The sequence below is a fragment of the Zootoca vivipara genome, chromosome 15 (genome assembly GCF_965207765.1).
Source record: "Zootoca vivipara chromosome 15, rZooViv2.hap1.1, whole genome shotgun sequence".
NCBI classification, from domain to species: Eukaryota; Metazoa; Chordata; class Lepidosauria; order Squamata; family Lacertidae; genus Zootoca; species Zootoca vivipara.
The window spans coordinates 5,668,974-5,740,863 of NC_142598.1; the positions used below are offsets into that span (position 1 = coordinate 5,668,974).

The window sequence follows — 71,890 nt, forward strand, 5'->3', positions numbered from 1 at the left end:
ACTGCAATAGGTTGCATTAAACCAAGGATGGGAAACCCGTGGCCCTCTGGAAGTGGTTGGACTAAAACACCCAGCAGCTCCAAGCAGCAGTCAGTGGTGAAGGATTTGGGGAACTGTAGTTCAACAATATATTGCGGGGGGTCCCTTCAAATTCCCCATCCCTGCATTGAGCAGAGCGGGAGCCCAAGGGAGGAAGCCTGCCTCAGGGAGCAGATTAATGGTGTATTCAAGGGCAACAGATTAAAATTAAAATCAATGTGCTCAGCACCATCTTGGCTGTGAGTCCCGGAATCTTAAGAGTTGGACGAGACTACAAGGGTCATCTAGTCCAACCCCCTGAAATGCAGGAACCTCCAGTGTGGGAATTGAACCTACAACCCTAAGATTAAGAGTCTCGTGCTCTACAGACGGAGCTATCCATTCTCCAAAGACCTGCTTCTTGCCTTGCAACCTGGCCTGGGGCCCTGACTCTCCAGAGACGAAAGCAGAGGCCGCTGAACAGTCTTGGGCTGAGTTATTGTTTAGGGTTTTTTGTTGCTGTTATTTATATTATTTTTATCTTAGTTTTATGATGATTTATGTGGAAATTGCTCAATTTGGTTGTGTGCCTTTTGAGGTTTTAATTATTCTTTATGACTACTTTTGTATTTTATGTTATTAGCCACCTTGAGCATGGTTTTAACCAGGCATCCCCAAACTGCGGCCCTCCAGATGTTTTGGCCTACAACTCCCATGGTCCCTAGCTAAGAGGACCAGTGGTCAGGGATGATGGGAATTGTAGTCCAAAACATCTGGAGGGCCAAAGTTTGGGGATGCCTGGTTTTAACTATGGTTGATTTGCAGTTGATTGACCAAGACCCTGCCAGCTGATAATCTTTTTTTATCATAGATGTACCATTGTGGAAGCCTGATATACACATGCAGCAGAATGAAGTGGTAAAATCTTAATAGACTGTACCACCACTTCAAGGGTTTTTTTTGCCATTTTTGATTGCTTCCTGTAAGTAAAGCAACTAAACTGGGAGAAAGGTTCTATCCCAGCATACTTCCTCCTATACTAGTTTACAAAGCTTCCCCACCCCCTTAAATCACAGGAAAGCATTCTAATAATTGACAACTGAAGGTCATGTCACCTTATTCTACTGCAGGCATAGGCAAACTCTGCCCTCCAGATGCTTTGAGACTACAATTCCCATCATCCCTGACCACTGGTCCTCGGTCCAGTATACCTGAAGGAGCGTCTCCACCTCCATCATTCTGCCCGGACACTGAGGTCCAGCACCGAGGGCCTTCTGGCGGTTCCCTCGTTGCGAGAAGCCAAGTTGCAGGGAACTAGGCAGAGGGCCTTCTCGGTGGTGGCGCCTGCCCTGTGGAACGCCCTCCCAACAGATGTCAAAAAGGAAAACAACTATCAGACTTTTAGAAGACATCTGAAGGCAGCCCTGTTCAGGGAGGCTTTTAATGTTTAATAGATTATTGTGTTTTATTCTTCTGTTGGAAGCCGCCCAGAGTGGCTGTGGAGACCCGGCCAGATGGGCGGGGTATAAATAATAAATTATTATTATTATTATTATTAGCTAGGGATGATGGGAGTTGTAGTCCCAAAACATCTGGAGGGCCAAGTTTGCCTGTGCCTGTTCTACTGCATGTGTGGACCAGGTCTAGTACACATCCTCAGCTTGTTCCAGCTCGTATGTGATTATGGCAGGTAAAATGTTTGTAGCTGCTTTCTGCCTGCTCACTTACCTAAAACAGTAGGGCAAGTCTTGACTCTTCTCCTGACCAAACTTGGGTCTTGCTCCCTGCTCCCTTAGGCTTAGCCAATAGCACTTCCCCTATTCTGACGGCTGCACAAAGCACTTGCAAAAGCTCATTTAGCCATGGTTTGAGTAGCTATTTCAACCCAGGGAAGCAGGCTGCAATTGCTTACCAACTACTTCCCTCTGCCCAAATGGCAGCAAATATGAGGGCTGGCGACTGCTCCTTCGGGGCTTATGTTATATGGTGCCCATGTAGCAACAATAGATAAGCTGGCACTGGCAATTACTTAAGGCATGGTGCCTGGCTACTCTTCCGCTTTCTAGAAGGCTGGTCCCAGCAATGAAACAATTACTATAAAATAAAAGGTTCTTCTCTGAATAGTCCCTGCTCCCTATTAGCCAGCCGCAGTTGTACAGAGACACATATACAGGTAACTCTCTTTGGATTGGAAATGTGACCAGGTGCCAATTCCTGGCTGCCACGTGGCACTTAAAAACCTGTTCTTCCCAACTGGTTGTAGGGCACCAACTGTAATGATGGGTCACTGACCCAGGAGAACAGCAGTAGACGGCGCATCAGGGATGAGAGGGCAAGTGAGGAATGAAGTCCAGCTCAAAAGAACAGATCAACCAGAGATATTGTGCTTATTTGTTCAACTGGTCATTCCCCCCGTCTAATACAAAACCTCAACTCTAACATACGAGACATAGCTTCACTGGATGACTGTTGTCTAAAACAGCCTTTAGTCATGGAACCCATCAGGCTCCAGAGAATCTCAGATTCCTTTTTTAAAATTGCCAAAATGGAGATCCTAAAAGTTGAAAAGGGTGAATATAACATTTTGGGGGGGGGGGGGAGATAAAGGAACTCCTCCTTCGATCTCCTTCACAGCACTCTACGTTTCCCAGTAAGTCTGACTATTACAGGCCTTGCCTGTCCCTTATGAGGCTTGGCTAAAGGAATGGTTTACCTGTTAAGTAGTTTGTGTATGTGTGTGTGTGTGTGTGTGTGTGTGTGTGTGTATCCTCCACGCATTGCAATGTATTGCAAATCTATTTGATTACTTTACTCGATCAAACAAAGCAATATTTACATGATTTATTCTGCTTATAATGATCCTGCAGAATTTGGCATTTCTGGTCAAGGATTTTTAATATCTAATTGGCAGTAAACCAGCACATGGGGTTGGACAAAGGGCACATCCAAGTGGGGCCCATGTGAACCGTTCAGTTCTAAGAAGCTGATAACCAGTGGGGGAAATCATGGGAGCGGAGCATAAAGGGATCCCTGGAGAAACAAGGAAAGGCTACCCATGATAGGGTTTTGTAAGAAAAAGAAAGCACATCAGAGGAAGAGGCTTGGATATTTTGCTTTGTTCTCAGACTTCAAGTACATCCTAACCTGTTCCTGCTTCATTTTCTCATTCTGCACAGGGAAGTTAGTCACCTTTCTCACAGGTGAAACACAAAGGGGTTTTTTTGGGGGGGAGGGGAAGAGAGAAGTAGAGCATAGATCAATACTTTATTTCAGGCACCAAATACCACTTTGAAACCTGTCTTCCTAAAGCAGTAGACTACCTACCCACTTCCCTCCCACCCCTTTTCAAAGCTGCCACTCTGCAGCCTCAGGAAAGCAATGCCAAGGGGGCAGGGGACCTTTAGCAAATCCCGGCCCTTCATGAATTTTGGACACAACATGAAGCTGCAGGAGTAGTTGAGTGCACTGGTGCTGTGCCCCTTGCATGAATGGGGAAGGCAGAAACATTTGTTCACACCCAGGATTCGAGAATAGAAAATAAATGACCACATTAGGTGGATTGTATAACCACAGCGGTAATTAGGAAGACACCACACTCGGAAGAGGTAAGGTTGCCGGAGATCTTTCTTTTCTAGGAGTTAATTTACCTTCAGGCCAGCCTGCCAACAGTCTAGGGTCCTCGTGGGACGGGTTTCCCCGCCATTTGCATGGGTCCCAACTCTGTGATTCAAGGTCTATTTTCATCACAGGACAACCTGGGAGCTTCCCAACATTGTAGAGTTGTCGCCTACAGCTTCTGATCTTGTGCCAGAGTCCCATTTTGTCACCGACACCTCCTTTCCATGATGCAGCTATAAAGGCCTGGCCCATTCCTAGGAAGTGCTGACATGGAATGACAAGTGGTGTGTTCTCCACCCCACCCCCCTGTCCCTCCCCACCCCGCTGTTAGGCACCGGGAGAACAGAAGAGTCAGCAGCGGGAGAGGCCAAGAAAGCCAACAAGCACAGCGTCAGGGAGACCACGTGGCTGGGCAAAAAGTCGGGAGCCTGTGGTCCACTCCCACATGTCAGGGGCCACATGTGAACAAACAGCGACTGACGCCCAAGTGGGAAAGAGAAGAGAGGCTGGAGCAAGAAAAAACAGCCATGGAGGTGGTCCTCCTGCAGATGACCAGAGCTGTTCCTCAGAGATGAAGGCGGAGTGATTTCAAATGGTTGTAGGTTTAGGGACCCACTCCATTTAAGACCCTTCTGTTAGAAGCCAGGATACTAGTGTTAAAAGGGGGCAGGTGAAAGAACCGTTAACACAATGCTAGCCCCCCCCCAACCCCCTTCATGCTTGAACATTATTATATCCCCAGCTCCCAAGGGTGAGGGAACCTGGTGGGCCCTGCGGTCACACTCTGCTTCCACAGAAGCAGCCGCGCTTCTCTCCACTCCCCAAAACCCAACCTGAAGTCCACCTTCCCACCACCCTATCAGCAAACTGCAACCCTCCCATTCAAAACTGGGGAGGTCTCACTTTAGGATTGGATCATATATATAGATATATTCAATAATGAAGGAACGGCCGATGAAGGGCGAAGCCCGGCATGCCCCAGTTTGTGCGTGTTCCAGCTCCTTGCAGAGGAGGTCCTGTCCTTCTCTCGCTTCTCCCCCCAAGCACATTGGAGGTCGGATGCAAAGAGCCAAAAAAATGACGGGGCAAAAGGGCAGCCGAAGGAGCTTTGATCAGCAGCAGCAGAGGAGGGGAGGGGTCCCAGGTATTATCATCCGTCCTGCCAAAACATGCACCTAAGGGGTGTCAGGCGAACACAGGAGATGCAAACGAGTTATCAACTCTTGTCTGAACCACTGTCTCTGTGCAGGGCACTCTTCTTCATGCTTTCCAAGTACTCCTGTTGTGAAACCGCCAGCACCGAAGCCAAGATCTCGTCGTCATCCCAGTCGCTCAAGCCTGGCGGAAGACAAAGGGGTTGAAGTGATCACAGGTGGAGTCATGGATCACTTGACTCCGGCCACCAGCCATTCTCCCACCAGCTCTCACACACAGCCGACCATGCACACTCTACTGCATCATAGTTCCATGTCCACCCCCATCCAGACTGGATGCTTTCACCTTAATGGCCACAATAAGACTCAAGGAGTGGTGAAACAATACTTCATTTCAATACTCCAAGCATTCCCGTTTCAGAGCAGTTTTCAGTTTCTGGCACTCAGCCTAGCTCAGGGGTCCCCAGACTACGGCCCCCGGGCCGGATGCGGCCCAATTGGCCTCCCAATCTGGCCCGCGACGACCCCCGCCGCCCGCTCTTACGGGGCGCGGCGCTCTTCAAAATCGGAAAAAAATCGCCGAAAATCCTTTGTGCGCATGCGTATGGGCCTCTCCCGACCCAGAAGAGGTCATTTCCGGTGCACTTCCGGGTCAGGGGAGGCCCATACGCATGCGCACAAGCGATTTGCGGCGAATTTTTTCCTACCGTGTGCGTGTGTGCACGGGCGCGCACTCCCCCGCCCTCCAGCCCGCTGCGCGCGCACTCCCCTACCCTCCGGCCCGCCGCACGATTGGCGCGGCGGGCACCGGCCCGAAGCCCGGTAAGTCTGGGGACCCCTGGCCTAGCTCATCTGAAACTCTCACCCCTTTTCATTTTTGTAAATCAAAATCTGAATTTTACACAATTTTGGAATTGCAGTTATTGTCTTTTCTTTTGCTGTACTCACAGGGCTCTACTAGCCATGATTCCTTTTTACAGCACTTCTTTTCCGCCTTCCCACCCACCCTACTGCCCACCATTTCCATAGCATGAAGTCAGGGAAGAATTAGGCGGGAAGACCACAAAAGGAGGTATGTGACATCCTCCTCCCAAAGAAACCAGCCGACTCCCAGGAGATTGTGCAAGGGCCAGGGAAAATGTGAGAGCTAGTTGCCCTGTAAATCATGCAGAGTCTCGTGAAAATCCCGGTAGCTTTGCCCTGAATCTTACGCAATTTTCAGGGTTTTACTTTTTGAAATATGGCAGCCCTGCTGAAAAAATCAAAATGAAAACAGATCTGAGGTGTGTTTCCAGCAGCCCAGAAATCCTCACTTAAAATAACTGCTCAAGCTGACGCCTCTTCTGTCATCTTCCCGCAAGGCCTGACATTTTTAGATTTGCTCAAGCTTAGAATGACAAATTCTGACCTGTCTCCTCTCCATATACACACTAAGCAGTTATATATATTGTGAAAAGCAGCCACTGAACTGTACTGGAAAACTGAAGGAGTCTTCAGCTATAGCATCAGAATGCCTGAAAAGAAGATATGGTTCTGAATGGCTAAGGAGCCACATCTCCTTAACACCTGAATGCTTGGCTCAAGGGAGGGCACTTACCAAATGCTGTGGGTGACATCTGTTGCATTATTGCCCGACACTCCAGGGCTGGATACAACGACACTAAGGGAGGGGTTGCTCGGCCACCGCCTGCAGAAAGCTGGCTGCTTGTACCTGGGTAGGTGTGCAGATGGATGGTAGAATTATTTGCATGCAAAGGGGATGTTCGTCTCCTAAGTGTCAATTCTCAACACACTCTCCAACAATGCCCTGCCCCCCTGCTATTCCTTTAAAGGCAATTTAAACTTAACAAGTTTGCAGGTGTTTTCCTGTGATGGATAAAAGATTCTGAACCCTGACATGTATATTAGTCTGACCATATTCTGGCATAATTTACCTATGCTCAGGTTGCCCCTTGATAGAAACCAGAGTATGGCCAAAATCTCTGGGATGGCCAAAATCTCAGTGTTTTTTATTTTATTTATTTTTTCTGTTGGTTTTTTTATATAAAAAACATTTCTCTATCAAACTTTTTTGGTATACAGCTGTATACAGTAGGAAAAATATCTGTGACTTATAATTATTAGCCTGATGAATATTAGACAGACATATGCACACACAGAGCCAAAAGATGAAGAAATCCACAGGCAGAACCTCTTGCATTCTTTATTGGCAACTATCCTGCGGCAGGATTCCTGCCCCCTTTTTAGGGCTGTGTGGATTCTGTCTGGTATACTAGACATCAATTGAACATCCTGCAACTCTCTGCAATAAAGTGATCCAGGGAGTCACCCAAGGCAGAGGGAAAGGTCATTATCCTGTACTAGTGAGTCCTCTCTTTGGCCTCCTTTAGGCCTGAGAATAGAGGGGCCTGTGTGAAGACTCAAATCCCCCTCTGCTGTGAGAGAAATATTAATCCAGAATTGCAAGCCATTATGATGGAGGGCTACTAAGCCCTTGCTCTGCTGGCCTCACTACTTTTCTGTTCTAATAAACCGTCTCCCCATACCTTAAGATCTTCCAAATCCAAAACTGACAGAAGGTGAAATCTGTGGGTGCATGAATGGGGAATCGCTCCCATTCTCCTGTGGCACCTCAACAGTAAAACAGCCTTTCCAGGTAGGCCTATCTGACTTTCCAAGTTCACTACTAAGTGAAAACTTCCCTCTGCCTCTGGGATATTTATTTAATTCTGTTGTGTTTAGCTTGCTTTAAGGATTTTCACTGCAGGCTCATTTATGGCTTCTAACCCATTTACAGCTAGATCTTATTGGTTGGAGAAACACCTTATGCCTGGGATGTATAGGACTGTTATGTATTTTTATTTTACTTCATTTATTTTAAGATTCTAGGTTGTTTTTAAACAGAGTCAGTGTGAACTTCCTCAAGCAATGCAACTGGAAAGGCGCTCCATTTTTTAAATAATAATAATAATAAAAAATTAAGGTAAGGAAAGCTAAGTATCTTGTCCTTTCCCTCATTCCCCACTTTGGCTGCCAAATAGCTCATCTCCCCTCTCTCCTATCCCTTCAAAATGGAAGTGAGGAAGCAGCTGTGGAGAAATACACCAGAGTAGTGCATTATGGCAACTGCACCACAGCCCTTCTGCTCCCCCTTCTAAACTTACGAAGGAGATGCAGCTTCTACAGGACCACAGTGATTTGAAGCAGGACAGCATTATGGTGTCTACAGGTGTGGTGGAAGTGGCAAACTGCATGACCTTGTCCTGTCACCTGGACAACCAGGAGCTCAGAGAGACCTATGCGGCTTGCAGGTGTTTCGTGTGCAAGAAGAATGTGTCGATGACACCAGGAAAAAAACTTGTTTGAGCTGCAAGCTTGTCTCCCTGTGATGTAGTGGCCACTTCACCCAGCCCCTGCCATAGCTTCAGCCCTCTTGCTCCCCACCCGGAGGAGTCATTCTGCTCTCTGCTCTGACCCATGGGGCACTTACCAGGAGCACACGGCGAGGGGGGCTTTGTAAGTGCTAGAGCTGCGGTGCTCCCAGGGGAAGGTGGCTTGGCAGCGTTCAGCTCATTGTGCAAGTCGGGGTGCTCTGGGGAAGATGCCGAACTGCGCTGACGTGGCGAGCGGCCACTCCATTCTTCCAAACCGCTGGCTGCAGCCGCCGTGGCGGAGCTGCAGGTAGCGCTGGCTTTGCAGGGCTGTGGAGAGGGGGAAAGGTAGAGATGCTATTCAGGGCCAACAATCTTGTTGATCAGTTCCCCTGAGCTAGGCTGGTATTACAGCCAGTCTCAACAGAAGGGAAGACTCACTTCCCTACCTCCGGTGATCCCAGAGATGCCCCCAAACCCTCATTTCCCCTTCACACATGGAGGAAATAAACCAAACCTGTCTGGCCTGCTTTTCCTGGTCACGCAGCCACTGCAAATAAGACTCCCTGGCAACCTGCTCCTCAATGGCCTCGTTGGTTGCTTCCCAGTCAGTTGCTCGCTTCTTATCTTCTAGCATTTGCTGCTCAATCCATGACTCCTCGGATGTCTTGATTGCGTTCTTCATCAAGGACTGCTCTGCATACTACAGAGAGTGGAGGGAGTTCAGCAAGCCCACTGGAGTCCCAGGCTCAAACCCACTGCACAAGTTTGGTTGCGTGTTTTAAACAGCAAAAGGAGATAAGCCCTCTCAGTCATGAAAACAACCACAGGGGCAACTATACAGTGGTGCCTCGCTTAACAAACGCCCCGTAAGACAAAATTTTCGCTTAAAGGAAGGATTTTTCTAGCGGAGGTTGCCTCGCTAGACAAATTCGTTTTACGAAAAATTCGTCTAGCGAATCACGGTTTCCCATAGGAATGCATTGAAATTCAATTAATGCGTTCCTATGGGCAAAAAAAAATTCAATGCATTCCTATGGGATTCGCTAGACAAATTTTTCGTTATAAGAATAGACCCGTGGAACGAATTAAATTTGTCTAGCGAGGCACCACTGTACTTTAGCACAGTGCCAAGTAAGCGTCCTGCCAGCACAAGGATTTCCGCTTGCACAGCAGAACTCCCTCCACCCTTCCCCATTTGTTTTAGGAGGCACCCCCAAGCCTTCCAAGCAGATATGGGAAAGGTGTGGGATACATGCAGGGGAGAAATCCTTGGGCAAACAGAATGTGCTATCTGGATTCTGCCCACAATTGAAATAAAGAAATCTGGGTGAGAGTGGGAGGAACTTGCCCAAAGGTTGTCTTGGAAGAGCACATATCTATTCAAATTTTTCCCTAGTAGATAAAGGGAATGATGAGATTAATTCATCTTAAATGTGGCTGGACAAGCTTTATCAGATCTGGGGGAGGAAACAGGTGATAGTCTCCTAGCAGCCAGCAGATATCCTTCTCCAGCCTCTTTGAGGTTGGCTTGGAAGTGGCTGGGGAAGGCATCCTACAGCTACTATTCTTTACATGCTTCTTCACCCTGCTCTGCCAGAATCGCCACATGGCCACATCAGAAATACAATGGTGATTGGCAGGCCCAGCACTCTGGACAAAATGCCCCATCCTTCAGATGGGTGGGCTGATTCAGCCCCACCTCATTCACCAGATCAAGCTGAGCAATATCTGAGGCCTGAGGGACCTCTAGCGCCTCCATCTGCCCCATTTGCCAACAGAAAGAGCCACCTGGAGAGAGGAGAGGAGAGCAGGAGAAGCCGTGAGACGAGTGAATGGTTGCTTGGGGGGGGGGGTGCTGTACCTCCTGCTGCCTCCCTACCAGCAGTGGTGCCACCACTCCCTCCCTCCACCAACATGCCTTCCCCCTTCCCAACAGGTGAAGCCAGCACCCCATCTCCTTCCCCTTGTAACTAGTACCCAGCACTAGCCATGACTTGGGCACTCACTGCTGCTGGAGGCTTGCCACTTCCTGCTCCTTGACCCTGGCAACTGCAGCACACTCCTCTTGGGGGCAACCCAGGGGTGAGTAGAGGGGTTTGCTGCCACAGGGGTTGAGGAGCAGGAGGTAGCAAGCGGCTGGTAGTGGTGGGCACCCAGCTGTGCTGAGTGCTGGGAACCAGGCGACAGTGGGGGGCAGGAGGTGGGGGGGGGCCCTGCACTGGGGATTTTGTCTCTAGCAGCACAATGTCCCGGGCCGCTCCTGGCACCATGGAATTTTCAAAGGGTAGCAGCTGAAACAGTCATTGTAGCAGTAGTAGCAGTAGCAGCAGCAGCAACAACAATAACAACAACTGGGAACTTCTGACTCACTTGCCTGATTTGGCTTGCAAGGGCATTTTTAAAGCCATGCCCTACCTGCTCTACACCTGGCACCAAACATAACACCGGGGTGTGGCAGGTAAAGATGCAGCTGGGCCAAAAGAAGGCTTGCAGGCAGCACCAACCAGCCAATTGCCAGTACCTGAGAACAGCCCTGTGCAAAGTCCCATGCCCAACACAAAATATTATTCTATTATGTATTATTTTTTACTTGTTCTCAGTAGCGTTGGAGCCCAGTTATTAGGCAGAAAGGCAGGATATAAATACATGCTGGTCCCACTTTCTGAACACAATGTATTCCCAGGAAATCATTCATTAGGCGAGCATTTAAATTATTTCCTATGGGAACATTTCAAATTCATGATTTGTCCAATCTCCCTCCATGGTTTCTTCCTGAAACAGCTGCAACCAATTAACAAAAAGCAAGCAAATTTGGAAAGCAAGATTTTCTATTTATTTATCATGCAACACCACCAAGTTGAGTAGCTGATAATAGCAAGACGAGATAGAAACCTTTTATATAAATAAAAATACACAGATCATACTGCAAGGTTACATGATCAGGCACACATCTTAGTCAATTGGATTTCTCCCTGCCCTCTCTTTATCCACCACATCCCAACCTTTCAACCCCCAGAGGACACCCTGGTCAGGTCCGGCTCTAGGGGCAGGCTGGGTGGCACGGGGCGCCGGGCTGGCAGGGGGCGGCGCGCAGCGAAGCCGCACAGATGCCGTGCTGCACACTGTGCCCGCCCACCAGGGAGAGGGTGCCGGAGCGATCTCCGCACCAGGGCGCCCGACATGCTTGAGACGGCCCTGACCCTGGTAGTGAGGGATACAGAACTCCTCGGCTAAAGAGACCTCCCTTCCCCAGAACCCATCCAGGAAAGACTCACCCCTGGCTTGAAGGAGGGCAGCCCCAGTCCCACACCAATGGTAGCCTTGTTGGGGTTCACCACAGAGTTGTAATGTATGTTGCGGTGATAGCTCACTCGGATGGGCTCATCCTCATTCTGATGGATGCCATGGAAAGTGTTGATGGGCTCTGGAAGGGAGAGATGGCAGCTCAGTGAAAGGTGTAGCATAATCCCTGCCCCTTTGCCCAAACATGCTGGATGACATCACCACGCTTTATAGGGGCAGTTGAGAGGCTGGCATCCCCAGCCCAGGGCTGGCATGGGCAAGGGTTAGGGGACAGGAAGTAGGAGCCATGCATACCTGTGCCATACTGGTAAACCTCCACAGGTCGGTTGTACATCTCTGCCATAGCCTGCATCTCAATATGGTTGCCGTGACAGTTGTTTTTCCGCTTCCGGTTGATGTAAGTGGTGAAATCTTCTGTCACGTAATTTGAAAAGTAATCAGCATTCTTCATCTGCAATGTGAAAGGGCCTCAAGGTTAGGAGGATGGAGAAAGGCTCCCACTTGGGGCAAGAAACAGCATGGGGAGGTGGGAGAGCCTTTCCAGGAAAGGATTCTTGGCACAAACCCATTAGGAGAGCTGAACCTGAAGAGAACAAGGGGCTCCCATGCTGCATTAGAACTGTTTTGCTCAAGGCGGGTTCCACACATATGGGGCAGTGGTTGAACAACTTAATCATGTTGGGTCATTTAACATTATTACCCCAGTCACATGAAAGCTGTAAACACATCACACACACACACACACAGCAGCAGCAGCTGCTTCAGTATAGTTGGGGTAATGCTTAAGAGTCCCCTCAGTGCCAGCAGGATTCCACAAGGGAAGGGCCTGCCAAACACCTTTCAAGCAGTTTATGGATGGCTCCCTGAACTGCAATTTTAAGAGACACTGTGGAGATATACATATACATATGTGTGTGTGTGTTTTTATCTGTATAATTTAGAGGTGGTTGGGAGAGGAGGAGAAAGAACAGTGGCTGTAGCATAGCATCACTTGTAGCATTCCAAAGGAGGGAAGGTATAATATTTTCGTAGGAAGAATGTCCTTAGTGCTCAGAAGTAACAGCTGGAGGAGAAGCGAAAGCCAGGGATTTAGATTGGCAAGACTGTGCTTTATTGGCTGCCTGTGTTCACAGAATACAGAATGCCCGCTACACACAGTCCTGAAGGTCAGGCTTAGAGGGGGAGGCAGAAGCCCACCCTCCTCTGGATTCCTACTGTCACTCACCAAGTAGTCCATACAGTGCTTCCTGACCACTTCATGCATGTCTTGGTCACCATATACCTGGTCAGCTGCAAAAAGAAATGAGAGATCATCACTGACTGACCCAGCCCAACAATCGCTTACCTCATAAGCGGAAGAGAGATAGGGTTGGAAGCACCTAGTTTTCCATGCATACAGCATGGCTTCATAATTGAAGTTGCCGATTTGCACCTGTAGCCCAAGTGAACCCCAGATCAGTTTCTTATTCCTCCAGTACTCAAAAACCCTGGGGTGGTCCCACTTGAGTGCTGTCTTCAGCACTCCAAGGGAGGCGCATGTGGCTTTCCTCTCGTCTGCAAGCCGTGCATCAGGGTTCTTTCCCTCCACAGTACAACAAACCGAGCAGATGCAAGTGCTGAAGGTGGCACAGAACAACCCGGCCTTTCCCCCGACCCCCAGCTGCAAACCCAAAGGCAGCAATCAATTTTTGGCTCCCAGGCTGCAGACACTTCTTGGGCACCCTTAAATCTTCTAGCTGGGGTTAGCTTCTTTTGTATTTCTTATTGCCTATTCTGATTTACAGCCACCAAATGTGTCAGATGTAGAGTTGGCGAGAGCACCCTTTAATCCTCTTGCTTTGAAAGGCTCTCTTTCGGTCCTCTTTTTTTGGTAGCCTTGTACCATTTTGCTTGCTGTTGATTTATGGCAGTTTATTGCACTCTACTGAATATTTTGTTCTTTTAATACTGCTGTTTACTGCTGTTTGGGGCCTTTTGGCTAAAAAGCACCATATAATTAATTATAATTTGGAAGCATGTAACACTGATATCATGTGTCACCCAGAGGGACCTGACTGATCACATATTTAGGGTCAGGAAAGAAAAAACCTCCCCACAGCACAGATTTGGGTTAGTAGTTGAGGCTAGGGCTTGTGGCTGCAACACACCTACTCAGCCTGCAAGTACACAGTTACCTGAACTATGAGGACCTGTCCTCTTGACACTGAGGTCAGATGAGTTCTCAAGCAGAAGCAAAAACAAGGACTTCTGCTGGGTCAACAGGGCTATTCACACCCTTGCCTACTCTTGCACCCATACCCACACACCCAAATTGGCTCTGTGGGCTTGGGAGAACCCCCCGAACAGCGCGCGGGGTGTGTGTGTATGGGGACTGTTCCATGTAGGAAGCTGAAATGCTTTTGATGATGGAACATTTGACATAGTGCTACCTTAAATTCCTCCCAGTCATTTATTCCATCAGAAAAACTTTTTAATGCTAGTTTATCTGGTTAACAGCTGGAAAAGTAGTGGGCCTATTATTTCTACAGTACTTTTTCTCTCTCCCCTGAAGTTTTGTTGGTGCTATTTCTGCCACACACAAACAGAGCTCGTTTCTGCACAGGCTGGGTCACCAAAAGCTTTAGTTGAGTAATCTAACAATTAAAACAAATTGAAACTGGGAGCCACAGTTCCATTATTTGTCAGCTAGCCCACAACAAGGCAGCTAATGAAACCGATCAGAACCAGTACTGAAACTGACAGATGCACTGAAAAGTAAGATCTTACAGATTGTTCAACATCACAAAAAGTCTTTGCAGATGTGCAACCATTTCCAGGGGCAAGTGTAGAAAAACAACCAGATGCCAGCTTTTGGAGCATCAGAGAAGCAAATGCTGCAGCAAAGCGGATTACCTTGGAAGGCAAAGTAGCTGAGGGGTGGTCACAGCTATCTGCAACCAATTACTGAAAAGTGCCAAAATCCCTTGCTATTTTGAGTTGCCTATATGATCTCTACTTCAAAATACTGCTGCTAACTGAAAAGAAGTTAGGATTCAATATGCAGCACCCACAGGGATCCCAAAGCAACACCATATTCAGACTCTACAAGATTCAAGCCTCAATTCTCATTAGTAAATGTAAAGGTACCCCTTTACCATTCGGTCCAGTCGCGGACGACTCTGGGGTTGCGGCGCTCATCTCGCTCTACAGGCTGAGGGAGCCAGCGTTTGTCCACAGACAGCTTCTGGGTCATGTGGCCAGCATGACTAAGCCGCTTCTGGCGAGCCAGAGCAGCGCACAGGAACACCGTTTACCTTCCTGCCAGAGTGGTACCTATTTATCTACTTGCACTTTGACGTGCTTTCAAACTGCTAAATGGGGAGGAGCTGGGACCAAGCTCACCCTGTCGCGGGGATTCCAACCACCGACCTTCTGGCTCTGGGGCAGTCAGATCAAAAGAAAATAACATAAGGGGCAGGAAGAAGAGGAGAGAACAGCCTCCTGAGTTTGGAAAGGACTGGGATGGGCCAAGGTTTAGGAAGCAGCTGGGGAGGGTAGAGGTAGTCACTGTGCAAGAAATGAGAAAACTTAGTGAAAAAGCAGTTTCAACAGCATTTGTGGCAAGTATAGAGAATTGCAGTCATAATCAGGGGACCTAGTTTATAAAGCTCAGCAACAAGGAAATCCAAATGACTCTACTGAGCTACATGCCATGTCCTGAATCACCCACCCAGCCCAATCAACTTACACTGAGGGAGGCGGAGAGAAAAAGCTACCCTGGGATGCTTGTCAGCAGCCCTTACCTGGGAATAGTATTTTGGGGAGGCACATTCCTGATGTGGAACCAGTGGTGGCAGAGACAGGAGAATGAGGCTCAGATCATCACCACACTCAAAGGTGAGAGTAGAAGAGAAATGCCAGGAAGAAAAGAGACCTGTGACAACCACACAGGACCACAAGGTCAAGAGACAGCGTATGAAAAAAAGTTTCTAAGCCCAAGAGTAGCAAATGCTTTGTACATAGCGAAGCGTCTTGGGATGATGCCTCTGCTGTTTCTCCAAACATAGCACTTTCTCCTGCTTCTCTTCCACTTTCCAGCAATCATTTCCCCTCCCTCTTCCCCTTGCTTCCCTTCCCATGCCTGCTTTTTCCCTACTTCTTCTCTCATATTCCACCCTCTGCACCTTCCCTGCTGCCTCCACAGCCTGTTCGCAACCACCGCTACCACCAATGCTTCAGGAATGGGAAAGACTTTCTTGCACCCTCAATGCATCCAAAAACTAGGGCTGCTCTTTTCTGAGCCAAACAGCAGCCACAAAGACTCCGCAGGCCACCCATAAAACAAACAGCAACAGTACCCCCAAACCAAACTGGGGGGGGGGGTCATAAGAACTGTAGCCATAAGTGCTCCAGTGTGGGGAGTAAAATGGTGGCTGTTTTTGCATCACCATATCTTGGTGCCAGAGGTGACAAACTCCAGCAGCACCCTCCAAAACTATAATAAGACAACAGCACAAGCCCCATTCAAATCCTCTTGTGCCACTCCTATTCCTTCTGGGGATTGTGCACAGAGTACATTGTGCTCCAAACGTCAAATCCATTTGACTTGTGCCCAGCTACCTTTAATGGCATCCCAATGCACCTACTTCACCTTGTCTTGCGAGACATCCATATGATGGAACGGCAGTGGCCCTTAAACTTCTTAACCTTCCCAATTAAGTAGCAGATTTGTAATGCTGAAAGCCTCTACTGCATGAAGAGAAGACCCATGCCTGCCTCAAGGCAGCATGGAATTAGCAGGTCAGTAGAAGGTGGCTTGCCTTGTATGGCAACCCTTGTATGTGCCCATGAACAGCAGGATGTTGAAAATGGCACTTGGGACTGTGTAAGGGTGGGGACCCCAGCATCATTCATCAAACACAAACAGATCACCTTCGAATCTAAACAGTGTGCTAGTAATTTCATGGCATTTCCAACAACAGTGCAAGGGAGTGAAAGGGCAGTTCCCAATATTTATGTGATAGCAATAGGACACTACCTTCCAAGGCTAATTGTCTATGCCCCTCAAGGGCAGGAAAGCAAGACAGACAGATGAGGGCGGGTCAACAGCTTTTTGGCGGGCTGTGCAATGCATCAAGGGAGTATGTGACTCATCTCTAACCTCTATGTAAACAAGGATGTGGTTTCTGGTGTGGGGAAGTAGAGCTGGCAGTTCCAGCAAGTCACATGGGCATCGGCTTTTCTACGAAACTTCTGTTGTGGTCACCACTCCAAGCCCCATTTTTGTTGATGATCTGCGCACGTGCACAGAGGCCCGCTCAGTAAAGACACAAACAGAAACGAAAGGCCTAGTCCACGCTCTAAAACATACCCCAGGAAGAATTAGGGCCATGATAAATTTTGGTAGGAAATGGGAGGCTACAGTTGCATATAGTTTTTTTCTCCGTTAAGGAAGCTTTATGTTGCATGTTTACTGTGTTTGTTTTGTTTTAACTATTGCATTTTCAGTTTTAGTACTATACAGTGGAACCTCGCATTACGTACCACCCTCCTTACGAATGCTTTGGGTTACAAGCTCCGCTAACCCGGAAGTAGATGCCCCTTATTGCGAACTTTGCCGCGGGACATGAGTGGAAGTCACGCGGCAGGAGCGGGAGGGGCCATTAGCAAAAGCGCGCATCATGTTAAGAATGGTTTTGGGTTACAAACGGACCTCCGGAACGAATTAAGTGTGTAACTGGAGGTACCACTGCACTCTGGGTTTTTTTCTTCTTCTTTGTCTGAGATACCTTGAGAATACCTGAGAATACCTGACTCCCAGCCTGTATTTCAAGCTAATCAATTGCTATTCTTAGAACAAAGCTATAAAACATACGATGGCTTTCCACAGCCTCCTTCCTCAAGATCTGGAGGGAGGGTAAGGGCAACAGGAAACTTTTTTTTTCTTTTTAGTGTAACATTTCAGGGCCTGATGGTTACATCTTAAAAAGTAGGTACTGTAATAGCAAAATTGCTAAAGAGCAGAAACACAGAGAGAAAAGCAGCCCTGATGCATTTCATTGTTCAGCTTTTACATGACTTCTAAGAACACCTACTGAAATTGTTCAAAAGCTGATATAAGATTGGGTGTTTGAGGGCAAACTTTCTGAGTTCACATTCTATGTGAGGCACAAGTGGAACACAACACCAAGCACAACCACAAAGACAAGCAAACGAGGCTCGCTGTATATATCTAAAATGTCTCTCTGACCCAGGGACTTGCCAGTAATGCAAGACATGAGCATCGTTGAAACTCCTGGGTGATTATGCCTCGTACAGCTTCAATCTCAAAGCAGTTCAAATTCACAGAATTTCCGATGTATCACTACTGGTTAATAACTCACATCAAACTGTCAACAATAACCTCAAAGCCTTTCTCTCAAAAGTTCAAAACATGGAGCTTCTTTTCTGCTGCCTTTTTAAAGGATGGGAAGTGGTTCTGCTGCAAATGACCCTCTTCATGCTTTTTACCTTTGGCAAGCCTGTAAGCCAGGGAATATTGAACAGCTTATTCAGGACACCTGGCACCAGCAATGAGCTTTGCATGGTGGTTCTTAGCTCTCGTGCAAAATCAGCTGTCTCAGAGGTAAGCCCTCTGCCATTGGCCTGATTAACCTGATGTCACAGCCGGTGACAATGAGCAATTACAAGTCTGGGCAATTTTGCTTCAGCCATTGTCTCAAGTAAAATATATTTATGCCAAAAGATTTTGAAAGCTGGCTCACTTCAGCGGAATGGTCTCTAAAAACAGTCAGCTTCCGTTTTGGAGGCATTACTACAATCACTTCCTCTGTATCTGCTGTTCAGAGGTGAGTTTCAATGCTCTTGTAGCCAAAAAAGCACCACCCAGGCACAAAGTGCAGGTACCAGCCGGTCTGGGGAAATCCCAAAGGCAAAACAGAATGATTTTACTGCAGGACTTGAATCACATTTGAAGATAGAAAGAGGCTGTAATATTTCCCCACGTAATTTAAAAATATTTCCAGTATTTTAAGTGTGATATTGAATCTTTTAAAGAATGTACGTAGGTGGGGTAAATCCCATCTAAGGCCCCGTGAAAGGGGTGTGTGTGTAAATCTCATTCTTTGAAGAGAAAGCTAAGCATTATGGGTGTGTTTTTGCTGCTGCTACTTGGTAGCTTTACTGTTTGAGATTTTTTAAATGATGAATTATATTGTCTATGTGGTATTCTTAGTGCAGTGTTGTTGCGATATATATTCCTTCCTGGGACCTTCCTGGTGAAAGGTGGATTTAATGGATAAACAATGAATAAATATATGCCCGGACAAAAAGGAAGCCACTACAGGTTAGGAATAATCTGTAACTATAAAACATTTCAAAACAAAGCACATTGCAATGGAGTAGAGGATGCCTATCAGAATCAGAAGAGAGAGGAACTGGGCTGGAATAGTCACAATAAAGGAATGAGGCAATCCAAGCCAAAGTTGCTACTGGATTGTTAACAAGATGGAGCTGGCCAAAAACCAAACAACAAAAAAGAAAAAGAAGAAAAAAGGAAAAGCGGTAGGTAAAGGCTGTGTGTCTGCGGTTTGGCACATAGATGGGCTAGTGGACAAACCCAGGACAGATCACTGCAGCAACTGGCTGCAATCATTCCTTTCCTGCCCTCTCTGAATGATTTTCAAAAACCACTTCAAGTACAAAGTTGCACTCTGTGCAAATGTTTTCTAGAATCTTCTGTTCATCCAAGCCCCTGCCAAACCCCCAAGTCAGATGGCCAAGTTCTTCATGCATTCACATATCTCCAGTCAAAGGGACTCAGGAAGCAGAGTTAGCACAGACCTTTCCCCCTGGAAACAAAGACACAGTCCTAGGCTACATAGGGGCTTCACAGTCTGACTCCATACAAAGCATCTTTGTTGCGCACGCACAAACCCTGGTGCAAACTGTATAATCGGGGAAGGAGCCTTGCAATGGCAAAAGTGCTACAGGGTTTGACTGAACTGTCCAGTCATGCTTCCATACCTATCACACCACAGCGCCACCTGCGTCTAAACCACTGAGCCTCTTGGGCTTGCCAATCGGAAGGTAGGCGGTTCAAATCCACACTACGGGGTGAGCTCCTGTTGCTCTGTCCAGCTCCTGTCAACCTAACAGTTCGAAAATACACCAGTGGAAGTAGATAAATAGGTACTGCTGTGTTGGGAAGGTAAATAGTGTTTCCATGCGCTCTGATGTCCGTTATGGTGTCCCATTGCGCCAGAAGTGGTTTAGTCATGCTGGCCACATGACCCGGAAAGCTGTCTGTGGAGAAACGCCAGCTCCCTTGGCCCGAAGCGAGATGAGTGCTGCAACCCCACAGTCGCCTTTGACTGGACCTAACTGTCCAGGGGTCCTTTACCTGACCTACCTATCATAATCTTAATTAGATCTTCGTTTCCCCCAACCCACTACCCCATTTATCATTATTCCTTCCCTCTACCAAAAACAACACTCAACGCCTTTATCAGACTTAGATAACAGTCTTACAATAGACTTCTGACATCTACAAGAGCCTGAAGATACCACCCCCACAAAGAAATTATGATGAAAAGAAAACAAGAGGCAACTTGGAGCATTTTGAAGAATACTTTAAAAAAGAGTGGTATTAAGGTTAACTGGCAAATGGGATAAGTCTATGAGCAGCAGCAGGCAAGACAAAGGAATGGAAAAGGGAAAAATAATAAAGGGGAGAGGAAACATTAGGAGATGTAGCAAACTAAGAATATGAAATAGGATGCCAATAGAAGATAAGCCGGGAAGTCTATATAAAACTAAGCTAAGATATGAATGGATGTAATATGTAATATGTAAAATGTAAAAATAAGAAGATACCACCCCCACAAGTCCAATTCATGCCTTTTCATAACATATCCTCTGGTGTGGTGGTTGTCAATGCAGAGCCAGTGGGTCCTGCCCATCAGTAGGACACCTGCAAAATGACTCAGTAAATGCACCCTCAAAAATTCACAATGAACAAGACTGTCCTTCCTGCTTGATTTCTGTTTGGACTAGTTCGGCTTCTCTTATACTGAACAAGTCCCCTTTAACATGCCCACATTTTGTTGAATGCCCTCCATTCTGTTCTGAACAAGAAGAGAAGTGCAAAGAGCTTCTTTATGTGAGCAAAGAGGCCCAAAAAGGATAGCAATGGTAACCCCTGTGGCAGTATGCATCCATGGCGGGGGAAGCAGCCACCACCTCCATCTGTATTAACCTCAAAACAGCAACAATGCTTTTCAATAAGTCTCCCTAAGGTAGTGCATTGCAAGGGGCTGGACTAGACAAGCCTCACGGTCTCTTCCAATTCTGCAATTCTATGTAGGCATCCCCCTGGAACCTAGCTGCCCTTTTCTTTAGCTCTAAGCTTCTGCGATTTGTTATAGCAATGTTATGATAGAATGAGGACAGCTAGTGGCAGAATTTATAGCAAATTTATAGAAAATACGCTGACCATTTCCGTGAAAGCATATAAAAAGACAACTTAAGCGTTAACCACATTTTGTATCTTTTTCACACAGCAGAATTTCGCAATTGCCTTTCCTCCTCCCACAACCTTTACAGACCTATTCCCCCGCCCCTGTTTTTTGTCTGATTTTAAGGTTACAAATTTTGCAACACCCAGCTAAGAATGACGTCCAATTCAGCAAATTTCTGCCAGTTTGCCTATTGCAGTAGTTTTCAAAACTCTGTTCCAAGGAACCATGGATTCCTTGGAAGCATATCAGCAGTTCCTCGGTGACAAGATCAGTAAGGGTGGACAGCTTGATCACCATTTCAAATCCAATCACCCCTCTTTCAAAGTTTTAGCACCAAAACACGGAGCTTCTTGGATCCTGGATACTCCTCTACAGATACCATAGCAAAGCTAAGCAGACTTCAGACACGCAGGTTCTACCTTGTTCTTTTTACTAGATCCCCCAGATGGAGCCTGGTGCAAAAGATATGCCCTTAAAATTTAACAATTATGAGCCCATGATCCACAGGAATCTTCCTTCTTCCCATCCCTTGCACTATACATGGCCTAAGACTCAAAGACCTTGGTAATGCCCAATGGGATTTTCTGTTAAAACTTTTTTCTTCGATCAGCTAACTCCCATGCTATACCACAATCTGCTTCTCAGAGCCCCAACACATTTCAAAAGTTGTTTGCCTTACTGGATTTGGAGAGGGGGAGGTTTCGCTTTGTTTCAAAAAACACAAATTTAAACTGCCTTGGACACACAGAACTCACTGCACACTTCTTTGCACCTTGGCTCTTGAATTCTGTGCTAAAAACCCACAAAGTTGGACAAATACAGAAGTCTGAGAGTTCCACGCGTATCCTATACTGGAGACCTGGGTTTGCAAGGAGTTTGTCAGAAGTTGATACTCAGCAGTACGGATTTCCTGTTTTTGACAAAAAGTCATTGATTAAAATAAAACCCATCATGCTTTCCACTTGCACCCTGCTCCACCCACCAGTTCTGGCAGCTCCTGTTGCTCCTTTGTTTGTGTGTATTCTTAAACACAGCCATGTTTCTGTTCCTCCTACAGCTGAGGAGAAAGGCTCATTCCAGAGAGAGTAAACGAAACCGAATCATGACAAGGAAACTGAAGAGTGGCCTTTGAAAAGAGAAATCAAGGGAAAATCATAGATTGTGCCCATTATCTCTTCTGCTACTGTAATGGCTTCAGGCCGATTTCCAGGACAAGAGGCCAGAGTTTGTATGTGTGTGAGAGAAAAGTAGTTCCATGCTCTGGGAGATTCCAATCCATCACAGAAGATGGGGTGGGAAATGGGGTGTGCATGTTGAGTTACATCCAATATTTTACTCAGAGAAAACCTACTGAAATTACTGGACCTTACTCAGCCATGTTTATTAATTTATTCGGTGTACTCTGAGTAAAAATGTAGTTGACTTCCAGCCCCAGGCAGCAAGTTTTAAAATGGCAAGGGTTCTGTTGAGATCTTCAGTAGAGCAGTGTCATGCATGAGTTGGGCTGAGCAGCTACAGGTATCTCCTTCCCCCTCATTTCCCTACCAGCTTTCACCCTACAACTGGTTTCCCTCAACATTTACAAACTAACACCTTCTTGATACTCTCTCCTTTTGAAAAACAAAGTGAAAAATAACTGGTTTCCCCCAGCATTTACAAACTAACACCTTCTTGATACTCTCTCCTTTTGAAAAACAAAGTGAGTCACCCAATCGAGTATGGAGGTCCTCAGACCCAGTAATGAAACATTAGAATGGTGCCACACTGAAGAACAGTAGGGGAAAATCTGCACATATTTTGATAGAAACTGAAACTGTAGGTAACTTTTTAAAAAACCCAGTTCTTTGACAGTGGAATTCCCGGTGGTATTTCCCATGCTCAACTGCAAAATTGCATTAGCCTCTTATAAGGGGCATTTATAAAAGCATTTATAAACCCCTTAATATTAAAAAAAAATCTCTAAGCAATTCTACCTGTTTAACTGAACCTGCTGTTAGTCACCCTGAGCAGCTCTGGAAGGGTAGGGCAGAACATTCTGGTAGGCAGTGGACTAAGTTGCAACTAAGATTGGGGGGCAATCACACTGCTCAATTGGCACAGCATAATGTGAACAGGTGGTCTTCCCCACTACAATAATTTGGGTCAGCTTTTACTAACAATGAGGTGTTGGTGCTACTTTGACTAGCATTATTTACAGCATCATGTAAGTAACAACAACAACAACAACAACAACAACAACCAACTCCAAAGCACACATACAAGTTGATTCCCTGCTCTGGAATCAACCTTTTAAAGTTGTGCAGACTGTTGAATTGACTAAGCAGCTGGGTTAATGGGTTATGTTTTTGGGTACATGGGCAATGTTGACTTCCATTTTTGTTGGGGGGGGGGGGAACCCATGAGGAATATGTAACTAATACATACCTCATCTGTTTTGAAAGCATAAATTTGGCCAAGCCCAAGCAGTGACCTTGCAGCTCCTCTGTTCCTTGCATAAACCCCACAAACACAAGGAAGATGGGTGGGGATACATGCTAGGCAGCATGTGATGGAGAAACAGACAAAGGCATTAACAGGACAAGGAAGGCCTGCTACCGTGTTTCCCCTTTTTTAAGACACCGTCTTATTGTTTTTTTTACTCAAAAAAACACACGGTGTCTTATTTTCAGGGGATGTCTTGTACCTTAAGGCCTCCTCGGAGGGGCCAGGCAGCTGGCTCGGGGTGCTGCTGGGCGCTCTGTGCGGCGCTGCAGCAGCAGCCGGTTCCAGGCACCAAGGCAGCTGCCTGTTCCGGTGGCGGGGCGGCAGGCAAAAAAGAAAAAAAGAGGCCAGGCCGCTGCAGGGCATTCCGAGCGCTTGGCACTGCGGAGCGCTCCGCTCTGCAGCTGCTTGTTCCGGTGGCGGGGCGGCAGGCAAGAAAGAAAAAAAAGAGGCCAGGCCGCTGCGCTCCGCCCAGGGCTGCAGGGCGTTACGAGCGCTCGGGGCTGTAGAGCGCTCCTCTCCACAGCTGCCGGTTCCGGTGGTGGGGCGGCAGAAAAAAAGGAAAAAAAGAGGTCAGGCTGCTGCAGGGTGTTCCGAGCGCTCGGCGCTGCGGAGCGCTCTGCTCTGCAGCTGCTGGTGGCGGGGCGGCAGGCAAAAAAAATAAAAATAAAGAGGCCAGGCCGCTGCGCTCCGCCCGGCGCTGCAGGGTGTTCCGAGCGCTCGGCGCTGCGGAGCGCTCCGCTCTGCAGCTGCCTGTTCCGGTGGCGGGGCGGCAGGCAAGAAAGAAAAAAAAGAGGCCAGGCTGCTGCGCTCCGCCCAGGGCTGCAGGGCGTTACGAGCGCTCGGGGCTGCAGAGCGCTCCTCTCCACAGCTGCCGGTTCCGGTGGTGGGGCGGCAGGCAAAAAAGGAAAAAAAGAGGTCAGGCTGCTGCAGGGTGTTCCGAGCGCTCGGCGCTGCGGAGCACTCTGCTCTGCAGCTGCTGGTGGCGGGGCGGCAGGCAAAAAAAATAAAAATAAAGAGGCCAGGCCGCTGCGCTCCGCCCGGCGCTGCGGAGCGCTCCGCTCTGCAGCCGTCGGTTCCGGTGGCGGGGCGGCAGGCAAAAAAAAGAGAGGCCAGGCTGCTGGCTCAGGCGCTCCGTGCGCTCGCTGCTGCTGCAGCAGCCGGTTCCAGGCCCCTCTGGCTGCCTGGGTCCCGCTGGCTGGCTGGAGCGCTCGGCGGTCTCGTTCTACACGGCATGGAGGTATGCCTTATTTTCGGGGGGTGCCTTATGTTTCACTGAAACTAAAAAATGCTGCGATGGCTTACTTTTTGACTACGTATTAAAAAAGGGGAAACACGGTAGTAGAGCCTGGCATCACCCACTCATGACAACCAAGTATGAGAGATTATGCAGATTCACTGAAAGAGCCCTGCTGGATCACAACAAGAGTCTATAGAGTTTAGCATTCCATTTTTCACAGTGGTCTGCCAGGTGCCTCTGGGAAATCTGCAAGCAGGACAGGAGGGCAAATAGTCCTCCACTCCTGCTGTTGTTCCCCTGCAACTGGTATTCAGTGACCAGTGGAGGCAGAATATGGCCATCATGACTAGTAGCCACCAATACTCTTATCCTGAAACAGCTCCTTGGCTTTAAATGTTTTCTTAAAGTCCAGAGTAAGTTTTCTGCCCTCAGTGTACCACAACACTTGTTTCAGACAAGCTACTAAACTTGTTCCACTTATTTAATATGACGGCTCTTCATACTTTACCTCGGTGAACCCCACAGCAGTCCTGTGAGATAAAGACACTTACTGCTCCCATATTACACAGACTGGAGGTGGGGTGAGGGGAGGTGTGTCTAAGGAACAATGACAATTTTGTTACCTTGCCACAAACACAAAGGGTTGCATTCAATGCTCTGCCAGTGGAACTCTATTCGTGCAACAGGACGTCTCCTCCCCCTGTGCGCCCACAAAAATCTGATTTGAAGGGTCCCCCACCCTCTAGGTTGACTGAGGCATACAGGGGGGGGGAGAAGAGGAGGGGAAAGTTTCATTCTGCAAGCAGAAGTCTCTTGTGAGAGTGGAACAGACACACAAGTATTACATGATCTCCCTCAACAATGTCAACCATCTGAAGGACCACCTTGCCATTAGGAGAGTAGAAGAGAAACAGCTTGGTGAGCTGCTACCCTTCAGCTGTCAGTGGTGGTCCCTCCTTCTGGGAGGGCCATCCCGCTTTGAGGGGAGTAGAAGGGAAGGAAATGGCCTGCTATTCACCTCCCAGTGGGACTCACCTCTCTCAACCCAGGGCTTCTATAGAACCATCTTATGATTATAGCTTTGTCTAAAGAAACATTATGTCCCCCCCCCATTTTATTGCAACCAAAAAAACCAATGAGTTGCAGTCAGCCAAGTCCTACTTAGTGTAGACCCACTGAAATCAAAGAACTTGTGTCCATTAACTTCAATGAATAGTATGAGCATGGCATACCACCTTACTGGCATAATCTTATGAAAACCATTTGGGGGGGGGTCTGCTTGAAAAGTGGCATATAAATACCCTAAATAAATGGCCATAGTGAATCCACAACGGAGGTGAGGCTTCAGAGATCACTCTCTTAAATCGCACTAGACCCTAGATCTCCCCAGCTCTTGGTTCTGTGCCAGCACATCAACTTCCTCTTTTCATTTAATCTCATTTCCAAAGAAAGGACAAGAGAAACCACAGAGCCTGTTGTGAAGGCTGTTCCTCTGGTTGGATGTTCCTTTTAGACAGGAAAAAAGATGAGTGCAAGAGAAGGGTGGAAGTGACGGCAAAACTGTCAATGGAAACAGTCAAGTTAAATGAGAACACTTTGTACTGTAGCAATGGATGGATGCAAGAATATTACGGCATGTCCCATCCTGTTACTGTACTTGTTTCCAGTTGGAGCATCAAGAATATCTCTAGCATAACATTGGTGGTGCTGGCTTTCCAATTGCCCATCCTAAGGGAGACCTGAATGCCAAATGTAGAAGTCTCTGTTGTTATATTGTGAGATGCTTTGAGGACTCTTTAAGCAGGATATTATTTGCTTTATAAAATAAATAAGATTTATTTATAAAATAAATAAGATTTATTTATAAAATAAATAAGATGGGGCTCAGGGATCCATCTTGGGACCATTCTACGCATTGCATGGAGCCAAAACTGATTTTTTTAAAAAAAGAACATTTATAAACCACTCAGTATTTTTTTGGGTGTGTGTGTGTGCACATGCACACGTTTTTTTCTGGCGGAACTCACGGGTACTCACTACGGTACTGGCACCTTTTGTCCCACAAATATTTAAAGTGTGGCACTTACTGTAACAATTCTATGCATGGTGAGTACTGGCACCTTATTTTCCTTAACAAAGCACTGTATATATGTTGTTGTGCGATAAATATACAAGGACAATGAACTGCAGCCCATCATGACTCCCCAGTGATAGTGCTGGTATGATAAATTGTTTTCAGCCATGCCACTGTGATCGTCTTACTCTAAAGCAGGCATCCCCAAACTTTGGCCCTCCAGATGTTTTGGACTACAATTCCCATCTTCCCCGACCACTGGTCCTGTTAGCTAGGCATCATGGGAGTTGTAGGCCAAAACATCTGGAGGGCCGCAGTTTGGGGATGCCTGCTCTAAAGAGTACACTTTTAAAAACTTAGGCTGCAGTCCTATGCACTCTTACATGAGAAGAGTCTCACTGTGCTCAAGTAGACATGTACAGATTTGCATTTCATTTATTCTTATATTTTGAAATGGTTATAGGAGCACAAAAGTCCCCAGTTCTGAAGCAGCGTCAAAAACCCATTTGGGTTGCCATGTTTTCAAGTACAGTGGTACCTCTACTTACGAATGGAGCTCCATCCGCCATCTTGGATGCAGTTTAGATAGGATTTTTTCTACTTACGAATTTTTAGATAGGGTTGCTTCGACTTACGAATTTTTTCTCCCAATGCATTCCTATGGGATTCGACTTACAAATATGCGTTCGGAACGCATTAAATTCGTAAGTAGAGGTACCACTGTAGACATTGTTAAGTACTTATTCAAGTTTTCGCTGAATGTCTAAGGATGAAGCATGCCAGAAAATAAAACCAAAGCCTGATCTAGACAGATCAAAGAAATGACTCAGTTAAATGTGTTGTAAACTTCATACAGGGAAATCCCATTGGTGATAAATGGGACTCCACAGCGCTATCTGGTGTCACAGAGTTATAATGCATATCAAGCGCTTTATTTTTACAAATGTAGCTGAGTCCCAAGATTCTCAGAAAGCCAACTACTGAGTAAGAATCCAGAATCTTTGTTAGTGTATGCTGATGATATGTTGAATATGAACAGTACAGAGCACATGAGGAGTAAACAGGCTCTGCGCAGATGAGCAGAATGGACAGATAAGAAAGGGGAGAAGTAGTAAACACACTGACCTAAGCTATCCACCAGAACAAAGTCCTAAACTCCACACCCAGGTTAATTCCTAACACATCCAAAGCAGAATTACATGGGACACAGTGGGAAGGCCAAGAGTAAGGGAAAAATAAAGTGGAGTGAAACCAGAACTGAGAGTATGGGCATTGGCAAGAGTACAGAATCCAAGATATAGTGGCTAGTAATACAAAACAGATAACACTTATCTGGTGGGGGCAGAAAACACAATGGACTCAGAGGCTTCCTAGAATTCTGAACCCTCCTGTCCTTAGCACTGTGAAGATCAAACCACACACCATACTATGGTGGTACAGGGGACCATGAAAGGCTGTTGCTTTACAATACTAATTATGTGGAGTCCAATATTTTTTGCGGAGTTTACAATACTAATTTTGTGGGCTGACAAAAAGCTTCTTTACAAATAAATAAATGAAAATTACAGGTTCTTTGCAGGCTCAATTCTCATCCAATATATTACATTTCATCCTTGCATGATCCATTGACAGAACTGCAGGACCAAAAATATAGCTATCCCCAGACAGTTACAGGGCACAGGGTGCCACCTTTGTGCAAACTGTATTGGCACAACCCAATCAAGTCCAACAAGCCAGCATGGATTTTCATCCCCAAGGTGAAACTTGTACAGTGGAGAATAGCTGCCTAGTGCTATTCGAGAGCCTGTGTGAATGGTCTGTTCCTGTGAATGTGTAAAGGCTGTTCTCCAGTTAGAGAACAGCCTTTACCAAAGGTGTCATGGGCTTTGAAGACACTTGATCTCAGGACACAAGGGGAAAACGTGCTAAGAGGAAGGCATGCTTGGCAAAAAGTTGGTTTTCAAATCCCAAAAATCCAAATTGGAGTTGGAATTGTTAAAGTCTAAAACAAAGAATCTTTCTAAAATGTATACGATAATTTATTGTTGGAATGGTATACAAAAGATGAACAAGTGAAATCTGTAATGATTGATTGGGCAAAAGATGTGGGGCATATTTTTATTATTATTATTATTATTATTATTATTATTATTATTATTATTATTATTATTATGTGGAACGCCCTCCCATCAGATGTCAAAAAGGAAAACAGCTACCAGATTTTTAGAAGACATCTGAAGGCAGCCCTGTTTAGGGAGGCTTTTAATGTTTAAGAAATTAGTGTATTTTAATGTTTCTGTTGGAAGCCGCCCAGAGTGGCTGGGGAAACCCGGCCAGATGGGCGGGGTATAAATTATTATTATTATTATTATTAATTATTATCATCTTGATGGAGGATTGGGAAAGGTTGTGGAAGAAGAATATAAAGTTTACTGTGTGTAATGTGTTAAGAGAAAATATGATGAAAATGATGTATAGATGGTAAAACTAGCTAAGATTTATCATACACAAGATAATAAATGTTGGAAATGTAAGAATGTGGAAGGAACCTTTTACCATGTGTGGTAGACTTGCCCCAAAGTAAAAGACTTCTGGGAAAAGATTTACAATGAAATGAAAAAAGTGTTGAAAAACACCTTTATTAAAAATCCAGAAGCCTTTCTACTTGGAATACTGTAGTTAGAGGAAGAAATTCCCAAAAAGATACTACTTTTTTTGTATGCCACAACAGCAGCAAGAATTATGATAGCTAAGAATTGGAAGATGCAAGATGTAGCAACAGTGGATGACTGGCAAATGAAGATGATTGAAATTATGGAACTGGCTGAGCTGACCAGGAGATTACGTGATCAGGGAGAAGAGTCGGTGGAAGAAATTTAAAGTTTATATTAAAAAAAACCACTGTAATATTGGAAGTGTGTAATTTAGATTTGGAAGTACATAGAGGTTGTAGAGGAAAGATATGTTAAATGTATTTTAGGATTTAGTTATAAGTGTTAATTAGGAATAAATGAAATGAATGTTAAGAAGATATAAAATGATTGGAATTATGATACATAAATTACTAAAGATGATTTACAAGGAAACCCAGTAAGGGGGGACACGAGGAAGTCACAAATGTTAAGATATAAGAATTATAATTATGATTTTCTTTTTTGTAATTTGTATTTTTGTGTTTTGTTTTCTTTTTGGTGTATTTTTGTATTCTTATAAAATGAATAAATATTATTTGGGGAAAAACAAAACCATGTTTATGGAAGACAATCTTACTCGGCTACGAGTGATCGCCAAAGAAGAAGAATGTACTGGTACACAGTGAGAAAATCACAACCAGCTGGCTCTTCCTCTGCTGCTACTGAGTTACCAGGAGCGCCAAGCCACAGTCCAAAAATGGGTGTATGGCTTATCTTTCCGAAACAAACCACTAGGGCAGTAAGACAAGAACAAACCTGGCCTTCAGCTCATGGAGCATGTTTGGAGAGAATGAGGTCCACTTACACAATTGGATTTCCCTCCTATCCTCCTCCATGCCCCCTAAACCTGTTCTAGAGGGTTCTACCAAACACCCTGAACAGTTTTAGTGGGTATGGGGGAGAAGCCCCATTGCTCATGCAAATCTCGTTCTGTGCATGCAACAACTTAGATGAATCCCACCCATGGCTTCTTTGGAATGAGGCAACCCAGGAGCCCAGGTTCAGAGGCAATACTAAATCGAAGCCATGGCTTAGATCACAACAGCACAGAAATAGCAGCGGAGAAGTGAAGTGGCAACGCTTTTCTCACTGTGCACTATCACATTTGCTCATCCACACTAAGTCATAATTTAAGCTCAGAACTACATGCAAAGCAGACCATTCTTTATTCAGTATTTCTTGGTAACCTTTGGAAATAAGAAGAGTAAAGAAGGAAGCATTATTGACGCAAATACAGATTTGGAAATTATGCAGAATGAACAGGATGGCCTCAAGCACTACAATTAAGGAAACAAAGTTCAGTAGGACCAAGTGCAAGGCGACACACTCAAGGGCAAGTATTTTGTCTGGGGACAAAAAAAAGGGAGGAAGACAGGTATTACAGGACCTTTGTAATTCATAAGACAAGGAAGAGCTGCAGCAGTGGGATAGCTGCATATACTGTGTTTCCCCCTTTTTAATACGTAGTCAAAAAGTAAGGCATGGCAGGGTTTTTAATCGTTTGAGAAATGTAAGACATACTCCAAAAATAAGCCTTACTTCCGCGACGTGCGGAGCAAGACCACCAAGTGCCCCAGCCAGCTAGCGGGACCCAGCACGGCGGCCGCAACAGGAGGAGGAAGCCTGCCGGGTTGGGTCGGTGCCCGGAAGCGGCGGCTGCTGCTGCAGCGCCGATAAAGCGTGCAGCAGTGCCGCACGGAGCATCAAGGGCACAAGCCAGCAGGACCCAGCTCCTGCAATGCCGGCCATGGCAGGAGGAGGAAGCCTGCCAGGTCGGGTTGGCGCTCGGAAGTGGCGGCGGCTGCAGCACTGACAAAGCGCGAAGCAGCGCCACACTCTCTCTGTATGTGCGTGTCCGTCTCTTTCTCTGTGTGCGCGTGCGCGTCTCTCTCTCTCCCCGTGCGTCTTTCTCTCTCTCCCCCCCTGTGTGCGCGTCTGTCTCTCTCTGTATGTTTGTGATCGCGTCTCCCCCCCCCCCCCGACAGAGAAAAGGTGCCGTGCAGGTTCCTCTTTGGCTCGTCATTCAGCTGCCCTGGCCTCCTCACCGAGAGCTGACGCCGCTCCTCTCCCCCTCCTTCCCTTTCCCCCCCTTCCTTCCGTCGGTCCCCCTCGCGCTTCCCTCACAAGCGTCTCGGAGCGGGACGGGTCCCAGCCTCCCTCCTCATTCCCCGGCCAGCGTGAGAGAGCCCGGGGAGCAGCCTCTATACCTCCGCGCGCGCACACACCCGGCTGCCGCCGCCTTCGAATCCATGGCGGCGAGCGCCAAGCCAAAGCAGGAGGGGAAGCACCTAAAGCTGCTGAGGGAGATGAACAGCCTCCCAGTGCTCCCACCCAACCACAAGTGCTTCGACTGCAACCAGCGCAGTCCCACCTACACCAACATGACGGTGGGCAGCTTCGTGTATGCCTCCTGCTCCGGCATCCTATGAGGTTTAAATCCACCTCACTGAGTGAAGTCCCCCCCCCCCGTGTGCACGTCTGTCTCCTAGACAGGTGGCCACCCAGCCTCTGCTTAGAAGCCTCCAAGGAGATTCAGGATGGGGAGGAGGGGTAACGGAGACAATAGAAGAGGCAGAAAATGTGCGCGGAAGAGAGCGCCAAGCGTCCTGTGCCAGTGGGACCCAGTTGTACCGGCACTTTAAAAAAAAAGACACCCCCTGAAAATAAGCCACTGTGTGTTTTTTTGAGGAAAAAAGTTGTAAGACGGTGTCTTAAAAAAGGGAAAACACGGTAGCAGCAAACACAATTCTCAGGTACACTAGGCAAAATTTCCCTGGTAAATATAAGGTAATATTTAATTAATAGTTTATGCAACACACTGGTTTTTGCAATAGCATCCAGTATTGGTCACTTTGACTCACAAATTCATTCATTCATTCAAATCAGACCAAGTAGAAGGAAGGACAGCAAGAATGGCTGAAGAAAGAGAGACCTACTCACACATGACCAGGTGGGAGAAAGCCTGATCTTTTTTCGTAAGAAAAGTAGATGGCGGGTCCCTCACACACCCTGTCCCCCATCCTAAATTGGTTTAGGGCCAGAGTGCAACAACTCCCCATGTTTGGGATCTGAACGATTTATTCATTATTATGCTGTGACTATCCAGGAAAAAATGAGGGTCATTGTGGAAAACTTGCGTAACATTAGCACTGTATGCAAGAGCAATGAAAAAGGAAGATTACTATTGAGAATTATTACAAAAAAGATGGGAAGATTAAACAAGTGCCAAGTTATTATAAAAAAATTAATCCTATTATATGCCCTCATTTGGCACACTGCAATCATTTGGTTACACCACTTACAAGACATCACTAGGCCACAGAGGTTACAGAAAATGACAAGTAAAATCAGTGAGTGAAAGGCGGTGGCAAAACTTTCCTATGAAGAAAGGCTTAAGAGCTATTTAAGTTTACAAAAGTCAATGAATGACAAAGGCTTTGTAAAATTATGAATTGTGTGAAGAAGGAAGATTCCCATGTCCTTATTGGGAAGGCACTTGAAGGTTGCTGAACAGCACAAGCCAAAAGGGTCGTATTGTGCTCATGTCTGGTTTGCGGACTTCCCAGTGGCATCTTGTCGGTCACTGTGATAACAGCATGCTGGATTAGAGGGGCCTTCACTAAGATGTACCAAGGCTTTTATGATGTTCTATGTTCTGACATGGGCTCTGCTTCATCCAGATGTGATGGGGTTGTGTGTAAATAATAATCACCATAATATTTATTACCTGTCCTTTACCAGAAGGCCCCAGGGCAGGTTACAAAAATCTAAAATACAGCATTAAAAACTATTTAAAACATGTGGCAGATGGGATGGGAAGTAATATGCAGCAGTATTGGCACACATAATAATAAAATAATAATAATAATAATAATAATAATAATAATAATAATAATAATATATTTATACCCCGCCCATCTGGCCGGGTTCCCCCAGCCACTCTGGGCGGCTTCCAACAAAACATTAAAATACAGAAATCAAACATTAAAAGCTTCCCTAAACAGGGCTGCCTTGAGATGCCTTCTAAAGGTCTGGTAATTGTTTTTCTCTTTGACCTCTGGTGGGAGGGCATTCCACAGGGTGGGTGCCACTACCGAGAAGGCCCTCTGCCTGGTTCCCTGTAACTTGGCTTCTCGTAGCGAGGGAACCGCCAGAAGGCCCTCGGAGCTGGACCTCAGTGTCCGGGCAGTACGATGGGGGTGGAGACGCTCCTTAATCCTTCATGGATTAATCTGCTTTGGTGAAGACATCGGACTTGATTACTTTCAGATCTATTCCAGTGCTGTGATTCTATGGATATTGCTAAATCAAGTGCAGCAAAACCCCACTGGCTTCACTGCAAACTTAGTGTGATGAAGCATGGCAAACACCAAGTTCATTTACACCTTTAAAGTGGATGCTAAATGGGATTTATGGGCGTGTGCACATCCTTTTTGTCATTATACCACATTATTTTGCACAGCTCACCCACTACCAACACTCACTCCTTGCACACATACAATACTGTCAAAAGTCAGTGGACTTCAAGCCAGCTCCAGGCCATTTATCACACAGCTCTACTTCTCTTAAAAATGCTGTGTCACAGTACAATTTGCAGAGTCATGTTTTCTCCAAGAGCTGTGGCCTGCTGAGTCAGCAAAGCAGGGTGTGTCACAAGGTTTCTATGCCAAATAAATGGGGTGTCTTATCTCTATTGGCAGCTGGAGGTGGGAGGTAAACCACAAAACTTATGCTGACCCCTGCAGGCCATAGCTGAGCATAACTATCTATTTAGAAAGCAAATCCTGCAAGAAAATTAGAAGAAAGTCTGAAGTAGAAACAAACTAGCCAGGAGTTTAAAAGTTAGAGCTCCTTAGGCTCACACAAAATGGTCTCTGCTATTCCCGACAATTCCCTAATCTCTCATGTTCCATTCACAAGCTTCTTTTAAAACTCTTGCCCTTTTCAAAAGCTACTTGCCATGAAGCACAAGTGTGGTGGGGTATGGAAGAGATGTGCTGTCCAAACCTTCATCTCCCCTAAAGGCTATACAGCAGGCACCCCCAAACTGTGGCCCTCCAGATGTTTTGGCCTACAGCTCCCATGATCCCTAGCTAACAGGACCAGTGTTCGGGGAAGATGGGAATTGTAGTCCCCAAAGAGCTGGAGGGCCGAAGTTTGGGGGTGCCTGCTATACAGGAAGCACAGGAGATAGCAGAACAATCCAAGCATATTCAGCAACAATACCCACAATAGCATGATTTACTTCAGTGACCAAACTCGGATGGTTTTCTGGACTCCCAAACTTTTGGCCCAAAGATAATAATTTACTGCAAGTTTAGATGTTTCTATATTTCCACCAAGTGAAAAACCACCATTTATGGTGTGGGACAAACCCAGAACAGCTGTGCTGAGACACTTAAGGTGCAGGAACACATCATGAAAGGAAGAACTGCCAACATCCGTAAGTTTTAACTTACAAAACAGCAGCAGCAGCAACTGAAAACCTATTTCATCTGTAACAGGAAGAATTGTAAGGGAAGAATTCAAAGTAGTGCGAAGGAGACTGCTCTGTCAGTACAGTACAAGCATTTATGCTGGCCTGATGGAAGGATATCCCCTCTCCCCCCACCTTCATGCAGTTCTGGGGGTTCTCTCAAACTTCAATCCAGCCCCTAATCAGCAAGCTCCCTAGGAATACTTTTTGGATGCAAATCTTTCCCATCTGGACTCCCTCCTTCATTGCGAGATGGGGAGTTATGACCTTTTTGTTTCTTGAAATGTCTTTGCTTCCACCTTCACAAATGTTAAGAATGCTTCGGTTTCAATTTGAAAATCAACAGAATACATTTTAAAAAAAATATGTTTCGGTTTCAAGATGACTCAAGCTCCCTTTAGACCTCATGTGAGTAGAAGAGGAGGTTTCACAAGTTCATCTGCAGTGCTGTAGTCAATGTGGGACCTTACACAGGACCTTAATGTTCCCACTGTGTTCTCCAGTGATGAACATGTGATGAATACGTGGTCATGACCTGCACAATTGGTCCCGGATTTTTTTTTGGGGGGGGGTGTCTAGAATTGTAGGGAAGATGGAGGTTTGGACAGTGCACCCTCTTCCCATCATTCCTAACCACTGGCCTTGTCAGTTGGTACCCATGGGAGTTGGGAGTCCCACAAGATCTGGAGGGCCAGAGCCTCTTCATTCCTGTTTTACACATTATGGTAGCATAGTGGGTAAAAAGGGTAAGGACCCCTGGATGGTTAAGTCCAGTCAAATTCAAATACTGGGTGTGGTGCTCATCTCCACTTTCTGGCTGGAGTCGGCGTTTGTCCGCAGATGGCTTTTCCAGGTCATGCAGCCAGCATGACTAAACCACTTCTGGAGCACCGTGACAAGAGCCAGAGTACACTGTTTAGCTTCCCGACGCAGCAGTACCTACTTATCTACTCACACTGGTATGCTTTCAAACTGCTTATGCTTTCAAACTGGTATGCTTTCAAACCTTACGATCAGCAAGCCCAAGAGCTCAGTGGTTTAGACCAGTGGTCCTCAACCTTGGGCCTCCAGATGTTTTTGGCCTACAACTCCCATGATCCCTAGCTAGCAGGACCAGTGGTCAGGGATGATGGGAATTGTAGTCTCAAAACATCTGGAGGCCCAAGGTTGAGGACCACTGGTTTAGACCCACATCCCCTAGCACAGTAGGACAAACATGGGAAATGAAGTAGTGCTATAGTAACCACAGCACACCCAGTAAATGGGTATTAAGTGGTACCTCTACTTACGAATTTAATGCGTTCCGAACACACATTTGTAAGTCCGAAAAAATTGTAAGTCGAATCCCATAGGAATGCATTGGGAGAAAAAAATTGTAAGTCGAAGCAACCCTATTTAAAAATTCGTAAGTAGAAAAAATCCTATCTAAACCGCATCCAAGATGGCGGATGGAGCTCCATTCGTAAGTAGAAAAATTTGTAAGTAGAGTTATTCGTAAGTAGAGGTACCACTGTATTAATGTTTGAAGTCTGACTACCCTTAAGACCAAGTAGGAATTAGCTCCCCCTCCTTGTCACACTGGTAATAGCTGGGGGGGGGGTATTGACCCTTCTTTTGCTATACCCAACTTGGCTCACTTGGACAAATCACCTGGAATTGTTTGGGTTTTTTGTTTTGCAGCATGTCTCCTTTGGGGGATAATCCATAGCTCTAGGGCAGAGTGCATGCTCTGAATGGAAAGATTCCAGGTTCAACCTGTGGCATCTCCAATTATAAAGGAAGTCAGGTAGCAGGAAGACCTCAGCGTGAGACTCTGGGAGCTGATTGACAGAGTAGGCAATACTGGCCAATGCACACCAAACCAATGGCTTGATAGTAGAAAGAAGGTGGGTGAATGGGTGCTCTGGTCCTGTTTTGTGGCACAGCACTGAATTAATGGCCAGTTGACCCCCTTCCAACACTATGGCTATAAAATACAAACGTATGTCAACTGCCTGAAGGGTGCAACTGGTGTGGAACATGACAGCTGACAAGTGCTCCTGAGCACCTGTTGCAGCAGCATCTGTTAAATCTGAATTTTCTAGCCTGGGGGTGGCTAACCTGCAGCCCTCCATATGTTTTTGGACTACAACTCCCACAGTCACTGCCCACAGGCTATGCTGGCTGGGCTGGAGAGCCCCTTCATACACAATACAATTAGGAGGGTGGCATGGAGTGAAACATTCTTGCTAGTTGCTCCCCAGTTTTGGAATCCCTCTCCCTATGAAGCAGTCTTCTTCCCCAACATGATGCCCTCCAGAGGTTATGAGCATCTTCTTCTTCTTCTCCTCCTCCTCCTCCTCCTCCTCCTCCTCCTCCTCCTCCTCCTCCTTCTTCTTCTCCTTCTTCTTCTCCTTCTTCTTCTCCTTCTTCTTCTTCTTCTTCTTCTTCTTCTTCTTCTTCTTCTTCTTCTTCTTCTTCTTCTTCTTCTTCTTCTTCTTCTTCTTCTTCTTCTTCTTCTTCTTCTTCTTCTTCTTCTTTTCTCCATAAACCATAAATACACTAATGATGCTATATTATTTTTTGAAAAAATGTAAGGAGCAGGGCTCCAATTACTTGACATATTTCTCCTTGCTATTCATGGAGACAGGCACAATCTCTTCTAGGTACAGATGAGGTTTTACTGAGAAAACTCAGATCCATGAGCTGCAAAGTGGTCAGAGCCCTCACCACTGCTATCTAGCAGGAAATGTCTTCTGGAGTCGACTTCTTGTAAGAAGAGGCTCGGTCAGCGTCTTTTCTCGAAAGTGCATGTCAGCTGCGGGGAAGACACTGAAACGTTTCCTCTCCACCAAAGAGGAGTCCCCAGAATAGAAATTTCAAATTTCTACAAGAGGTGTGATATGAATTCCAAGAGGGCTGCTTCAGAAACCATTTCAGATTGGTTTTAAGAACAGGAGATTCAATAATCCCCCCCCTTTTTAAACAACATACTATCTAGCTATAGAGGAACTCAGACCAAGCGACACACTGCTGTCTGGATGAGCTTATTGTTTACATTTCAAGTGGAGGGATGGAGAAACCCAAAAGAAAGATGACAGGAACAAAGCTAGTAGTGGAAGAATGTCCCATGTATAAGACGTTTTTGCTAAAAAAAATAGTCAAAAATTGGGGTTCATCTTATACAGGGATGATTAACGCACAGGGGTTAGGGCGGCCCGGGCTCAGGTTCTGGCATGAACGGCTCGGGCTGGGTTCTGGTGCGAGTGGCCCAGACGCCCTGGGCTTGGTGGTGGCGGATGGGGGGGGGAGGGGGATGGACCTTGCAATCACTGAAGAAAACCTCAACAACTTTGCCCAACTTCCCTGACCACCACTGATGTTTAAATATGTACAGTACTAAATAAACCAGTGCTTTGAATATTTAAGAAAATATCAAAGTTATTCTGTTTTACATTTAAAATATTGATTTCTTAATTTGGGGTTCAAAAAATAGGGGTCGTCTTATATATGGGGGCATCTTATACATGGAAAAATATGGCATATAATGCAGTTGCATTACTTAGGGTTAGTTTCTGAAGGGGGGTAAGGATTAAGGGTAGAATTCAATGCTCTCTTCCAAACTCACATTGTTCTGGGGGTACTCTTGACACCCCCGCAAACCAATTTCAGGGGGTGAGGAGGGAGAAGAGGTAGGAAAGCCCCATTGCACAAACAGAAGTCCTTGTTCAGGGCTTTTGCTGATGGGGCTCATTAGGTAAAGGTTTGAATGAATTGCTTTACAGAAAAGGTGGACTTTCAGGAGAGACCTGCAAGAGGAAGGTACCTTGTAATGGTGTTCCAGACACAAGGAACAACAAAAGGGAAAGGAGTAGCTTTGCTGAAAGGAGCAGGAGGTCTTCAGGCAATTGTGGGAGACAAGAAGTTATGGAAAAGAGCATATTGTCCAACAATTATTTTGGCAGCAGAAATCTGGACAGAGGCAAGAGGAATAAGCTAAGACACAGGAAGACCAGAGAGAGGAAATTTGCAAGTGCCAATAAGGAAGATGACCAGAGAATGAACTAGAGCTTTAGTCAAGAGGATGGAGATTGAGAAGTATAATTTTCATAATGCCGCCCAGGCAAAACTGATAAGGTTGGATGACAGATTGAATATGGGGTAGCAAATGTACATGGAGTAAGCTAATGCTTCTTGCCAAATCAACAGGATTAAGGGATAAAGAACAATCAATGAGAGGATAGCCTGGGAAGAAAGTTGAAAAGCTTAGTTTTGAACATACCGAGTTTGAGAGAGCGGTAGGACAATCAGATAGGCAGGATCAGAGGGAACGGGAAAGCTCTCAAGTAGAGACGTAGACTGAGGGGTCATGTTTTAAATGAGCCTTCCCCAACCTGGTTTCTTCTAGATGCTGTGGTTAACTTTCAAATAGGGGTGGGTTATTTATCAATATATCGTCCAAAACCAGTTTGAAGTCTCTATCATGATATTGGTTTCATAATTTTTGACCTGGCAATATATCACAAATAATGGTGTGTGTGTGTGCGTGCGCACGCGCAAAAAGCACATTGTGGGAAAAACAACGAAGCCAGCCAATGCCTCCACATAGTTCCATCCTTAATTCAAACATTGTGATATAGAATAGAATATATTGATATGTTACAATGTTTAGCTGGTGATATATCACAATGTTGAAAACCAGGTATCACCCAGCCCTACTCCCAAGGATGGTGGGAGGTGCAATCCAAACATCTGGAGGGCACCAACTTGGGAAAGGTTGCTTTAATTGGTGAATTTTTGACACTATATTTCAGCTTACTTGCTTCCAAAATTCATATTTTTTGCTGATGAAGAGCGAGCTTCAACTCAAAAGACACTGGGACTACTGCTTCTGTAATATATTCAGTTTTGTACCTTATGATCATTACAACAGGTTGCTTCCAACTAAGTCATACTCAAGAGTAGACCCACTGAAATCAGTGGATGTAAAATTAATCAAGACCATTAATTTTAATGGAGTGAATCCAATGCTGTTGATGCACAAGCAGAACAGACTTCCACTATTACAAAGAGCCTCCAGCAGGCTCTCTTCCCCCCTCCAGTCCTATGCTCACCCACAAAATCAGCTCTAAGGGTTGGGGAACCTCCTGGAACAGACTCTGCAGGCACATCAGGGGAGAAGCAAGTGGAAGTCTGCTTGCGTAATGGTGGATTCCCCAATGGGTCAACTCTGACTGTAACTTAGCTTGCTACAACCCTACTTTTTATTTTTACTAATGGGCAACACCCTTTGTTGTGCTATGCATGCAGTTGTAAGAGAGCTCCTTTCTCCTCTTTGCCCAGTACTCACAAGACAGCACAAAAAGAAGCATGCAAGGGAAAAAAATATTATAATGACACCATTAACTCTGCCCTCAATGGTGCATTCTTGGGTCCCAGTTCCACTTCCTACCTCTGGCTAGCAGACTACCTCCTGCTCAGACTGAAAATACCGTAAACTGAGATGGAAAAAAAATGAAGCAGGGAAAAGGAGTGTAAAGGGAAGCAGCAACCAGGTCAAACAAATGGCAGCGTCCTTGGGAAGCGGAGCACTCTGCTTCCTGCCATCTTCAGCAATGAAGTTGCCAGTGTGTTCCCATGCCTGACCATCTTATGCCTACTGGGCACTGGGATTTGTCCTCCCACTGCAGGCAACCCAATATTAGTCAACAAGTACTAAATATTACAGCAAAGTCAATGTTCAAATCTAAATACTGGTATCTGGTGTCAGGTGTAAAATACTATACCCAATATTCTGCAAACATGCAATCTTAACATTTGCAGGGCTTTTGAGGAGAACCTTTGAGGGCGGGGATTTGTTTCAGCTCTAGTGCCGCCTGCTGTCCAATCTCTAAAAGGAAGACCCGTCAGCAGGCAGGACTTACCCACAGCCCGGAACAAGCAGGCCCCATCTTCCTTCATCTGTTTTATGATGAACCCTTTCTTCTCTCTCAGCGCCTTCTCGAACCTGTGTTCCTGCTGGTGACAGGAGGGGCAGATGTCAGCAAGTTAGATGGCAACCCCATCCCCCAAACCAGAAAGGGTGACATATCCTACTCTTTCTCCAGTTCCCCATATGGCAACCCAAACACAGCGCACCAGCTTTAAAATCCACAACCGGAATAGAAAGGGTTAACTCCATGCATGGCTCCACTGTGCCCCTAGAGGCTGATCCATGCAAAGAGGTGGCCATTATTATAGCCCCTGGGCTTATCAACAGAGACACCACAGGATCCCAACAGTGATCCAACCATGGCAGTTTTAATGTGGGATGATACTAGACTTCCATGCCCACAACACAGTCATAGAAGAAGTCTCAACAACTTCTGCAAGCTCATTTGGCACAAGGCTCTCATCCAGCTCTCATCCTAAAAAATATACATTTGGCAATATGTCTATAATATGTGCAAATGCTATGTGTTTTAAGAGGAGCATTACAATATCATGTTTGGTTACCCTTCCACATTTCTATACTCAAGACACCTATGATCCAATCTCAGTGCTCTTAACCAAAAATGCATCGACTACAAGAGTAAGGAAAATACATTATTTTAATATCTCATCCCAGTTTTGTTACTGTTTGCTTTGGAAATTAATAAAAAATCCATTTAAAATTTCAAGGAGGGTCTTCCTCACAGTGCCAGAAAGGAAGCAGTATTTGTGCAAACCGCTTCATTACTGAATCAAGATTAAATATATTTAATTCCTCACTACAAAGCTTTACAGACTTGGCCTTACAGTATAAAAGTTGTAAGTTTTACGATTACTCCTGAAGGAAGAACCTATGTCCCAAGATGTGTTGAGCTGTAATAAATATTAAAAGCACTCTTTTCAGAACTAGTTTCTCTTTTTTTTTTTTGGCATTCTATTAGGTCAGATCTGACTGTATGTAAACAGCAGGCAAGCAGCTGCATTTAGCCAGGAGGGAAAAGCTAGAATTCTGCATTACGACCAATACTCCAAGAATGCTGGGCAAGAACTACTTATTTCAATGGGCTGGCTACGGAGCAAACACCCCTGTGGACCACTTAATCTTAGAATGCTTACTACTAATCCCCTTCAACAAGAACAGCTCAGAACTTGTCAGAACTTCCAAATGAAAGTACACTTGTGTTTTCTGGCTCAAATGATTGTGCTGCCATCTTCTGGCAGCAAGTGGACATGCATGCCAATAGGCTGCCAAGCTGTTCTTCCAGAGTTCCCCTTCTTAGCAAAGCTCAGCCTTCCTTGTCCCTATTATCACATGTTCTATACATAAATTGAATAACTGGTGTGAGGAAAACCATTAGATCTGTGGTATTTGGGTTCTGGAAAAAGACAAGGAACATGTGCTGCGTGATGCTCTTTCCAAACATTTTGTACAGGGCAGATAATATATTTGGTCATCTGGATCAACTTGACAGTATCCAGAAAATCAAAGAGCAAGGGAACAAAAAGAGCATCAAACACAACAAACTCCCCATGAATTTCACAGACAGACAAGCAGACAAGCATTTTCACCACCTTATTACAATGGAGGCTGGAGACAGTGTTTTGACTGAGACTGCTTGTGACTTTGTGGATGAGACTAATTTTGAAGTAAAAATGTCCAAGCTAATAGCTTATTCTATTAACTGCTGCACTAGCAGTCCGGGTCTATCCCCCTCCTCTAACTCCACACACACACACACACACACACACACACACACACACACACACACCCCTCAACAACCTATACAATGCAAATCATAGTGAGCAGATTTATTAAACGATTCATTAAATATCTTTCAGGGCAACATTGTCTTGCATAAATAGAAAGCTGTCCAGATTGTCCCAGTACCCGTAATACACTTTTGTATCTTTGAGGGGGTGGGGCTACAATGGCTTTAGCTCATTTTTCGTACCAACCACCACTCTGGACATTTTCACGACGACACTTTTATAACCAGTGTTCAAAATTCACCAGGCGTCAGGTGCATTTTGTACCTTGCTATTGGTCACTTGCAACCAAGTGAAAAAGTCTGGGCGTTAGGATAGCACCTGACGTCTCCATCTGGAGGGGCATGTCTGGGGATCCTTGGATCTTGCCTGTTTTCACACCCTAACAGCACATCCTTTATATCTGTGATATTTTATCTGCACAAGCAGAACAAATTTCAGGAACCAAAAAGTTGCATTGAAAAATACAACTTTCAAGCCATCTGGCCCCCAAATGGCAACTGGACATTCCGTTTTGGCGACTGTAACCCATTTGGTGCCTAGATTATACAGTATATCTAAGTTTCTAACACTGTTTGCATCCTATGTTACTGCCTAGACAACTGGGTTGAGCCATTAGCAGAACATTTTAATGTTATTTTAGTTGGTTTTTAAAATACACACATGCAAACTACCCTGAGATCATTTATGAGGGCTTAAAATTTGAATAAATACATAAACCATCTCAGAGTTCTGACAAACTGGTATAGGCTATTTCACAACAGCTGCACAGAGAAATGTTGCTACTTTCAGACAGGGTAATGAAAGATGCAGCTCAACAGGTTGCACACAACATGCTCATTATGTGAGCATGAAAATCGCTGAAGAATTTCAAATTTAATTACCTCAGTTACAGGAACTAAGGCATACTTTTTAAAAAAAAACAAAGAAAAGAAAAATAAACTTCATTTAACAGAAACTAAATCTCTGTCTCTTCACAACTATGAGGGCTGAATGAGTTTTTTTTTCTTCCAGTGAAAGTTCAGATTGTTAGGATTGTAGAAGATACAGTATTCTGACCTTGGTAATCCAGACCACAACCTTTCCCCCAGTCTATGACAACAACGACCTTCACAAAACTTTTGCAGACAACTGCTAGTGTACACAGACAACTGAATGAACTTCTTGCAACTTGGAAGTATTTAAAATGTAAAGGTAAAGGTACCCCTGACCATTAGGTCCAGTTGTGAATGACTCTGGGGTCGTGCGCTCATCTCGCTCTATAGGCCGAGGGAGCTGGCATTTGGCCGCAGACAGCTTCCGGGTCATGTGGCCAGCATGACTAAGCCGCTTCTGGTGAGCCAGAGCAGTGCACGGAAACACCGTTTACCTTCCCGCCAGAGCAGTACCTATTTTTCTACTTGCATTTTGACATGCTTTCAAACTGCTAGGTGGGCAGGAGCTGGGACCAAGCAATGGGAGATCACCCCCCGTCGCGGAGACTCGAACTGCTGACCTTCTGATCAACAAGCCCTAGGCTCTGTGGTTTAGACCACAATACCACCCACGTCCCCTGGAAATATCTAGAGAAGTATATATCTTAGAGACCTGAAAGGCATCCTACCACCAAAATCTAGCAGCACAGTAATAATAAATATGTTGAACTATGCAGAAAAAAGACACAATCCCAAATTTTCCAGTACAGGGACTATTTTAGACTTCTCCATTCTGATTTTCACAATAGCCCCTGCTCATTCACACGACACACAGTGCATTGGTACTCCTCCCACCCCCATGATCTATGTGAGGCACTGCATATTTACAGAATCAGGCAACAGCTGTACCCTATTTCTTACTAAGCAGGTGGAACACTCTTCTTTCATTGACTAACAGGAATAATATGAACATCATATACAGCCCCAAAAGCTCTTCCATAAAAGCTTTTCTGAGCACAACAAACTCTCATTTTCTGTCCTTCCTTCCAGTGGTTGTTTTTCACTGTGGCCAAATCATGTTTGCTATTCTTTTAAAAAGCACTTCTCACCTCACCTTTTCCTCTGCATGAGTTCACAGTTACAATGGGTAGAGTATTTGATTTTCTGCTGGGACTATTAAGGAATGAATGCCTAGAGTATTTCAGATTCCTGAGCTCTCAGCCCTCACCTATGGATGATTCACTTCAGCTACCTGTCGTGTTTTGGAAGTGTGTGTATTAATCACCCACTTCCTCTGTCGAACAACAGTCCCACATTGCTTCCATACACTAATAAACCTGACCAACAACATCGTCAACTTCAGAGTCTTTGCATATCCAATTATAGTTCCCAGGCATATGCCTACTCCATGATTTAAGGATATACAATTGCCTTTCACAATTATGTGGAACCCTGGCAAAACTCAGCAACCACAGTTTGAGAATGAATTCTCAGAACAAAGCAAACACCTTGCCAGTCTCCCATGTATTTCAATTGATGCCATTTATGTCCAGATACTGCCCAAGCAAGTTCAAATTTCCTTTGTGCTCTCTTCTATACAGCACTTTAAAGTGCACCCTATTACATTAATGGACTAAGGGCAATGTTTTGCCATGTTGTTTGGCCTATATATTTCTTTTTAAAAAAAAACATAGCTGGCCGAGGGGGCCAACCCAGATCAGGAATGGCATAGGGGAAGGGGAGGCTTTAAGTTTTTCTATCAGCAACAGTCCCAGTCAGACGAACTGGGCTACACCTTTCTGCTATTTGTCAAAAAAAGAAGCAAGCTTCTACACCAGCTATTCGTTTAAAAAAACCAAGGCAAAATCATGAGCCTTATCTACTTTGACCCTGAATTCAGAACACCGGAGCAATGAGAGAAATTCAGTGATTACTATGGAACTTTATTTGTCTTGGAGACATGACAGAATCTTACCATCTTCATGTCACATATTCCCCCCACACAAAGTACTTCCATGTAGGAAGGAACAATTATAAAGCCAACTAACATATATTGCATGGTGGTGATAAACACATCACACACACACACACACTATGGCTACATTCACACATTGTGCCAAACCATGATTTTGTGGGGCATGAATGAGCCTAGCCTCCTCCCAAGCTCATACTCCCTTCCCTTTCCTCCTGTGTAGTCAGGAGGAGGTGTTGTCAAGCTGAACTCTTTCTCCTAGGTGCAGGAGAAAGGGGGATTGGGAGAGGAAAAGTGCAAATCTGAGAAGAAGCTAGATTCATTCACATCTCACCGCTAAAGCATGGTTTAGAATGATGTACAAAGGTAAAGGGACCCCTGACTATTAGGTCCAGTCATGACCGACTCTGGGGTTGCGGCGCTCATCTCGCATGATTGCCTGAGGGAGCCGGCGTACAGTTTCCAGGTCATGTGGCCAGCATGACAAAGCCGCTTCTGGCAAACCAGAGCAGCACACGGAAATGCCGTTTACCTTCCTGCTGTACCTTACCTATTTATCTACTTGCACTTTGACGTGCTTTTGAACTGCTAGGTTGGCACGAGCTGGGACCGAACAACGGGAGCTCACCCTGTCGCGGGGATTCAAACCGCCAACCTTCTGATCGGCAAGCCCTAGGCTCTGTGATTTAACCCACAGCGCCACCCGCGTCCCAGAATGATGTATAGACACAGCCAATAATGCACATGCTAGAAAGCACCAATTGGCTCATAAAACAGAGGCGTTCAGCTACCACACTTAATTATCTACTATACTCAAGGACTTTACTGTATATCTAGAAGACAAGTGATCTGTGGATTGAACCTGGAACCTTCTGCATGCAAAGATGATGTCCTACCACTGAGCTCTGGCTTTCCCCCAATCATGCAAACCTCTCACATAGTCTTGCATTTGGAGGCTAGGATTCGCCAAGCAGGGAATTATTTTCAAGTGACTATGACACACTGGCCAAACCCCACTCTTTAACCATTTTTCGCACCCTCCTCCTCAACAACATAGCATTCAAATAACTCCTTATCCACAGCTATTGTGTGCTCACTACACGACAGTCACGTACTATGACAGCTTGGTGTGCTAGAGCAGTGGTCCTCAACCCCCGGGCCATGGATCAATTGGTACCGGGCCACCCAAGGAACATTAAATACAATTAAATTAAAATTATTAAATCAAACAATCTAAATAAAATATAAACAATCAACGTCCCCCCCTCAGTGGGCCGCAGTAAAATTATCAAACGTTGACTGGTCCACGGTGATACAAAGGTTGGGGAGCACTGTGCTAGAGCACATGCACAAGCTGAGCTTCAGAACCCTGCAGCGTCACACTGTAGAGAAAAAGAAACTCCCTGAACCTGTAGGTGTGAACATCTCTGGTGGTGGACATGCAAGAGCAAGATAGTTGGGACAACTAGGTTCTTTCTATAAAGTCTTGCATGGTGTTAAGATGGAATCTGACTGAATACTGCACAAGATTATAACTAGCTGGTAACAGCAGCAATTAAGTGTCTTGAGCTGTTCAAGGCTCTATAGGTCAAAACCAACACTTTGAATTGGGCCCAGAAACTAATTGGCAGCCAATTAGTCAGGCCAGGATCAGACCTTTGCCCTGGTGAGCCATTTGGCTGCAGCCACACACAAAACACATTGCAGTTATCTAACCTAGAGGTTACCAGAGCATAGACAACAGAAGTTAGGCTACTCCTGTCCAGATAGGGGCACAGCTGGGCCATCCGCCAAAGCTGATAGAAGACACTACACACCACTGAGGGCACCTGAGGCTCAAGCAACAGCAATGGATTTAGATGTATGCCTTCATTGCCCTCAACAGTGTTTGGCTGCATTCACTTCCTCCATTCATGTCAATGGCCCAACCATTTGGTTGTTCCGGAGGTCCGCCAGGACTTCAACAGGACCATGAGTCATATCAGCTGGAACATCTCCCATAGCTGTTTGGAACCCATTGGATCCATCAGTCTCTAAGCGCAAACCATCCTAGTAAGTACCACACCCCTGTAGAGCACTAAAGATGCTCAAAGCCTAAATCTCAACAGGAAGTGATCTGGCCATGACAAGGGACTGATGTCAGTATCTCCTACTTTCAAATCACCATCTTCCTTCCTAGTTGAGAAAACAAGGTCCAGAGTGTGGCCTGCCACATGCGTTGGGCCGATGGCATTTTTAGACAGCCCCATGGTTCTCATGGCAGCCATGAAGTCCTAAGCCACCCCAGAGCCAGTTGCCTTGGCATGGATGTTGATGTCCCCCAGAACCAACAGTTTGGGAGTTATCAACACTGCCACTAGCTTTGTCAGGGAGACTGGAGGGCAGCAAGACAGGCAGGAAACTAGCAGAATCCCTCATCTGTCACAATTGCTCAATGCCAGGAACACACACTCTAGATCCCTCCCGCAACTGGACAGAAACAGAAAGAATGAATTTCTACAGAATTTCTACAGCAACTCCCTGACCCTTAAGTCTGCCCTGATACTGCACGGAGTATCCAGGTGGGCACAGCTGGGTGAGGCCAACTCACCCACCCAGGTCTCAGTGATACAGACCAGATCGGCCTCCTCATTCATAAGCAGGTCATGCGAGGAGGTCTAATTCAGAGCCAACTTGGTTTTCAACAACAGCAGCCACAGACTCGAGGGGTAGCTGGTAGGACAACTGCAATTCCCAAGGTTGGAGGAGGGACTGGAAGATGCTGTCTGCTGAGCTTGGGCAGGTTGCAAAAACAGTGTATCAAGGAACTAGTGCACTGCAGTATATGGCCTCAAGAACTATGTGTGATGCAGGCCTCCCTCTGAGATTATCTCCTCTCATGTGTCCTATCACAACTGCTGGCCGACCCACTGGCGGAAATGTCAGGAGCAACACCTAGTCAATACAGCAAAACTCACAGCGGCTGTTCTGTAACATAGAACTCCCTTCCCTGGAGAGTTAGAATGAAAGTGTTTTCCAGAGCAAGGGTGAATTACTCACATATATGCCCATTTATCATTTGATGTGTTAATCTACCACCACAGATCAATTGTCACCAAACTTAGCTTCCTAACCCACTGAAGTAACCTCAGATACAACACTTCAAATAAGGCAGTGTACACCGTGAAGTCACCAAGAGACACACACCAATGTGATTCCACATCAGACTTGCCATTTGATAGGTCTGTCCTGAAACCATTTTGCCCCTCCCCCACCCAACACTGCACATCTCTACACTACTCACAGTTGTTGCTGACATCCCAGTCATGGGCATGCATCATAAGGAAATATGATAACTAGGTTGGGGTTGTCAACATAAAGCAGCTGGTATGAGGTGCCAAGCTGGCCCTTGTCATCATTTAACTGAATAATATAGATAGATTTTCTGTAAATATTTGTTAATAGCTTTCGATTTGACATTTTTCATATAATTTACTTGCTCTTAGAGCATTTGGGTATGGCAACATAAACATTTACCAATAAAACAGAAAACATAATCTGGCTTCTTTTTCAGAATACAAAAATGCTGTACCTTTCCGAAGCAATTTGCTTAGCTGCCCTATTCTTAAATATAAGATTTTCCCCGCTGCCCAGTATTCTGGCTAAATCTATTATGCTGCAATTTAAAACAACTGCATTCCTTTTTCCTCTATAGCAGTGGGAAATGGTTTTTCACTCACATTATTGCTGCATCTGGCAGAACATTTACGCTAAATTCCAAACCATCAAGAATTCTGTTTCAACCATTTGACATCTGGATTTTACATCACTCCCCACCCCCCAAACCAGGATGGTGGTGCTAGCTATTCCTAGTCTGCCCATGATCATTTGCCATGTTAACTGCAGACTCAACATCCGCTTCTAGACTGGACTGCCAGGTCAAAATGTTTAGAAGACACTGAAAAGGCAATCTAGACGATGTCCCAGAATCCTCCGCAGCACACAGGGTTTTGTGGCCAATATATAGATGTAGAAAGTGGTTTCTGAAGATAAGAAAGCTTGAAGAGGTTTGCTGAAGAATGGGGCGGGGGTGTGTGGCCCTCCTGATGTTGGATTCCAAATCCCATCAGCGAGGCCAGAGATCAGGAAGATGGGAGCTGTAGTTCAGCAGGATCACAGGTTAGCCACCCCAGTAGTAACTATATCTCAAGCTAGCTTACAAAAGCATTTTTCTGCAGGGAGCCTGAGAGATAATTCCCATGTTTTCAGCTGCTCTTAAAGTCATCTGAAACATTTTCCTTCTTCCCTCCCTCCCTGCAAGCTTGGGATCATGACCTTGTGGGATACAGCAGTAGCTTAATATAAAGGACGATCTGCTTCTGAGTGAACCAAGAGGTTCCCTTTCCTATAATAGTTTAACAGGATACGGCTACCAACAGGATCAGAACACCCAATATTAGCCATCAACAAAGCCATACTTCACAGTGAGACCAAACTAGGAGTGATCTAGGAACCTACCTGCATGGAATAGCCACAGACCTACATGGGGCTCAAATATCAGTGATCATGCACCAAATCCAGCCCCCAACTTTCCAAATAAAGGTTCTCTGGTAGGAAATGCAGAAGTCAGTCCTGTGCTCAAGACACTAGAGAACCAGTGCCAGTCCAAGGAAACAATAGTGGGCTGGATGGGCTGACTTAATACAAGTCAGTTTCATGTATCTGCATGCCACTCTTGCAGAAAACCATATTTCTTCCAGCACATATGTTTCCTCCGACTGCCAGTTCTCAAAACAAGACTCTTCTCCCCATAGTTATTCATATCCCAAATGTCTTTACAAACAACTTAACTGTAATCAAGCATAGAGACCCACCAACCCCCCCCCCCATGCCACTACTTTTGTTGTCTTCTAAATTGGACCCTTTCCACACCTACTCTATCACTTTTGAGCTAAGCAAATCCAATTTCCTTTCATAAACAAGTTTCTCTCAAGCAAAGATCCCACCCCTTTTTTAATGTAATACTTCCATTTTTAGTATCAAAAGGTTGTCTGGAGTCACAGGATGGAAGATGCCATTTCTATACACACAAAGGCCCCAGCCACCCTTCCTTCCCAAATATGACTTCTGGTGTCACAACTACAAGCTAAAAAGGCAATGTAATCCAACAGAGAATAATTCTTTAGTTCCCTTTTGTATTCCATACCATATCCAGACCCAGTATTCATTCCAGAGTTTCTACCTACAACTATAAAACAAGGGCTCCTGTTTTAACTCACAGAGGAACTGAAAGATTTCCTCTAACCTTTCCTCAAAGAGAGATCCCCATCTCTTGTCCCCTAAGCTAACTTCACGTTCTATGTGGGGCTGATGTGCTATGTTTTTTTCTTTTCAAATGATGTTAAAACCCTTCTTCATCAATCTGTACAGATAAGCAAAATAATATTTACCTTCACACCCATTTCCTTTATTTCTCCCACCTTGCTCCATGACATTGTACCACCCTTCAGTAATAGTATAAAATCTTACAATTGCCAGAGCAACCCTCCCCCCTCTTTCAACATCTTTTCTCTATTAAACAGCCAGGCACCAATGATGCCACAAAAAAAGGATTCTGCTTTCTTCTGAGGGAGGCCTCACAATTTAATATGCCGTGTAAGTCACATTCCTGCCAACACAGTGAATCTGCACACTTCTTCTTCTTTTACAAAGAATACCAGAAACCAAACATTACTGGAGAGACAGCTCCCCTCTTTTCACTGGGAGCCTTTCAGATTCTGCTTTCACCTGCTCCAAGGGATAACTTCAAACAAATCCAGCCCAAATGATGCCGCAGGAACCCTCAACTGCGAACCAGGCGGTTCCTTCACCCTGGGAGCAGCATGGCTAGTTGACAAAACTACGCTTTGATGTGTACCCATTATATAGCGAAGACGTATTTCAGTGGGAGGGCGCAAAACGCGTGCATCACGCGAGGTAAATTAAACCATGCACCCCGATGGCCGGACACCTCCGCCTGTAGGGCAATAGGGAAGCGTGCAGCCCTCCCCTCCAGCATGAAACGAAAGTGCCAAGCAGCAAGCACCCCCTCCCAAAGCGCGTGGGCTCCATAGGCCTCCGACAGAGTTAAGGACCCCACCGTCCGCTCCCCACCCCCACGAGGTACCTGCTCCACGGTGGCCGGGTCCATGCTCTCGATACGGGCCGCCGCTGTCTCGTACTCGTCCTCACTGTTGTAGCCGGCGCCGGCCTCATCCTGCTCGGGGCTGTTGCCTCCCGCTCCCCCGGGCCCCGCGGCTCCCAGCCCGCCGCCAGACCCTCCGCGCCGCCGCCTCTTGCTGTGCCCGGGGCCGGAGCAGCAGCCGCCACCGACCCCGCCCCGCGCCTCAGCCACTCCGGGGTCCAGCAGGCCGAGGCCGGGCCCGTCGCCGCCGGCTCCGACTCCGGGGTTGGGCGGCGGGGGGGACCCGGCGGGGGGCAGCCCCCAGCGGGGCGGCGGGGGCGGAGGCGAGGCCCTGGGACGGGCGCCACCGCGCCCCGAGTGCGGGTCGCCAGGACCGACTCCTCCCCCGACGCCTCCGCCGGGGCCTCGCGGGTGCGAGTCGGAGCCCGAGCAGCCTCGCGGGTCTGGACCTCCGACACCGCCGGGGCCCCCTGGACCCCCCGGGCCTCCCCCTCGGGAGCCAGGCTGGTCCCTATCGCCGTCCCCCGCTGACGGGCAGGCCTTCTTCTTGGGCAGGATAGTCATGGCAAGGGCGGGCGCGGGGAGAGGGAGAGGGAAGGGCCCGGAGACCGGCGGGGAGGAAGGTTCAAGGGGCCCGGATGGAAGGGGCAAGGGGTGACAGTTGCCCCAACGACGGGGGGCGGTGGGCTCGAACAGGGCCCGGATGGGAGGGCGAATGTGGGTCAAGGGTCGGGGGGGGGAGGAGAAAGAGGCGCCCGGGAGAGAGGAGCGCGTGATAGGAGGCGGAGGGCCGCGCACCGGGGACGGAGAGGGCCAAGGGGGCCCCGCAGGTTACCCGGATGAGGAGGGCTAAGAAACAGGCAGGGTTACCCGGATGAAGAGGGCTACGCGGGGGAGATGGAGGAAGGGCCAGCCGTGAGCGGGAAGCGGGGGGCTCTCTCTGAGGGAAGCGGGGAAGGCGGCGGCAGATGCCCGGATGGCGAGATCAACCTCAGCGCATCGCTTCCCCCGCCGCCGCCGCTCAGTAGGGAGTGCGTCCGTCAATTCCCAGCGAGGCGCCGGAGCTTCTCCCAAGCAGCCCACACCAACCGGGTCGTCCTCGGCCCCGCTCTCTCCTCCGAGGCTTTCGGGCTTTTCGCGGTCTCCGGAAAGAGAGAGAGGCGGCAGCGGCGGCGGCTACTACTACTACTACGGCCCGTCTGCGGGCCCGGCCTAGTGTCAACATCAACACAGCCGGCCTCTGACCCCGGCGAGCTCGACTTCCGTTTCCACGCCCCCTGGCAACAGGTGAGGCGGTCCCTGGGCTGGCCGTAGCAACCGCGGTTAACCGCGCGCTCGTTGGCCGGGAGTGACGGATGTCCGTCACTGAGTGGCTGGCGCCGCCGCTGGTCGGGTGATGTCCCGCCTCTTTCCACTTTTCCTCCTCCCGTCCCTTTTTGCGAGAGCGAAGGAGTGAGGCGGGATTATTGTTCCCCTTGTCAGCATAGCTTGTTCCTATAGGCTAGAGAAAGTAGTTGCCGTTTCTTCATTCGCCGGCGGACACAGACCTGAACCGTGATTGGCTGAAAGTGGCCGGTTACCTCCTATTGGCTTGGAGCATTCCCAGGATCGGAATTGATAGATTGGACGCGAGTTCCTACAGCTGGTTGGCATATAGAATCTTATAAAGCTGATTGGTTGATTGGTTCCTAATTGTGCCTTATCCCATACAGTTAGGCAGGAATCTAACGGTGCTCCAGAAAAGACTTGTTTTTTATAGCGATTAGATTTTCTATATCAATTATTAATACTGCAATACAATTGTTAATTTATCTGGCCTCTTTAGGCTCTAAAAAGCCTTACTTATTGAGGCTGCGACCCCTTTAGGAACAGGAATTAATAATATACCTATGGGCTTAGGAGGAATCTTCTGCAACGTTTTCTGAGCTCATGCATAGGACTAGAAAACCCAATAAACAAGCAAATTATAGCCCAGGCAGCACCATTTGTGGTTGCTGCTTGTGGCCGGCAGCTTTAAAGGGAGATGTTGGTGGAGAAAATGGCTAGTGCTCATGACAGCAAAATGAAACACCCACATTTAAGAAGCAGTGTCTCTGTACAACAGTTGCAGAGGGGACGGTGGTAGGGGAGGGCCACAGTATTTGCTTTGTGCCCTTCTTGTGCGCTTTGGAAGGCACCTAGCCAGATGTTTTTTGCAATAGAATGTAGTTGGAGCTTTGACCTTCTGAACTAGCAAGGTGCTGTGTGTGTGTGTCTCTCTCTCTCTCTCCCTCCCTCCCTCCCTCCCTCCCTCCCTCACACACACTTTCATTGATAACTAAAGAGCTGGGAAACTTTCTTTGATTGGACAACCGGGTGCAAACCTACGGACAGTTTGCTGTTGTTTCTTGAAAACAGTAATCACTTTTCCATACTTTTATTTTAGCCCTCTATTCTAGCTCAGATACCCCTGTTGCAAATTAATTGGTGTGATGTGGCAGGCAGCCTTACCATACTTACTTAATTGGGTTTAATTTAATTAGATTTCTAAGATTCCACGTCAACCAGGTTTACAGAAAACAACAGACTAATTTGTGATAGGACTCATAGCTCACTTCTTGAACACTGAGACACTGATACAGTACCTGGAATTCATAAGCATCATTTTTTTTGCATGTGCAGATTGCTTGTCAGAGAGAGTACTCCTTTTCAGCATATATAAATATTTGTTACACTGTAACCATCTTAAAATACATCATTTTTACTTTTTAAAGTTCGTGTTTTGTTCTTTTTTTAAAAAAAAATCAAATGCTAATGTTTCCAAATTCTACACTCATTAATATCAGTCTACAAATTTTACACAGATACTTTTCTTCATATCAGTGTAATCCCCAACACAGATGATTTATTAATTATCTTGGGCCCCATCTAAGCCATGCCTTCATAGTTTTAATAAATAGGAATTATTGTCCACTAGTTCCCCCCTCCAACTTGGTTAGAAAAATATTCATGTAATATTTCTTATAATAACATGAAAATGATTTTTAACAAACATGGACCTGCTAGGCCCAGGCCCCCAAAATAGTTACATCCATCTCCAAATCCTCATACGCCTCCAAATCTTAAAATAAGACTAGAGCACATGACTTTTGTTTGAGCTCTCATCCAGTTTTCTTTATTGGCACAAAACTACAGTAGCATTCACCTTCTTCAAGCATCTCTTCTCTCCAGCACCTTCTCCCTCATTGCACCCTCCAAGACCCCCCAAACACCCTAGACTTTCTCCTCCTGCATTCAGGTCAGTTTTATTCTCCCCATTTGTACACAAACAGGAACCTGAGTTGAAGTGACTTGACCAAGGTCACGCACAGCACATTTATAGCTGGCATGGGAACTAGAAGTCTTCATTTCCAGCCCTGACAACTCTGTCCATGGTAAGGGGTCAAGTTCAGCCTAATTTCTACCACTAACAGAACTGAGTGGTAAAGCGTTTCTTGGACTGCAGCACTTTAGATTGCAGATGACTTTGTTTTGTTTGCATATTTGGATGCTTCCTTATAACAACAAAACCTGGCTTCATGCAGAAAATTAGCATGTCAGGGTCAAAGAATGGTAGAGTTGGAAGGACCCCCGAGGGTCACCAAACCCCCTACAATGCAGGAATCTCAACTAAAGCATCTATGAGAGATGGCCATCCAACCTCTAGTGGAAAACCTCCAGTGAAGGAGAGTTCACTACCTTCCAAGGGAGTCTATTCCACTGTCAAAACAGCTTGTACCCTCTGGAGCAGAGGAAAACAAATTTGCTCTATCTTCCATGTGACAGTCCTTTAGATATTTGAAAATGGCTATCACATCTCCTCTCAGTGTCCCTTTTTCCAGGCTAAACATGCCAACTCCCTCAACGGTTCCTCATAAGGCTTGGTTTCCAGACTCTTGATCATCTTGTTTGCCCTCCTCTGCACATGTTCCAGCTTGTCAACATCCTTCTTAAATTGTGGTGCCCAGAACTGGACACAGAGGTACTCCAGGTGTAGGTCTGACCAAGGCAAAATAGAGTGGTACTATTACTTCCCTTGATCCAGACACTATACTGTACTTCAGTTGATGCAGCCTAGAATAGCAGCAGCGTTTTTTGATGCTGCACCAAAGGGTTCTGCCTAGTCTTCTCCCTCCCTAGACATTTTACTTCTTTAGATATAGGGAGGCCTTTTTTCATGGAGCCTTCAGACATCACCCACTGTGCAGCATGAAGTTATACAGCTGGGATAAAGCTTTACCACTTGATTCTGCTGCAGCATTACCAGGCATGCTAAAATTCTCATACACTCGAGGGCCTCCACTGGAGGGGGTATATTCTTTCCTCTTGTACATGGCCATATGGAGTTGCTCAGTGCAGCACCAGCTGAAGGAAAGCAGTTCCTAGTATGGCCATCAAATCTCAAAACAACAGCCAGTGATGGGTTCTAATCAGCTCCTCCTATTTCTCTCAAGCAGCACCCTTAATATCAGAGCGGAGGGAAAAGACACCCTTCCCATTTTGTTTAAGTGGCTTGCAGGAGCTGCCTTTTTGATGGAGAAATCTGGCTCCCTCCCACTCCTTTCTGCAAGAAGGTAGAGGAGGTGAAGGATTGCTCTTATGGTTAAGTCCAGTGTTTCCCAACCTTGGGTCTCCAGCTATTTCTGGACTACAACTCCCATCATCCCTAGCTAGCAAGAAAAGTGGTCAGGGATGATGGGAATTGTAGTCCAAAAACAGCTGGAGACCCAAGGTTGGGAAACAGTGGTTAAGTCTCTAACTGCAGCCCAAGGAAGGGTAAAAGTAGAGTCTATGCTTGGAGTTTCTCCACCACCCTCTCCGGTTCACGAGAGGTTTTGTTTTTGTTTTTTAAAAAAGCAAAGCAAAACAAAAACAAAACAAAAAGTTGAGGCTTTGAAATGAAGAAACACGATTTTGCTGGGCCTGTGTTAGTGAACAAGTTGACATGTTGAGAAAGTCTACACAGTGTGCAGAGCCAATAGTGATGCAACTGTTGCAGTTGTAAATAATTTGTTTATTTAGCCTCATGCCCAGCTCGTAAGTCATGTCATGTTTCCTTTGCCACAGCAAAACTGTTGAAAGAAGCAGTGGACTCAGTGGGGGATCAGCTTTGGTCAGGACCACAAATATTAGTTATGGTTAACTGTTGGCCAGATATGGGCCCCAAAGGGCAGCCCAGGGGTGGGTGGGTGGGGCTCTCCTGCCTGATCACTTGGAGAAGGTTCTGGCTTGCCACAGGTGAGTAGGCATTTACGAGCCAAAAAGCAGGGGAAGTGTACTTTGTGTTCGTGTCTTTGAGCCATTCACAAAAGTGGTTCACCCCTTAATGAACTCTTGAGTGGATCCGCTGGCCCGGCACACTTTGGCAATCTGCTTGTGTGCATTGGCTTCTTGAGTCTGGAAAGGAACAAACGGCATTCCCCCAAGTGTAAATAAGTGACTACAACAGAATTATGCATCTCTGTTTGTGGGAGAGAGGTAAAGAGAGGATAGAGTTGGGGACCCATCGGTCTACAGTAGCAGGTCTGGTCTCAAATTTCAGCAGCACCCTGCATGATGCCAAAATTCAGCAAACCCCCTGCCTCTTGTGCTCCTCTCCCAGATTATAGCAGCACCCTCAAGGCTCCATGCCCAGTGTGACCGAACTGGTCACTCTCCCTTAAATCTACCTCTGCTGTCTACACTGACTGTCAGCAGCCTTCCAGGGCTGCAGGCCGGGGTCTCTCCCAGTCCTGGCTGCAGATGGCATGGGGATTGAATCAGACCTTCTGCACCCAAAGCAAATACTCTACCACTGGCTCCCCATTGAGTTGTGCCCACAGGGGTCAGTTCTACAGCTACTCACACACACACACACACACACACACACACACACACACACACACACCTTGTTTTTCAGGGAATATGTGGAAGATTGCATTTACTTCTGTAACAAGCAGTCCTCCCAGAAGACCTGTTTATTGAGCATGGATCCAGATTAGACAGCTGTTTAATGAGCATCCATCCTGATTTGTCTGCTGGGTGGTTAGATGCCATTGCATCCAAGCAAGTTTTAACCTGCACTTTCCGGGGCACTTTTCTGCCACTTTCTTTATCACAAAATGTAGTGTCTTTTGGGGAAGTGGGTTTGCTGTGCAGAATCTCCCATTCAACTCTCATTGTGCAGCCCGAATTTGCCAGTGTATGTCTGAATCCTATTGGAAGTGGGCAGGGTGGATAACGCATCTTGTGATTCTGCTCCTAGTCACCAAAGTAGCCACTGCAGTGTTCCACATGTGACCCGCTTCAGCCGTTAGCAGTGCTTACGCAAGTATGACAATGGCATGGAGTTAGCCAGCTGCAGTAAAGCCTGCATTGCCTCTAAATGGCACGCAGAATACCTTGGGCAGCTTGCCCTGTGGTAGAACTCCCTTTCCTAACAACATCTCACACCTCCAGATGTTTGGACAACAACTCCCATCAGCCCCCGACTACAACTCCCACTGGCTGGGGATGTTGGGAGTCATAGTCCAAAACATCTGGAAGGCACCGGATTGGGAATGGTTGGTATGGCACAGTGCTTCCCATCCTACACTGGGAAATTTGGAAGCAAGGGAAGGCAAATGGACCTTCTTTTGGTGGGGGCATTGAATCTAGCAATGATTCAAGCCTCCATAAGGAGGCCTGCACTTAGAGGAGCTTAGCCATGGGCATGGACACACACAACCACACACACACACACACACCAAACCTAGGGTTGCCACTTGCCCCTGAAAGATGGTCTGAACCCTGAACAGGTTTTTTTGGTGAGTGGGGTGAGGGAGGAAACACCAGGTGAAAGTCGTCGTCCCCCCCATAAATATGTGGTGCAGCTGAAATGTCACCTACAGTGGTGCCTCACTAGACGAATTTAATTCATTCCATGGGTCTATTCTTATAACGAAAAATTTGTCTAGCGAATCCCATAGGAATGCATTGATTTTTTTTTTTAAAAAAATTTGCCCATAGGAACGCATTAATTGAATTTCAATGCATTCCTATGGGAAACCGCGATTCGCTAGACGAATTTTTCGTCAAACGAATTTGTCTAGCGAGGCAACCTCCGCTAGAAAAATCCTTTCTTTAAGCGAAAATTTTGTCTTACGGGGCATTTGTTAAGCGAGGCACCACTGTATTAGATTTCTGCCTGTGAAAACTACAGAGCATTTGTCAAGGATGCAACAACTCTACCTGTGCTAGAACCCAGAAGGTCTGAGGACCTAATCTATTCCACTGAGTAATTTAGGCTCCAAAGACACACACAAACACACACTTACCCTGCTATTGACTTGGGCTACCCTAAGTGGAAGAAGGCTGTTTGCCCTTTGCATATGTCAAACCCTGGGAATATTGCTATCTGTTTCAAGAGGATGGAGTATTCTTGTTTGGTATTGAGGAAGTTAAACATTGGGACATTGTCCTCTGTGCTATACCCAGCAGGGTAAATGGAGCAGCATTTATGTTCAAGAGAACGAAATAGTTATGCTCTGCTCCAAATCTGTCCATGTTGTCTCTCTCAAGCACCCCAGTCTGAGCAGGGGGGGGGACAGGAACTGTGAACTACAGACTGATCATCCAATAATTATCTCATCCCACACTGGGGTGTGTGTGTGTCAAGAGTGACCCCTGCGGTGTTTTGGGACACATTCAATGTGGTTCCAGATGTAAAAGAGCGGCAAACAGCCGGAACAAATGCATCCTCATGTCTTTGCTTAAAAGGAACGTAGTTGTAGAGATTTCATTCACAGTGACGTAACCGGAAGCCAGCCTGATTCTATGCAAATTTGCTTGGAAAAAAGTTTCACTTTGTTCAGTGTACCTTGATCCTGGCTGAGTGTGCATAGTAGTAATTCATCCTCTCTTAGGGTATAAGGATCCCCCCAAACTTTTTTTGCAGTAGAGAAATAGTCACTGGAATGTTTGATCCAGCTGAAGGAACCTTGTTCTGATTCTTCTCACTTCCTCTCTACACTTCTGCACCTTTGCAGCAGCCCTTCAATCCACTTATGAGACATTTCCACCTCTTTCCGTGTCATTCATTCATCGCTCCCACTAGCAGACACTACGATTCTGTTCAAAGTGCATTTGAGTTAATTGATCAGCATTAAAGTGCCCTGAAATAACTACCGCAATTGTTATTTCTTTAACCATCCAACAGGGGGAGATGTTGATTTTACAGGTAGTTAATAATTGTTGCAAGGAAAACTCTGGTTAGAAAATGAATGTGGGGGTCTGCGGTGAGAGACAGCCCAAGTACGCTCTGTGTTTCACATGGTCCTATCAAAGGATACTAACTTCAACACACCCACTTGGACCCCCCTACTTTGCCAGAGCTGGAGACTAACCAGAGGAATTTCATCCCCCAGGCATCCTCACGCTCCATTCTTCCTCGTTCATTTGCTGCCGCTTCCCCCAACAAGGCCTATGTCATAAGCCACCAGACCTTACTCCTCTCTGAACTTAACCCACAGGTGACTCCTGGCTACCCAAGGCCATGCTGACTCCCCACCGGTAGCCAGGAGAGAGAAAGCCAAGACGCTGAGCAAAATAAAGAAGAGGAGGGAGCCAAAGAGTGGCCAGCAGGTCAAAACAAAAATGGCTGATCCTGCTGAGAGAGCATCCTTTGCCGGATGCTGAGAGCAAGCCAGCCAGCTTGATGCATGCGACGGGACTTGTGGCTCGCTTGATACCTAGAACGGTATCCGCCATCCCACCCGAGTTCTTTTTCTTGCTTTTCTGCCAGGTTCAGTTCCTTCTCCAGTGAGCACACGGAACGGTGCGAGGTTTTCAGGATCAAGAGCCAAGTCTCTCTTTCTCTCGCTTGATCATAAACCTAAAAAAATGTCCGGAGGGGAGGAGGAGAAGGACCAGAGATCACAGCCCCGCTCTGCAGGTTTGGTTCAGTTCTTCACAGCATATCTTCCGTCAGGGTAGGCAGGTGGGGTAGGAACGGGGGACACGGCTGCACATGCCATGTGATGCTCTGTAGCCGTGGGCTTTGGGTCCCACTCTTCGGAGGTATAATACACATGCACAGTCTCGATGCTACGCAGTGGGGGTGCAGGGCTGTGTGGTGTGTTGGGAGAATGATACATGAGATTCCCACGAGGTGTCGTGTTTTGGTGCAATAGACTTTTTTCTTTTTTCTTTTAAAGTGCAGTTTCCAAGTTACAGAACAGGTATCGGGAGGAGGGCAGAGAGAGAAAAAAGGCAGAGAGGGAGACAGGGGCTTCTAAGGCTCCGTCCATCCCAGAAATGGCTCAGCCAGGAGAGGCAGAAGATTGGGGGTGGGGGGAAAGGAACTGGTTGGAAGCTTAGCCAGTTCTATTTCCATTCCTTTCCCCAATGGCTTCCTCATCTTTAGCTGGAACAAACTCCAGAATCCCTTGCTCTAACCACTAGGCAATACAAACCCCACCCCTCTGATCATGCTTAGGACCAGAATCAAAGAACCTCGATCCTCAGAGCTCGCCTTTCCATCTGCAGATGTGCATCAATGGCGAATCCCTCACTCTTGGCCTCCCTCACCCAACAATCTTGCAGTCCCACCATTAAGACCCCTGCCCTGCCCTCCACACCCCAAGGTAGGACCCAGGAGCCCCTGCTCCCTCTCCCTGCTGCTGCAATGCCCCAAACCCTTCTCAGAGTCAAACCAGGGATTTCGACTCAGCCTGATCCCAACCTAAGGAGGAATAGGTTTGGTATAGCGTGAAAAAAGTCTTTCGGATATGTTCCCGCTGTTGGGATATGTTCCCTAATACCACTGAGGCCCACCTGTCGGAACCCAGTCCCCTCCGCATCGCTCCACCCCTTTGCGGTTGCATAGCATCGGGGACCCACCTCCCCTCCTGTATGGCTTTGATTGTAGAGGGGGAGCTGGGCGGGCATCGGAACCCCCTCGTGTGCCAGCTCCCCCTGTTGGTGGCCAACGATATCACCTCTGAGGAAGGGGACTGTGTGACACACGCCCCCTGCTGCCCTCCTCCAGCTTGCAGTTCAACGGGCGGGGTGGGAGGCTCGGGCAGAGGACCCCGTCCCCGGCTCATAAGCAGGACCCAGGCAGCCAGCAGCGGCTCTGGGCAGAGAAAGGAGTCAGGACAAGCACCTCCCACCCCACCCCAGTCTCCCCTTACAAGGAGGAGATCTTGACAGTCTCGTGCAGTATGTAGGGGGTGGAGTTGCGCAGGGGTCCGCCAGGGCCTCCGGGAGAGGGGGGCTGGCTCTCATCCGGCGTGTTGGCAGGAGGGGTGGGGATGCAGATGATGGCCGCTGTGAAGTCTGTGGCGTCACAGTTCAGCTTCAAGTTGTCGTGGGTCTTGGCGTTCAGGTTGGAGCGGCTGGAAGAAGGGGAGACACCGGGAGAAAGAAAGGTTAGGAAGAGGGTTGGGGTGGGTGGGTCTTTAGTCACCTGCACCTTCCCTAGGCTCCATTCTGGCACATAGTCTGGAAAAACAGGAGGTGGTTAACTTAAGAGTGCTTTTGATGATTCGCAGCGGCAGGAGTGGGCAATGTTGCTGGTCTGCATCGATCCCTCAGCCCTGACCTTTGACCTCACCAGCCAGAGCTGATAGGAAATTGAGTCCTACAGCATCTGGAGGGAACATGCAATTTCCTGGGAGGTTTGAAGCCCAGCACTGCTTTTATTTTAAAAGGAATCGTCCCATCCATTCCTATGACAATTTTCACCTGGGCAGTTTCATCCATTTCCACTAAATACATTTAGCGGTGCCTTGAGCACATATTTTCTGATCTGCATATACATATTTTGCATGCCTACTACAAAAGTCAAGCTGTTCTTGGGCCAGCCTGTTTCATAACCCATCATTGATGCCTTGGAGAACAGGGTTTAGAGTAGGGGCCGGCAACTGCAGTCCCCTGCCAAGTTCAACCCTAGAGTTACTACTACTACTCGTAGTAGGTGGCGCTGTGGGTTAAACCACAGAGTCTAGGGCTTGCTGATCAGAAGGTCGGCGGTTTGAATCCCTGCAACGGGGTGAGCTCCCGTTGCTCGGTCCCAGCTCCTGCCCACCTAGCAGTTCGAAAGCACGTCAAAGTGAAAGTAGATAAATAGGGACCGCTCCGGCGGGAAGGTAAATGGCGTTTCCGTGCGCTGCTCTGGTTCGCCAGAAGCAGCTTTGTCATGCTGGCCACATGACCCGGAAGCTGTCTGCGGACAAATGCCGGCTCCCTCGGCCTATATAGCAAGATGAGCGCCGCAACCCCTGAGTTGGACACGACTGGACCTGATGGTCAGGGGCCCCTTTACCTATTTACTACTACTACTACTACTGCTGCTGCTGCTACTACCAAGATGACAATTACTAATTAAATGTATATACCACTCTTTATCTGAAGATCACAGGGCAGTTTACAGTAAAATATTTAAATAAACATGAGCAAACAAACAATCTTCAGCAACATGCATAGTTATAAGGAGCAGCTGGAAGTTGCAAACAGCAGAGCCAGAGGGGAATGAAATGCAAAGAAATAACAGATAGGAACAATTTGGTTACAGCTGGAAATTATGCAAGGGATTACAACAGCAGCGAAGGGTGATCAAAAGCAATCAGTTTGGCAATGCTGAGTTAGCAGGTAGCTGTGCTGGGGAAAAAAGAAACCCTTTGTCTCTATTCAGACCCAAATGAGCATGTGCAAAGTGCTGGTCCATCATCAGTGATCGCCCAGATGCCACACACCTGAGGTTAGGGGAAACAGTTTCAAAGATCAAAGAATGCAGCTTGCAGGTGGGTTTGTGCCCAAGCAGGGAGGGTGGGGGACCAAGGTTGATTTTCTCCACTTTGCCACTCATGAATCCAGGCACTGAACACTCTTTGTGTGGCACTGCAGCTCTTATGCCAGCAGGTGGTAGCAGATTCCACACTTTGGGGAAAGACCCTCTAAAATATGCCACAGAGAAAGCAATTGGAGTGGGAAACAGTTCGGCTCAGCAGTACTAGAGACTTGTAGCTGAAAAGCTTTCAGCATTGGAACAGACTCCCTTGGAAGGCAGTGGATGCTCCTTCCTTGGAGGTTTTTCAGCAGAGGTTGGATGGTCACCTATCGTGGATGCTTTAGTTAAGATTCCTGCATTGCAGGGTCCCTTTCCAACTCTGCAGTTCTATGAAATTCAGTCCCATTGCCTTCCTGGGTCTCAGACCCATTACCTTTGCCTGCCTGCATCTCTTGCACAGCTACTAGATACTAAATGGTTTCCCCCACTCTCACCCTCTCCCTCTTTTCCTCGACTCTCTATCTCGTCTAACCATCTTTCTTCCAGTTTGCCAGTCCCCCTTCACCCAACCATCCTGTCCTCTGTGCAACCTTGCTCTCCTCCCTACCCATCTCTCCTCGGCCTCCTTTTTCAGCCGATGCACAGAGTCCTTTTACACATTCCACATGAGGTGTTTGTCCATCAGCCACTGACTGCTCACTTCCTTTCCAGCAGCAGTAGCTCAGCTGGTTACTCAGAGGGAGCAGAGGAGGGTTTTAACAGTCTAAGGTCATCCAGTGAAAGCTCCTCGGACTCACATCTATCCCCAGAGAGTGCTTATCCCAGGGCTGCAGCTTGCTCTGTCACCCATCCGTTCTTGCAGCCAGGAAACATTTTCAGAGATCCAAGCCACGCCTGCTTTGCTGCAACCAGTCCTTATCCTTTCCCTACGGGGCGCTGATAAGCAGTCAGTCATTCTCCCTCTTCATGACATCTCTTTTAGATATTTGAAGCCACTTTCATGAGTTTCCCCTTAATCTTCTTTTCCCTGAGCTATTCGTGTCCAGCTGCTTCAGCCGTTCCTCATTCATCATTCATTCAAAACCCTCCGCCGTCTCACTTCTCCTCTGAATCATTCTCGAAAGGGTGGGCACAAATTTAAACTCGCATGATAGGGGTGCCAATGGCCCCTGCCCCGTATCGCAACAATCCTGCTTTTGTCAATCCAAAATCCGCCCCCCCAAAAGCCTTTGCCTTCTCTCCACTCCAATGCAATAGCACCACATTGCTGACTCATTTAGATCGCAATCCGCTATAACCTTAGATCTGTGGTCCTCGAAATAGGAGGTGGGAATCCCCAAGGAGGTGAAAGCAGTGTTGTGATGAGGTCCCTCCGCCCACCTCTTTCTCATCAGCAGACCATATGTATGGAGTGGCGCTCAGGCAGTGAACTTGGGGTGCATCCAGACTGCTGGGATTCAATCACATAATCAGCAAATTCAGGTTGCACCATTATACTTGATAGGGACTCTTACACGACAAGCCTGCTTTCCCAGAAGAGCAGACGCTTTATGATAAGGAAAAAGAAAGGAGAGAATGCACTGGAAAGTGTAGGATAATACTTGCTTTGATATACTCTAACCTCCCTGCAAACAAGTCAGGATGAATGCACAATAAACAGGTCACCTGGAAGCACCCTATGCTTCCAGTGTGAACCTATACATTTACTCAGAAATAATTTCCTTTGTTCAATGGTTTCAGTCCTGGATACCCAGTGGGGCTTACTTCCCAGTAAACATGCCCAGGATTGGGCTGTGCAGCTGCAAGCACCCAAACTATAGACCAGTGATGGGCAACCTTTTGAGCTTGGTGTGCCAAAAAACCGATCATAACTTGGGTGGTGTGTCACTTCGAGAGAAAAAAACATTATTTAACGATATTTATAGTTTAAATAACAAAAATGTATAATTGTAATATATAACTGTATTTAATAAACCAAAAACTAATTATTTAACCAAACCAAACCAAAAAACCCTTATTTATCACAAAGTGCCCAGAGTTGTTGAGCTTTTCGGGGGGAGCTGCTGACCAAAGTTTTTTTTGGGGGGGTGCAAATGTTGCTTTGCTTTTGGGGGGGATTCCCCAAAGCTGCTGCGCTTTTTTGGGGGGGAAAGAGAACAGAAATAAATGATGAATAATACCTTTGCTGGAACTAACACGCAGCACTGACATAGTCTGCCAAAGCACCAGAAAAACAGCACAGAAAGGGTTAAAAAACCAATCTCTGGCTACCAGCAACAACAACAACAACAACAAAGGATCCGATTTTAATAGTGGAGACAAGCTGTAGCGTGAGGAGGAGCAGGAGAACAAATGGGAGGACGGACAACAACAGCGCGAAAGGGCCGATGGGTGCGTGCCAGCAGTGAGGGCTCTGCGTGTCACGTCTGACACGCGTATCATAGGTTTGCCATCACTGCTATAGAATCATAGAACTGTAGAGTTGTAAGGAACCTAAAGGGCCATCCAGTCGAACTCCCTGAAATGCAGGAATCACAGCTCAAGACTCCCTGACAGGTGGCCATCCAACCTCTGCGGGGAAACTTCCAGGGAAGGAGAGTCTGCCACCTTTGGGTCTGTTCCATTGTTGAGCAGCTCTTACTGTCAAAAAGTTCTTCCTGATATTTGCTCAATTTCCTTTCTTGTAACTTGAATCCATTGGTTCGGATCTTGGCCTCCAGAGCAAAAACAAACAAACAAGCATGTTCCCCCTTCCATGTGACAGTCCTGCAGATATTTGAAGATGCCTGTCGTATCTCCTCTCAGTCTCCTCTTTTCCTAGCTAAACATACCCAACTCCCTCAACCGTTCCTCATAAGGCTTGGTTTCCAAAACCCTTTATCATCTTGGTCACCCTCCTCTTTACATTTTTCTGTTCCTGGACTTCCTTCATCCCTAATCACTGATGGGAGTCCAATAACATCTGGAGGGCTGCAGGCTCCCCCATCCCTGCTGAAGGGGAAGGGGGGGGACCTAGTTTGCTAGGGAACCTGTTGGGATAGTCCTTCCAGGAACCATCCTGGCTGGGTTCCATTTAGCAGAGAAAACCCACGAGTAGAGGATATGGTTCTTCAATGGTTCTCCAGCAACGGTAGGAGAAGATTGCACTAGGAAGTCATATTTACCAACATTTCAGAGATGAAAGATGGGACACTTCTTATGTACCATAACATCCCTCTGCTCCCACACCTGAGCCTTGCAGTACTACCATTATGTGTTGCTGGTGACTTTTCCTGGGCCACAGTATGTTATTTTCATTTACTCTGAAATCACCAGTCCTGCTGCTGCTGCAGAGCTGCTGCAGGTTTTGTTAGTAAATTGGCTATAAAATTTCCGTCAAAAGAAGAAGAAGAAAGCCTAGGAATACTCTAACTGCACAGTTGAGTTGCTTATAATTTCAGTGCAGTTGCCCTGTAAGTGCCACTAGCTCCATTCTGCAGATAAACAAATGCTGCAAGATCTTATTAGCTAGATAAGCAATTACGGAACTGCATGCATATATTGTTTTCCAGCAAATTGTGGAAGGACTTTTAATGTTTAAAAGATTACTGTGTTTAATTTTTCTGTTGGAAGCCGCCCAGAGTGGCTGGGGAAACCCAGCCAGGTGGGCGGGGTATAAATAATATATTATTATTATTATTATTATTATTATTATTATTATTATTATTATTATTATTAAAAGAAACACCCCCTCCACAAACATAGCAGATATTTCATACGAGGCTATGTGTACCTTATGTTAGATGAAATGGCCCAGGATATGTTTCTACTCCACCCCTTTTTTAACTTTAAAAAGAAGTCTTGCTGCTGCACAGGGCAATGGCCAAGCTCTAGAACAGGCACCCCCAAACTTCGGCCCTCCAGATGTTTTGGACTACAATTCCCATCTTCCCCGACCACTGGTCCTGTTAGCTAGGGATCATGGGAGTCGTAGGCCAAAACATCTGGAGGGCCGCAGTTTGGGGGTGCCTGGTCTAGAACAAAGGAACATCCCACGTTGTCTTCAACTGAGCCACACCATTGGTCCATCTAGCTCAGTATTGTCTACACTGACTGGCAGCAGCTCTCTGGGGTTGAGGCAGGAGTCATTTCCAGCCCTGCCTGGAAATATCAGGGATTGAAACTTGGACCTTTGGAATGCAAAATGCATGTTGTTATCCTGAGCTATGGCCCTTTGCCTCTGCAGCCTCGGCTTCATGCTCATTTGCAGCAGGATTCCCAGGAACAATTTGCCTAAGGAAAAGCAGTCAGTAGGCTGTGGAGTGCCTTGCCACTGCTAGGGCTGGCAATCAGCCTTTGTTTTCTTTTACTTATAAAACAGGGGGAAACAAACCTTTGAGCATCTCGTCTAAGGAAAGCCAACTGACCCCCCCCCCAATGTAAAAGAAAGTAGTTGAACCTCCCTTACCATCACTTTCTTGGGGACACAAAATCTTGCAAAAACAGGATGGATGGTGGAAAGAGAATTCCAGCCTAGTATTAGTTAGGACTTGCTACTGGGTCCCATCACACAGAGGGTGGGGTTTTAAAAAAGATATCAAGAAATTATGAATAAGAATGATCTAAGAATAAGGCTATGAAATGAAATATAATATGTAATTTTATGATGTTTAGAAGAGATTTAGAATTGGTAAGATTAAATTATAAACAAGGATTGTAAGAAAGGGAAGTGAAGATGCTACAAGAAGTAAGAGGGGATATACATTGTCTCTTTTGTATTTGGCATTTTTGTATCTTTTTTTTGTATCCTTTTTAAAATCTCCCCCCCTTGTTTTTTTCCTGTTGTATTTCATCCATTTTTTCTTTTTTTCTATATAAAATTTAATAAAAATTATTTAAAAATAAAAAAAATAAAATAGAAATAAAAAAATAAAAAAGAAATTAAGAGGGGGCCCAAATGCCGAGGCAACGAAGGCTCTGGAATCTGTTGGAAGCCACAAAGGCAGGGCTTTGGGGGGGCAGGGAATGCCAGAACAGAGCAGGCCCATCTCTCTCTCTCTCTCTCTCTCTCTCTCTCTCTCTCTCTCTCTCTCTGAATCTGGGAATTATGTGGCAGGCTTCCCACATTGTCAAAAGGAAATAATAGTTATAAGGTTGAGATCTTTGCCCTGAAAGCCACAAAAGCCAATCAGTGAGTCGTAGACACGAGGACCACCTGAAGTCACAGGACAGGTCACAAATACACACAGACATTTGACTTTTTGGTTTTGCCACTTAGTCTGCTACGTGTTTTCAGCTGCCGCCTCATATTCTTGTCAATATTATGGGTTCACTGTTTTATGTTGGTCACCGCCCTGGCGCCTACTAGATTCCTCCTGGGGCTGGCTACTGGGTGCTGTGGGTGGCAGGAGGATGGGAGGGGGAAGGCAGGAAAGTTGCCTCGTGTTAGGGTGCCAGCAAGTAGGCACACTGAAGAGCAGCAGACAGGGTCGGATAAGCCAAGGTCAACAGTCTGGACAGAGCCAGTTGAAGTCAGACAGTTACGTGGGAGTCAAGAGTAGCCAAGGTCAGTTCAAGCCAGAAGTCCAAAAGCCAGGGAAGCCAGATCAAGATTACAGGAACCAAGGACAAGATGAGCGAGGCAACTAGGCACTTCAGTACGACGTTGCAGACGCTGAGGAGTGGCCAGCCGGCCTCTCTCTTAAGTAGCAGGTTCCCTCCCCCGCTTTTTATGAGCTGCAGCTGTTTCTAATTGCAGCCGGCGTTTTTCAGCTCTGCGTTCCTTTGCAGAGAAGGGGGGGGGAAGGGGCCATTTGATAACCTGCCTGACTGGGGCCTGGTTCTGGATCGACTTGTTGCTGCAGTTCTGAGCTTCCCTCCTCCCTGTCAGATTGCTCTTCTTCTGAGTGCTGCCACCAGTCTTCCCCAGGTGTGAATTCCTCAGATTCCTCTGTGGGAGCTTGTCAGGGGGAGCTAGCCACCACTCCTCCTCCTCGTCTGTCTCAACCCTGACACCTCGCTTCCTTCACAGTTAATGGACCAACAGACATTCTATCGACAGCTCCCTGGTCTCCCTGGCCAGCCCTACCAGCAGCCTGGACCTGGACACAGCCAATGCAGATGCTGTGGGAACTGGTGGCTTCAAACTACGCAGGCTCATCAAGACAGCACCCTCTGTTGGTGCCAGTGAGAGCTAATGGCATGCTGTGTGGGGAAACAGGAATTGCATCTTCATCTCTTCCTCTTCCAGATTCCCTGGGTATGCTGACCTATCAGGCAGGGTGACCCACTAAAAATTAGCCAGCATTTGACAGATGGACCAGAGTCAGAGTTCCCCCCCCTCCACCCACCTCTGAACCAGTGGTCTCTCCTTTTTCTGTTTTCATGCATTAACATTCTCCTGTTCCCAATCCTCAAGCCCAGGAGGGCTCTTCACTTGAACGGATACAGCTCCCTCCTCTGAGGCTTGTTTGACGTAGGAAGTGAGGAACTGGTTCCTGACTGACAAAACTTAAAAGTTTGTGTACTACCATGACATTTGATGGGGCAGGGGAAACCCTTCTGGACCCATATGCAAAAAGGAAAAGGAAAATAAGTGCCTTAAATTTATCCAACTTGCAATGTTCCTTGATCCTGCAATATTTCTAGGATATCTTAACTTACCTTTGTTAACGACCAGATTGTAGTAGATACACAGCCTCCTTTAAGTGACTCCTTAATCTCCTATAAAATATACCCCTGCAGTTAAGCTAAGGGGCCAAAGCTCATTCTCGCATGTGGGAAAGGAACTATTCAAATGTAACATAGAAGAAATGGAGGCAGTGAGAGATTTTACTTTCTTGGGCTCCTTGATCACTGCAGATAGTGACAGCAGTCACGAAATTAAAAGATGCCTGCTTCTTGGGAGAAAAGCAATGACAAACCTAGACAGCATCTTAAAAAGCAGAGACATCACCTTGCCAACAAAGGTCCGTATAGTTAAAGCTATGGTTTTCCCAGTAGTGATGTATGGAAGTGAGAGCTGGACCATAAAGAAGGCTGATCGCCGAAGAATTGATGCTTTTGAATTATGGTGCTGGAGGAGACTCTTGAGAGTCCCATGGACTGCAAGAAGATCAAACCTATCCATTCTGAAGGAAATCAGCCCCGAGTGCTCACTGGAAGGACAGATCGTGAAGCTGAGGCTCCAATACTTTGGCCACCTCATGAGAAGAGAAGAATCCTTGGAAAAGACCCTGATGTTGGGAAAGATGGAGGGCACTAGGAGAAGGGGACGACAGAGGACGAGATGGTTGGACAGTGTTCTCGAAGCTACGAACATGAGTTTGACCAAACTGCGGGAGGCAGTGGAAGACAGGAGTGCCTGGCGTGCTATGGTCCATGGGGTCACGAAGAGTCGGACACGACTAAACGACTAAACAACAACAACATAGAGCTTATTCACACTTATTATTGTCCTGCTGCTTCCTCCACACAGCCCGGGAAAACTGCTCTTTAGTGCTCTATCGGAACAAATGGCAATTCGGTTTTTCTTCAGAGAGACATTTGCTCCAATTTAGCGCTAAAGAGTGGGTTTGCCCTGGGAAATGAGAGGTGCAAGGGGGAAACCGCCCGAACCCATGATATCTAGGCACAGCACAAGCAGAAGTGTGGACGAGCTCAGAGCTGATCTCTCATTCCCATGGCAAGGTGTGATGGCATGCAAACATTACCCTTACCTCTGGGGGGCAGCACTTTTCTGACTGTTTAGCGTATCGAGCTCCTGAGCGCTGGTGCGGCTCACTGACATGGTGGAGTTGGTTAGGCGGGTGGTGCGGCGCTTGGTCCGGCGGGGGCAGCATGAGGTGCTTAGGCTCCCTTTGCCTCCTTGCTGGGAGGAGAGGGAAGTGCTGCGGCTGGTGCGGTAGCCCAGGGGTTCCGTCAGGCAAAACTCGCTGTAGGAGTGCTCATCGGTAAACTCATGACTCTATGTGGGGGGAAGGGAGAGAGAGAAAAAAATGTCAGGGGGTTGGTGTGCGGGCATTCACTCTTACAGCTGGGCCCCACACCATGTACGTCCCTGCTTGCATCACTACATAGATAAGGGCGCCATCGTGACTGTGTCTATTCTGTGTGCCTGCTAAGCGCTAGTACGCAAACAAGGAACTTCAAGTCAGAGACAGAATTCATCGTCCCAAGAGTATCAGCCGGTTTCCTCATCCTTATGGCTGCGGAGATGCACTTGAAGCCATGTGGGCAGTATCTGGGGAAATCCACTGTCTGAAGGCTGTTCGGTGAACAAGGATCGGGACGTGATCCTTGTTCCGAGGAGAAAAGATTATGCAAAACGGCCATTCGTATGACTTATTCGGATTGCAGAATCTGGTTTTTGAATCGGTACAGAATTCGTGTGTAGAATGTTGGAGTTGTAAAGGATACTCAACAAGATGATCATTAAAAAACAAACTAACC

General features: G+C 46.5%; 1 protein-coding gene across 4 annotated transcripts; it reads right to left on the reverse strand.

Annotated features, from left to right (window-relative positions):
* Positions 1 to 2,844: 2,844 nt before the first annotated feature.
* On the reverse strand, positions 2,845 to 52,402 carry OTUD5 (OTU deubiquitinase 5). 4 transcript variants are annotated; one of them, XM_035140744.3, is made up of 9 exons: positions 51,676 to 52,402; positions 40,832 to 40,922; positions 12,693 to 12,757; positions 11,762 to 11,918; positions 11,440 to 11,588; positions 8,679 to 8,864; positions 8,281 to 8,491; positions 6,388 to 6,501; positions 2,845 to 4,974 (listed from the first exon to the last, which is right to left on the reverse strand). In XM_035140744.3, the coding sequence occupies exons 1-9, from the start codon at positions 52,255 to 52,257 to the stop codon at positions 4,853 to 4,855; spliced, it is 1,677 nt and encodes a 558-aa protein (XP_034996635.3). In that variant the 5' UTR covers positions 52,258 to 52,402; the 3' UTR covers positions 2,845 to 4,852. The 4 variants fall into 4 exon arrangements, with proteins under 4 accessions (XP_034996635.3, XP_060124642.2, XP_088515157.1 ...); XM_060268659.2 differs by having other exon boundaries at positions 40,832 to 40,925; XM_088659031.1 differs by lacking the exon at positions 51,676 to 52,402 and adding an exon at positions 44,480 to 44,605 and having other exon boundaries at positions 40,832 to 40,925.
* Positions 52,403 to 71,890: the final 19,488 nt, after the last annotated feature.

What these genes read in the sequence shown, in the direction of transcription:
- OTUD5 (XM_060268659.2), bottom strand. Translation starts at nt 52,257, where the DNA reads ATGACTATCCTGCCCAAGAAGAAGGCCTGCCCGTCAGCGGGGGACGGC. An exon ending in TGCCCTCCTTCAAGCCAGGG is followed by an intron (nt 8,865 to 11,439) that starts GTGAGTCTTTCC and finishes CACTCTCTGTAG; the next exon opens with TATGCAGAGCAGTCCTTGAT. An exon ending in GATGTCACCCACAGCATTTG is followed by an intron (nt 4,975 to 6,387) that starts GTAAGTGCCCTC and finishes GTCTTCCGCCAG; the next exon opens with GCTTGAGCGACTGGGATGAC.